Source organism: Cryptomeria japonica, chromosome 7 (genome assembly GCF_030272615.1).
Source record: "Cryptomeria japonica chromosome 7, Sugi_1.0, whole genome shotgun sequence".
NCBI lineage: Eukaryota > Viridiplantae > Streptophyta > Pinopsida > Cupressales > Cupressaceae > Cryptomeria > Cryptomeria japonica.
Genome location: NC_081411.1, coordinates 54,214,440 through 54,286,310, shown reverse-complemented (window position 1 = coordinate 54,286,310; position 71,871 = coordinate 54,214,440). Strand labels below are relative to the sequence as shown.

The following is a 71,871-nucleotide window of genomic DNA, read 5'->3' as shown; positions in this document are numbered from 1 at the left end:
TTTCCCTGTTTTTCAGATTTTGTCTCACTTGAGCTTAAATTTTGAAACACTTAGAGATTGAATCTTGAAAAAAGTCAGTAATATAAAAGATAGCTCTCTGAGTGTACTTTTCAAATATGTAATTTATTTTAATACCCACATAATAAAAAATAACTTTTTGAATGAAGTTCTAAAAACTATGTTTTAAAAATGCCTGTTTCAGGACCATACCATGCATGTGTACGACCCACACTTTTTGACACAATTAAAATTATTTTCTCAAACCGTTTTGGGAAATGGTTTGTAACACACTGAAGATTGATGAGCATATTTTTCTGTATTTTTTTTTCAAATATTTTTTTTTTAATTAATTTTTTAATGACCGTAATTATCTTTTTAAAAATTTGACATGTACGACCCACATAATTTGACGTAAACTTAGTATTTTTTGAAATTTTTTTTTTTTAAATTGAAAAGAATTTTGTGTAGATTGATGACATATAATTTTTTTTTCAAAATTCATTAAAATAAATAAGTTATTAAATTAAGAAAATTAGTTAATATTTCAAATTTATGACCCTGATTTAGTATAAATTAAATGAAAAATATTTAAAATAATCAATTTTTAAATTAATTTACATATTTAGAATCTAGACAGTATAATCTGAAATGGGTTTCAATTTCCTATAAAAATTCTTTGATTAAAGGCACGTAAACTATTTCATTTCATCATATTTGTGCTTTCATTCATGGAGCTTTGAATTTGCAGGTTCATGTCTCAGGTGTGGCCATCCCAGGCCTATCCCGGGCCTAATCCCGAGGCAAGTGGCGGGTTGTGAATTCAAATTTTACATAACGGGCCCCCGTTTTATAAACGGGGGCCCGTTTATAAAACGGGGGCCCGTTTCATTTTCTGCCCGTTGGATTTAACAACGGGCCCCCGTTTTAATAACGGGCCCCCGTTATTTAAATAACGGGCCCCCGTTTTATAAACGGGGGCCCGTTGTTAAAATAACGGGGGCCCGTTATTAAAATAACCGTTGCTGTAAAAAAAAAAAAGATTGCATCGATTTACTACAATATCATTGAAATCCGTACTGACAAAGATTTTTTACATCATTTGGCAGTACTTTTTAATATTTTTTACGCGATTTTTTGAAGACAAGTTTGTAAAAATGGGTTCTAAGCAACGTCAAAAGAAAAAAAAGAAGACAATGACAGTGGACGAAATTCAAGCACAAAGAGAGAAGGAGGCAAAACGCCAAAGAGATCGAAGATCACAACAACGGCAATTGAATAACACTTTTGAAGCATCTAGTTCAGTGCCCGTTGTAGATGAGACCATTGAAGACATCATGATGGATGCAAAAAATATAGAACCACACACGGGTATGACTGTTGATGCAAATGTTGATGTGGATGCGAATCCTGGTATGTTTTTAAATCCTGATGACTATGATGCCAATCAAATTGCTGATTTAAATGAAGCTGGATATAAATTTCATACACCAATACGAAAAGAAATAAAAATTGAAAATATTACACCACCATCTCTAAAAGAAAATGAATGTAATTTGTTTACTATTGATAGCAATGTGCTAGATAATCTTAATGGGTTAGTTTCTTGGAGACAAATCAGAACACATGCAAACAGATTATATAAACAATTTTTCTATAATAAAAAGTTAGGATTCCAATGTCAATTAATGCTACAATTAATAAAAATGTTAAAAATGCGTAAAGTCATGAAAAAAATAGGTATTTATGCAAAACCAAAAAGAAAAGATGAATCATATAAGCAAGTTGTATCTACTGTTGCCAGTGCCATCGATTCTATAGGAAAAACAAGTCGATCTAAAGATAAGAATGCAGCACGTAGAGTTATAACGACTGCTATAGTTGACAAAATGATTGTTAATAAAAGAATGTTAAGTGATATAAGTGGCTATTTGAACTTACATCGTAGAACCTTGTCAAGAGCGGCCAAAAGAAGAGACACAATTGAAATTGATCCACTAAACCATTGTTGGAGTTTTAGTGGTAGACTTCAAAGGTCAGACATGAAATTAAATGATGAAACTAAACAATTAATTATAAAATTTTGGCATGATAACACTAGAGTTTCATCAAATGTTAGAGATGTTTTAAAGTTAAGGGTGGGATCAAAAATTCGTGATCCTCATCCAAAACATCTTCTTGACATGACTCAAACTGAATTCTTTAAAAAATTTAGTGATGAATCTGTGTTAATGAATTTACGAATTAGTCAAAGATCATTTGAAAAATGCAAACCCTGGTATGTTAAAATCAATAAACAAAGAATATCTTGTTGTTGTAAAACTCATGTCCAGTTTCGTTACTATTATGATGTTTTTCGATATATTCGTTGTATGTTGCATGGTAATGATCTTGTGCAGGATTGTGGTGTTTATGTTCCACCTGAAACTATAAAAGATTTTATTGGAAGTTTATTTTGTAAACCACCTAATGAACAGTTATTTCTTTCCAGTTCATGCATTTATGGTCTTTGCAATTTATGTGGGAACTATTCTTCGATAGGTGAATGTTTGCATGAACATGTTTCATCTGAGTTTGGACAAAAAATGGTTGATGTTAGGAGATTTAAAAATATAGAATACCCTCTAAAGGATGGAAAGATGGGGAAACGTTTAGAATTGATTACAGAACAGAATAGTGTGAATGCATTTATTAGTGAGTTTAAAACTCATATTGTTCCAAAATATGTGAAACATTCCCAACATGCCCGATGGCTTGATGGACAGTTTCGCATATGCAAGAACACATTTCCAATTGGAACAATAGTATCAGTTGTGGATTTTGCAGAAAATTATACTCTAAAACCACAAGAGGAAACTCAATCACAATACTACAACTCAGTGCAAGTGGCCATATTTGTGCACATTATATATAGACATGACCATGACAGTACAGAAGATAACAGAAAAATTTTGAGGGAGTATCATTTCTATGTTAGTGATAATCGATTACACTCTTCAGAGTTTGTCCAACATTGTTTCGAGGTATTTTATGATAATCTTAAGGAAAGAGAAATTGACATGAAACAACATATGATATGGTCAGATAACTGCACTGGACAATTCAAAAATGCAAGAATGTTTTATTGGCTATGCAAAGTTCACAAGATAACCAATGTCCAACATTTATGGAGTTTTTTTGAAGCGGGACATGGTAAGGGGGAACACGATGGAGCCGGTGCCTGTATAAAAAGAGCTCTTGCTAGAGAACAATTGAAATTCGAGGATGCAGTGAAATTCAGAGATGCTCGTGCAGTTGTAGATTGGTGCAATTCAAAGTTGTCAAAAGGATCAACTGAAAACTCTGCAATTCGACGTTTCTTCTGGTTGATAGAGGAAGATAGTATTCCTATTCGGCATGATTGTAATACCATCATTGGATCAACTAAATGGCATTCATTTAAGAGTTCTAATTCAAACACATGGACTATATTCACAAGGCAACTTGCTTGCTTTTGTCAGTTTTGTGTTTCCGGAGATTGGGAATTTTGTGAGAATAAAGAATGGGTTGAAGAATGGCAACAAAGATCATTGACACCCATAGATGCAAATGATCCGCATGAAAGAACTAATGAAGATATGGATCAAATGTTTGCATCAAATGACTATGATCGCATTTCAGATCTTATACAACAAGGTAAAATTATTTTTGAAATTTGTTTTGATTTATTAAATAGTACATAAATTTATGAAATCTTACAGTGTATATTTTTGTTTTTATTTCTCATTAAATATTAAAATAAAATTGTTTTGTGCACAGGACATGTCTATGCTGTTGTTGCACCAGAGGACAATGAAGAGGGGACAGAGTATTGGTTGGCTCGATGTGTAGAGCCAAAACATAAGCTAACTACTCCTCGAGTAGATGATGATGGTTATGACTATCCAACAGGATCTGTGGTTGTTGTTGGCACTTGGCTACGCAAATATCTAACAAGAAAGAATGGATTGCCCGCATTTGAAGATTATGAATTAGAGAAAAAGATTATACATTACTCACATTTGGTAGTGGCAACTAATATAAAATTGGATAGATATCGTGGCAGGCCTGCTAATAAACAATTATGGACTCTCTCTATGGAAGAGCACGAGACAATTATAGATGCTTTGCAAAAGAGAGAGGATGCAGATGGTATAATAGAATGAATATCAAGTAAGTTATAATTTGAACCCTTAATCCACCTCCCTTTTAAAAGTCGCGATGCATATTATATATAGTATTTTAAATCATGAATCATAATTACAAAATCTAATCTACTAAAATTTTGTTTCAGGTCTACCACAAGTAGAAGGCATCAATGAAAACAAAGTTATTTGTGCATACTTTATGTTTCATTTTGAATAATTACAAGTAAGTTAAATTTTTGTACCCTTAAGGCAAATCCATTTGTATTTTAAATTCAATGTATTCTGATTATAAAAACTAATCATATGTATTTACTTTTTCTAGGTCTCTCAGAGTAGACTTGGCCTCAATGACTACTATATTGTTTGTGCATACTTTATGTTGTATTTTAAATTCAATGCATCCTGATTATAAAAACTAATCATATGTATTTTTTTTTCTAGGTCTCTCAGAGTAGACTTGCCCTCAATGACTACTATTGTTTGTGCATACTTTATGTTGTATTTTGAGAGATATAAATCCTTATTATTATAATTTAAATAGACTATTTATTTTATTTTAGATATGTCTTCTTGATTACATTTTGTGTACAATATACATAAATGAGAGACTACTGGTCAAATTTATGAATGAGATAATTATGTTTTAATCAAGTTCTATTCATTATATTTGTTAAATGATACTTTTTGATTTAGAATATGTTATAATTATAAGATATGTTTCGATACTTAGTTCAAGATGTATGCACATGTAGTTTATCTAATCACAAGAACTATTTAAATAAAATTCCAAAAATAAAATTACAAGTCCACATAATGCCTATAAAGTTGTTTAAGCACAACTTCCATAAATAAAATTTCAAGTCCACATAATATATAAAGTATGCGCAAAATTTCAAGTCCACATAATTTCAAGTCAATATATATGATCTAATGTGCACATAATTTCAAGTCCACATAATATCTAATGCACACAATACACATAAAGTATGCACATAATATATATGATCTAATCCTATTATGAAACTATCCATATATATAAAGTATGGGTGTGCACGTGTAAACAAATATGTAAAGCCCGTAAAATAGTACATATCAGAGCCAAATAAATAGTAAAATTTCAAGTCCACATAATCCATATAATATCTAATCCATATATATGTCTAGATGGTAACATGATGTTCACTCCACATAATATCTAATGTGCACAAAATATATAAAGTATGCACAAAATATATATGATCTAATCCTATTATGCAACTATCCATATATATAAAGTATGTGCACGTGTAAACAAATGTGTAAAGTCCATAAAAAAGTACATATCAAAGCCAAATAAATAGTAAAATCTAAGTGCTATCATCAATAACATCTCGTGGTCTCTTGTCCCCAGGACGTGGTCCAGATCCACCTGTCTCATGCTGTACAATAAAAAAATAATATTAAAATATTACTTGAAATTAACTATTAAAAGAATCATTTATCAAATATAGTAGAATTCGTAAATTAAGTTACAAACTTACCATATGCTCATCAGATCCTGTAGCAGTATCTCTCTTGTCCCCGGGACGTGGTCCAGATCCACCTGTCTCATGCTGTACAATAAAAAAATAATATTAAAATATTACTTGAAATTAACTATTAAAAGAATCATTTATCAAATATAGTAGAATTCGTAAATTAAGTTACAAACTTACCATATGCTCATCAGATCCTATAGCAGTATCTCTCTTGTCCTCGGGACGTGGTCCAGATCCACCTGTCTCATGCTGTACAATAAAAAAATAATATTAAAATATTACTTGAAATTAACTATTAAAAGAATCATTTATCAAATATAGTAGAATTCATAAATTAAGTTACAAACTTACCATATGCTCATCAGATCCTGTAGCAGTATCTCCTCTAGCAGTATCTTGTGCAGTATCAACACCAAATGCAGTGCTAGCTAACTCCTGTACAAGGTCAAATTCAAAGTGTCCAATTAAATCTTAAATTAAGAGTCAAAATAAGATCAAATTAAGTATTACATATTAATACCTCAAAGGATGTCGATGTGCGTTCAAATTGGCTCTGATCAAAATTATGAGGATAACCTATCCTAATGGTAGTGTCCACCTGCATACATGCATTTAATGAAATCATATTTAGTGAACATATATATGTGTACTAAATAATTTCAAGTAAAGTTACAATATTGTAAGAGTTCATATTTAAGTTAAGAATTATAAGATACATACCATAGATGGTGTCACAATAGTCAGACCCTCTTCTTGATGTGATGTAGAGGGTCCCTCATGACCTGAATCCTGGAGAAAGAAGCATTCAATGTATCAACATGAAAATTTATATAATATACGACGATAGCATATTAACTTAAAAAGATCTAGTACAATGTCTAGATATAAATTTATACTATACCCCATAAGGTGTGCCGAGTTGTCTTCCAGTAGATGCAATATTAACTCTAATATTAGGCGTAGTCCTTATCTACATAAACAAAATTTATTTAATGAAGTATTAGATTGTATAAAAAAAGAGATGCACTTAGTTTATACCTATATTTAATAAAGTACATAAAAACATTGACATGTACATGTATATTATATATATCTATACCTGGTCAAGATGAACATCCGAGCAAAGAAAATCCATATAAGATGTCATCATACTATCATCTGCTGCATCATGCTCATCTGGAACTGAAGTAGATCCTGCAGCAGTAGTAGGACCTAAACACGTCTCATGACAACTCGAACACATATGTGGCATCCATCGAGGAGCAGATGCCATGTGAGCAGCTTGCTCACTCAGGTTCCCTGTGAGGGAAGTCAAAGCATCTAATGTCGAAATGAATGATGTATTTTGGACATCTGCAGGAATCGATGGAGCAACAAGTGGAACTATGGGTGGATCCGGTAGGGGATTATTACTCCGTGCCCCTAATCTATGCTGTGGCATTCCACGACCAACACCCTGGAATGACTTAATATCAAAATAATTTGGTTTTTGGTTCATTACAAACTCACAGTATAATTTCTTCAAAAAATAAAAAGGGACCTCATAATTACGATGTGGTGGATAATCAAAAACCATCCACCATCTATCCCAAAAGTATCTAGCCATTTCTGGATGCACACACCACCTAATTGAAATTCTTTTCTGGTTAGGTTGCATTGGTTCTCTTGTTTTTGGGTTGGTAAAATATGGACATAAATGAGCTTTGGTTATTTTCAAATCTGTGATTTGTCTATAAGTTAAACCATCGGCATAAAAATCACGCAACTCTTGTCGTCGTCTATGAAATTGATCTAATTGAGAATCAACAGATCTAACTGACTCGACAACAGTTTGCATTGATTTTGCAAACTCTACAAGATGGGGTGGCGTGACTTGCTCATTTTGGATAGCAGCAATGTTTTGTTCAATCACTTGTAGGTTTTCATTAATTCGTTCTCTTAAACGAATTTCATCCAATCTAGGGGGTTGTGGTGGTGGTGGTGGTGGTGGTGGTGGTGGAGGAGGAGGAGGAGGAGGAGGAGGGGGTTGTGGTGGGGGATTTTCACCTAATAGTTCATCTATGTCAAAAACATCCATGATGGCAAAGAACTCCTGCATATATAAAGATATGCATGAATTATATACAACTCTATGTCAAAGAAGAATCTATTTTACTAAATTAAAAAAAAACATTTATAAATAGTAACATTTCTATGTTGTTGAATGAGATACACATGAAATATATAATATAATATTGAACTTAAAAAAATATACATGTACATACTATTGAATCTTGAAATATAAAATTTGCGCATAAAACTTAATAAAAACTTTCAATGAAACATCATAAATCTATTAGAATTCAATTACGTAGTTTTGAGATAATTGTCATCAATTCATATTACATTGATTAGTCTTCAAACAATCTTAAAAAAAAACTAATCTCCCATGACTATAAATGACATACTTAAAACATATTATATTCTAAGTGGTTGTCATGTAAAGACAAAACATCAAAACTTTTGAAGAGTTAAGCATATTTCACCATTAAATTTCTCCCATAATCAAATCTACACAAGATTATAATTTACAAAAGGTCTTCAAAAAATATTATTTCCTATAAATCATTTATTATAAAACTCCGCAATCATTTGTTTTCATATATAATCTTTCTATAAAATTTAAGATATCAATCCATACACAAATTCTCTTACAAAGTTCAATAAGAAATGAAGGATAGAGGATTAAATACTAAGATTGTTTTGAGAGATCAATGGAGTAGATTGATTGAAAGGATTGTGTGCATTAGAAGCTTCCAAGTGGCAACTTAAATGTTTGGTGCACATGAGGAGTTCATGATCCAAGAAAGTTTTGAGGAAAAGGTCTTCTTAGGGGCGTATACACCAAGATGTTGTAAAAAAAGGTAGCCAAATGACCAAAAAAAGATAAACACGAGTGCGTTATTGGGAAATTCATTTAACGCATTTGAGGTCTTTTTTGTAGTGTTTTTTTCTTACACTATACTAGGCTTGTTTACACTATCGTAGGTTCATTAGGACTATCCTAGGTTCATTAGGATTGTCCCAAGTTCATTATTGCTTTCTTAGGCTCATTAGGACTTTCTTAGGTTCATTAAGACTGCCCTACATTCATTAGGATCATTTGAGGCTCATTGGGACTTTCAAAGAAATGTTGCTCTCTCATTAGGCAAGGAGGATATAGACCCTTTAGGTTCTCTCATGTTTTATAGACATTTGATAGGTTTTAAATTCGAAATATTCATTAATGGAGTTAGTCTAGTGTTTCTTGGTTAGTGAGGAGGATCAGTAGATGTACATCATTAAAGTTTACATAAGGGTTGCATTCAAGTCTTGAAATATTCCATCTCTTGTTCAAATATATGTAAGAAGGGGAGAACATTGGATATATTACATCATTAGATAGTGGATATAACCATTGAGTTTTAAAATTAATTAGCCTCAATAAAAAAATCTCAATTTCTATATATTTCATAAATGCATAATTAGATAAATTATTACTTATAAATAAATCAATATGCATTTCTTTCAAAGAAACAAGAAACATACAAATAATAATAAGTTGTGATCTATATATCTAAATATGAAAATAATTCCATTAAAACTTTTACCTAGGTTAAGCATAAAAGTGATAATAAAACATAATCACCATGTTTTATTTCAACCTTAAAAGTAAAAGAACTCTACATATCCTAAAATTAGGACTTAATCACATCAAATAATTCTAATATAACTCAAAATACTCCTTCAACATATAAGATGATCTATGCTAGATGGCCATGTCTTACTTTCATTCCATTTATGGATTTCTTACATAGTAATACAAAAAATAACTTTCATCGAAATTAAGCATCTTTAACCATGAGATTATATATATCCTCAATTGTATATTCAAAATACTTCTTGGGAATTATATTTTTCAAATCTTTCAGATGTATATATAATTAGCACCCCATTTAGAAAACTCATTATCAATCAACATTATAAATCAAGAATATTTTTTATTTTGTATTAATGAATTATATATTTGGCATATTAGCTTCCTTTATGAACCTATGTAAACCAAACTCCAATTTTAGTAACTTATCTAGTTTTGCTCTAAAATTGTGTCCATAATTGATCCTTTTATACCATCACATGACATAATAGGACCTTTATGCCATGACATGGCATAAACCTAAGCCTAAACTTTCATATCTAAAATTTGAAAAACTTAATGTTAATTACTTTTAAGGTTATACTAATTTAGTGGTAACTTTTGTATTGCCTAATGAGGATTAAGAACAATTTAGGTACATATGTTCGGTTTTATGTCAATTTCATTTTCGAACATTTTTGTTTTTGTTTCCATTTCATTTTTGGTTTTTTGTTTGTGTCGATTTCATTTTCGAACGTTTTTGTTTTTGTTTCCATTTCATTTTCGGTTTTTTGTTTGTGTTGATTTCATTTTCGAACGTTTTTGTTTTTGTTCCCATTTCATTTTTGGTTTTTTGTTTGTGTCGATTTCATTTTGTTAATTATCTAGGTTTGGTTTTGGTTTCTAAATTTGTTGATTACGGTTTAGGGTTAACTGTTCAAAAATATTTTACATCAAAATCAAGAATTTACAAATATAAAAAATAATTTATTTATATGCTACTATTAAAAAAAACTAAAATAATAAAAAAAAAACTAAATAATACACCAAAAAAAGAGAAAAATATACAAGAAAATTATGAACTGTGAAAATAGGTGACAGAATGTGCACCTGGGATAGTGGTGGAGGTTTGAAGTGGAAACCACAGCACGGGGGCCCGTTTTCGATATCTTCTTGTGCAACAGTAAAATGAAAAATTATCCAAAAAAAAGGGTAAAAATAGCTTTTCAAAACGGGCCCCCGTTTTGTTTAAAAACGGGGGCCCGTTTTGTTTACAAACGGGGGCCCGTTTATTAAAAAACGGGGGCCCGTTTTATCTGGCTTCGGCACCCCGTGACCTTTCGGCTCGGGAGCCCGAACCATTAACGGGCCCCCGTTTTTTAAAAACGGGGGCCCGTTTTGCGGAGCACATTTTCCAACGCGCAGACTTCCGCGAATTTGTGACTCATTAGCTTGCACATACCCAGGAAAGAATCCATATAATTAGTAGCTGGACCAACATCTATTAGAGAATTGATAAGCAGGCCATCCTTCATAGGAGAAGGGAAACCTAGCATTGTTGCACCTTCCCCATCCTTCTGAATAATTGAAGGGATATCACCAGCAACAGTCGGTCCTCACAGAGGAGGGGATTTTGGCTGACTTCCCTCATCAGCCTTAGAAGAGGGAGGAACAGGTTTTGAAACATTTTTAAAAGGCTGAGAGACCTTATCTACAAACGATAAACCCTTAAGAGGAGCAAAAAGGGCAGCATCCATAGTTGCAAAGGCCCTAGAAAACCAAGAACAATCATGGACAATACTCCGACGCCAAATACCATCAATTGATTTCAAATTATAGTTAGAAGGAACCACAACAGATGAAGAAAGCAAAACACAGATCTTAACCCTAAAAACCCCATCCTTGAAAATTGAATGTGAGTGAATGAATTTCCCAAAAGAATCCCCTATTTTGTTTTAAATATCTAGGTCCAAAAATTCATAGGGAAGGCCAGGAAACAAAAACTAAGTAGGAGTGCATTTAAAAATATCTTGTGATGCAGAAAAAAGAGATTTCCAATTTTCCACAAAGATTAATTTACGACCCACCCACAAATATGGTTTCTCTAGAGCCTTTTGTTTAGCATCCACAAAATCAAAGATAACAATGAAAATATTTGCAGAAAGATCCTGAAAGTAGAGCGTGCCATACCATAGAGAGTGAATTTCATGATGAAGCTTAGAAAGAAAAACATTATCACCCCAAACTTGAATAAGAACTGCCAAGGAGTGCAAGTCCCAAGCTTTTTTATCAAACAGAGCAACAGCCATAGAGATACTCGGCATTGGTGACCAAAACTTCTCTGGCTGTCCCAAGCAGGGGCTGAAACAATTTTTGACCAAACCACGCTAGCAGGGTTTCTCCAGATGCCTTTCTGAGGGTTTACCCTAGGGTTTTTTCCAGACCCCCCAAGCCCATGGGATTTAGCATGCACAGGGAGATTTTGTCACGGCCCAAAAAAACCCCTAAAATATGAAGATCACAATCTTCTCGGATGCTCTTGATGCCACTCCGAATGATCCCGCAAAAATACATCCACCCATTTGCCATTCCAAAAGACCCATTGCAGGATATGACCAGAGCGATTGCCAAAAGGATCAAGAGGTGGAAGAGGATCACAGAGAGCATCCTCACGCAAGCTCTGCTTGCACTCAAAGACCCTAAAATGTGATTTTTTGCCCATTTCGCTCTCCTTACCTCAATCAAGTAATGCATTTAGATAGGGGATGTTTGTTATCTATTATATATTTTATTTTTTATTATAAAGGATTTTTTTTTAAATTAATAAAATTTAAGTGATTAATTCTATTGTCTTATTTTTTCTTCCCAATTTTAAACTATTGATTTCAATAATTAGGTGTTTCACTTCATATAGAGAATGCTTGAACATAGTAATTATAATATAATAATTAATACAAATTTTATAGTAAAAATATATATTTTTCTTAAGAGCGTAATCCTAATTTAAGTTAAAAAATTATATAATTATAATTAAAATAATTAAATTTATCTTAAATATAATTACTAATTTTTAGTATAATATTATATTATTTATTGTATTGATATAATATTAATTATAGTTGGTTTTAATAAAATAACTGTTAAAAACTATAAAAGTGAAGATAGACATGTTTTAAATAACTTGATGAAAAAATATTTAAATTTATGACTAAAATTTATAAAATTATTTTATCTATGTTAAAATGATTAAAAAAAATATGATTTTCAAAAAGTATTAAAACATAGATTGATTTTAAAATATATATAAAATATAATTATAAAGAATACATATAATAATTAAGTTTATTTTTTAATAGAAATATTTGTATTTAATTTGATTTGAACTAAATGAAATCCTTATAATTGATTTTATTATCTATATTTTGAGATAAAAAACAATTATTAAAATTGATATGTTTATTTAGAAAAAATATTTTATTTACAATATTATAAATTATTAAAAAAATTTAAAACTACTTAAAATAGACATTTCTATTTTTAGAATACAAATAAATCAAAAAAAAAAACCTAAAAACTCTATCATCCCTAAAAAATTTCTCCTATAACACCAAATTTTTTAAACCAATCATAGTGTAGATAAACAAGTTTTACAATATCTTAAACTTAAAAAACCCAGTATTTTTTTAAGAAAAATTAATAATCATTTTCTATTGGTGCATACTAATTGAATAAAGCAACTTCACTGAATCCAATGATATTGCCTAGGACAAGTACTAATAAGACAGTACTTCAATGCTGGTTTAGTTGAAAAATTTAGTTGAACCTTGGCTAACATGTTTGATTTAAATATAACATACACATTTCCTTTTACTACAATTGGAAGAGGATAAAATAAAATATAGAATCAAATAAATATTATCCAATCTGGCTAGTGGATTTCTCACATGACCCCAACCAATTTTTGTTTTATCTTTTAGGAATTATGGAGATAGATAAGCATTAAATACTAGGGGAAGCATACTGGAAGTCATTATAGCTAATTTTATGCATCCATAGATCCTAAATGGTACATCAAATTTCAATGATTATTTTGTTGTCATCTTCATATGTGGCTTGAAGCAAATACTACTATCACTGAGAGGGGGGGTGCATCAATGACAAAGGATTCAACAAAAATCTAAAACCTTTTAAGTTTATGTCAATAAACCTGATTACATAAAAGTAAGAATCACTTATTCATTATAAGATTTGAGTCTCTAAGTTCTGCAAACTTAAATCACTTATCAAATAGTGAACACAATAGGCACAATTGACAACATAAAATATGAGTGGAAAACCCACTAGGATATAAAAATCACTCTCAAAGAATACATCACTGGCTTACTTAAAATGTCTCACTGACATCTACAATTTGTCTCACTGAAATACACAGTGCATCTCACTAATGCCACAAGAGTTCAAAGTGTTTTTAAAAGAGAAAGAAAGCATATAGAGATGATCCTTTTTTTCTCTACAAAACATAATTCATCTATTGCAGAGTAGAACCTCTTTGATAAGTATGTAACATCAAAATTGAATTCACCATTAGTTTTAATCAAATGCCTTTGCATAGAAATACAAAAAGAACTGTCTTTGTTTCATTAATCTTTTTGTTTTAACCAAGCTATGTCTTCACATTTCCAAACTTCAACCATTCAAGTTCTAATAATAAAAAAATCTAACGTCTCTATCGATCCTAATTTTGTATTTATATCAAGTTGTAACCACCAAATAACTATCTTCGACAGTTCTTTGTAAAGTTCATTAATAAAAACAAACTGGTTGTTAAGGAAACTAATCCATAATTGTCGACATAGATAGCTGCAAGTGTATAATCTAAGAACTAATGAGGATCATACTACCATTCAGATGTCATCCAATCTACATGAAAGATGCCAACTATTCTGTCATTACGGTCCACTATATGTTTGAAAGGAGAGGAACCAAGAAGATGCTCTTTCATTGAATCAAAGAGGATGACTAAAGGAAAAGACACCCAATTGAATACAAAGAAAAACCAAATTACATAGTCCAAAAATCATTTCCCATATTTTCAAGTGAGTATATAGAAAGAGAAGATTAACTCCATATACCCTTCATCATTCTTCATTAACATACCACTCACACACTTGTATGACTAACTCTATATTGCCACTAACAAAAACATCGTCACCACATCCACAAGATTAGCATCATCATTATCAATCATAGGATAATCAATCATCTACACTTCATCAAAATAAAATATGTAGAAAGAGTAAAAGTAGGTTTAGTGAAAACAAATGTTTTTGTCATCAAAATACCCAAAGTTGCAACAATCTCCCCTTGGCATTGATGACATAAAACATACAAACACTTATCCTCCTAATTTTTGACATCAATGGCAGGAACAAAGAGAAAGATTATAGAAAATATCTGGTAAAAAACTAGAGGACATGAGCCAGCTCCATTACAAATTTTCCACCATGATGAGAGAAAGAGTTGTCATCAGAGTAAACCATTTTATGCAAGCTAGAAAAATTGCCTATTTGAACTCCAATCTAAAAATATTGCCAAAGAATTTCAGGAGGAATAACACCACGAGTGTCAAGTTGAGGATTGGAAGAATCACCACTAATCTCAATCTATTTTCAAAAAAAAGAGGACAATGGCTTCAATAAAGGAGATAGAGGAACCTATGGAACATAAATAGAAACAACAGGCCACATGTCAACTACAACATATGCTTCACCAACTCTAAGAGAAAGATCAACCGAACCAGTGGATTGAATGAGGGGATCAAAAAAGGCTTTATAAAATTCTCCATCATGGAAATGGGCAATGGTCTCGAAACTGACATCCATAATAAAGTTAAGACATTTCAGCATTTGATCACTAGTCTTTTGGAAGAGACGGTTACATTACTCCTCCCTAGACTCAGGTAAACATGCACAAACCAGTGCAAAAGACATAATGAATATAGACTAGTAAAAACACTTGCTATGATTCCAAATCTGGGTAAAATTCCTTTAAATAGACAAAAATAGATCTCAAACAAGATATCAAATGCTAAAAATAGTTGCAGACACAAGGAGAATATTTGGAGCAGAATAAGGATTGCACGATCTGCAAACCAAATTGGTAATAAGAATAGCATGAAAAGGTAGACAAGAACAACAAACATACCTTAGAGATTTTTGAAATTAGAAACACCATCATCGAAGAACACCGTGGTAGTAGAAATGTCATTCATGTCTAAAAAAGGTAGTGAAAAGACTTTGTTCATAAAATTGAAATGATAATCCCTGTAGAAACAACAGGGTTCAAATTGGAACTACACATGATGCATGAGGATCTAGATAATTCGAGATGACTTTGTCATTTATTTTATTTTTATTTGAAAATTCTAGGAGATAAAAGACACCAACTCCCCCTGAAAGTATAATCATTAAAAAAGCTTCATGTGATAGCAGAAAGTGATATCACACTGAGTCATTGTCTTAACTTTTCAAAGACTCCCTTGGCCAAGGGTTTAGTGAAAATGTTGGCCACTTGATCTGAAGTGTTAACATAGTGCAAACATACCTCATTTCTCTGAGCCTTTTCACAAAGAAAATGGCAACCTATATCAATATGCTTTGTGTGAGGATGAATCATAGGGTTCTTGGAAATTTTGATTGCACTTGTGTTATCATATAGAATTGGAATAGGTTTGGACACTTCAATCTTCATATCTGCTAATGTTTGTACCATACATAAAAATTGAGTACAACATGAAACTGTAGCTATATATTCTACTTATGTTGTGAATAAAGATATTGAATTATGTTTCTTACTATTCCAGACAACAATTTTTGACCCCAAGAAGAAGGTTGCCCCACTAGCGCTTTTTTATCATCTAAGGATCTAGCCCAATCTACATTTTGTAAAAGCAATAAGAGTAAAATTGTCATCATGAGGATACCAGAGTCCAAAACCCAAAGTTGCTTGGATATACTTGAAAATTCTTTCTACAGTATTGATAGGAGATTGTATTGGGGAGGCTTGAAGCTGAGCAACTAAACATATTGCTTGCATTATATCCAGTCTAAAAGTTCTGAGATATAGAAGACTTCCTATCATATATCTGTATTTTGTTTGATCAACACAAGGTGTATCATCTTCTTTTAGCAATTTAAATCCCACTATCATGGGGGTTGCAACTGAACTACATTCACTATATGAATCTTTTGAAGCATTTCTTTTGCATACTTGTTCTAGCAAAGAAAAATACATTTATGAAGTTGTGTAACCTATAATCCAAGAAAGAAAAAGAGTTCTCCCAACATGGACATTTAAAATTATGATGGCATGATATTAGAAAACATGGTGCACATATCATCACTAGTACCACCAAATATAACCATTTACATAAACTTCAACACTGAGTATATCATCTCTTTCAAATTTAATATAAAGATTGCTATCAACTCCCCCTTTGGTAAACCCATCTTTTAGAAGATGGCCATCTAATCTTGCATACCATGCTCGTGGGGCTTGTTTCAAGCCATATAGAGATTTGTTTAACCTATAGACATGATCTATCTTATCCAAACATTGAAACACTTCAGGTTGTTTCATATATACTTCCTCCTCAGGATGTCCATTCAAGAAAGTTATTTTCACATCCATTTGATAGATCTTAATCTTTTTGTTTACAAAGAATGCTAGGAATACCCATATTGCTTCAATATTTTCTACTAGGGCTAAGGTTTCATCATACTCAATTCCCTCTATTTGTGAATAACCCTTACATACAAGACTATCTTTATTTCTAGCCACTTTACCATTTTCATCAAGTTTATTTCTAAAGACCCATTTTGCACCTATGACATTCTTATTTGGAGGCCTAGGCACTAGCTCCCATGTTTTATTCTTTTTAGTTTGATTAATTTCTTCTTTCATGGATAAAACCTAAGATTCATCTTTATTGGCTTCAGAATAGTTTTTAGGCTCTAATTCAAACAATAAACAAAAATGTGCTTCCTCACCTGACATTGTAGCTCTTCTTGTTAATATACCTTCATCCTTACTTCCAATGATCTGTTCTTGTGGATGATTTTTCAAGAGATTTCTATCGGGTTTTTTGAGAGGTGTTTTTGGTGTTGTTTCAAATTATGTACTTTCTAATTCCTCTTTCTTTGGAAGTATTTCAGATTCAGATTCTGATTCAGCTTCAATATTGTTTAGAAATGTTTCATTAACCTACAGCTTCTCATCCACTTTAACATTAGTACTTTCAACAATTCTCTTAAGAATTTTATTGTAACATCTATATGCTTTACTGTGTGATGAATATCCAAGAAAAACACCTTCTCCGCATCTAGATTCAAAGCTTCTTAGATTGGCATCATCTTTCTTTATATAAAACTTACTACTGAAGATCCTAGAATACTTATCAGAAGTTGACATACCATACCATAATTCATATGGTGTATAGTTTATTTTTACCCTCAATTGGACCCTATTTAGTATGTAAATAACTATATGGACAACTTCTTTCCAATAGACATCAACAATATTAGCTCCATCAAGCATTGTCCTAGCAATTTCTTTAACAGCTATATTTTTTCTTTCTGCTACTCCATTTTTTTTAGAAGTTCTTGATGCAACATATCATCTTTTTATACCATGTAATTCACAATATTGTTCAGACTCATTTCATGTGTACTCCCCTCCTTGATCTGATCTCAAACACTTTATTTTTAAGTTTGATTCATTCTCCACCATCTTCCTAAACACTTTGAACCTATGAAAAGCTTTAGATTTATGTTTAAGAAAAGTCACCCATGTCATCCTAGTATAATCATCTATAAAAAGCATGAAATAGTTTTCTCAATTTAATGATCTTATTCTTGTTGGTCCACATAAATTTGTATGAACAAGCTCCAAAGGTTTAGAAGACGTATGTTCTTTTGGTTTATAGCAGATTCTACTTTGTTTACCACTTTGACAATCTTTACAAACTATATTTTCAGGTTTGCTTAGAGTAGGCATGTCTCTTACATTTTGATTTATGTTGACTTTAACAAGATTGCAAAAGTTTAAGTTCCCTAACCTATTATGCCAAAGCCTACTCTCTTTTATCTGACTCATAAGACAAACATGACTAACATTATCAGTATGAGACACATTATGAAGATGATATACATTACCTGTGGTCATTTTTCCTGTTGCTATGAGTTTTCTTGATTTATTTCTTACTTCATAGCCTTGATAATGAAAAGCAACTTCATGACGACTATCACAAATCTGACTTACACTCAAGAGATTGTATTTCAAGCCATCAACATAACAAACATCATATATAGGAGTTTAATCATTGAGAAAAAGACTTCCAATACCTTTAATTTGAATGGTAGAGTTGTCACCAAATTTGATAGAACCTCTTGTATAATCCTCAAATTTTGTAAACTTTGATTTGTCTCCTATCATGTAGTGAAAACATCCACTATCAAGAATCTAGATATCTTCCTTCTTAGCATGATATGCTACTTTGACAATCATTGAATTTTCAATATTTGGTTTTGATTGAGGTCTCCATTATGTCTGCTATTTGGTCTTCATATCTACATCAGCCTTCGAATAATCTTTATATGTCATTCTTTGTTTTCTTCCATTTTGAAGAGCAGTCCTACAAAATCTATTAGTATGCCCCATTTTATGACAATTAAAGAATCTAACATTATGAAAACAAAGAATTGAATATTGTCTTTGTGAGAACCAGCAGTTTGATGCTTTATGTCCAAACATATTACAAAAGAAACAACAACCATAAAACCGTGACTGAGACTTCCACAAATAATTGGATTTTTGTTGTCATGAAGATCTTGGAATGATATTTCTACTATGTTTACAATTTTGTTGAAGCTGATTTTGAAACATTTTCATGAGATGTGAGTGATTTAGAATTATCTTCTTTCTTTTCTTGAGACCCAAAACTTTCATATAGGATATTTTTGTTGTTGCTATTTAGAATTTGACCAATTTCAAACCCTATACCAGATATGTTGTTGTCTTTCCTCTATGTACTCAAGATATCTTCTAATCTTATTTTATCATATCTTTCAAGTTTTCTTTTTAAAACTATTATCTTTGCTTCCAGTTTTTTACAAGATTCATTTTTACTTGCTAAGTTTTCTTTTGTCTCATCTGCAATTCTTTTTTGCTCATCAATTTTTCTTGTTAAATTGGTTGCTAGTATTTCAAGAGAGTTAAGTTTATTTACGAAAGTTGCAGCTTGATTCTCTTGTAAACAAAGTTTCTTTTTTAACTTTTTTGACTTCTTTAAGAGCACAAATTATCTCACCTTCTAAGTCAAGTTCACTTTATCCTTCAACATCTGACAACACAACATCATTAAGACCCTAATTTCCTGCAAGACATTCAGTAGTCATAAACAAAACTTCAGATTCATCATGCATTGACTCTTCTGTATTACTATCAGTCACATCACCTTTAGCATATAAACTTTTCTTAAGCTTGAGGGGAAACTTTTTCTTTATATTTAAGGTTCTCTGCTTAGAGAAAGATTCTAAATTTTCTTTGTCACTATCATCCAAAGGACAATTTGTAGAAAAGTGACCAAGCTTACCATAATTAAAGCATTTAAAAGTAGTTTCCCTTGTATTTTCCTAACCCCTTTTTGAGTTTCTTTATTCTTCTTCTCAACTTTAAAAGCACTCTCCTTATGAATAGTTTCATCACTACAAGCTCTCATTTCATAAGCAATGAGTATCCCATGAAGATCATCCATAGTCAATGTATTCAAATCCTTAAGTTCCTCTATGGCTGATAACTTAGAATCATATTTAGAGGGAAGAGACCTCATCACCTTTTGGACTATATCCTTATCTTCTATGTCTTCTACTAATCCTCTAATTGCATTGATAGATTCATCAACTCTAACGAAATAATCTGCAACCTTTTCTTCATCATGCATCTTCATTCCTTCAAACTTAGCCCTAAGAGTTTGAATCTTAGCTTGTTTTACTTTATCATTACCATGGTAAATGTTGTTAAGTTTGTCCCAAACTTGTTTCTAGGAACTAAAATGCATTATTTTAACAAATACATCTTTAGACAATCCACATAAGATACCATGCTTGGCATTAGCATCATTTTCATATTCTCTCTTACCATCAGAATCAGTAGGTATACTTTGTGGGATAGTGTATCCATTGACAACAATAGTCCAAACATCCACACCCAAGGAAATTAAATAAGTTTTCATTATTACTTTCCAAAATCATAATTAGTATCATTAAACAAAGGAGCCTTGGAAGAAGAGGAACTTTCTTGAGCCATTTTAAATAGTATTTCACACATAGGATCAACCTAGGTGTTTAAGCCTTTGTACGACAACCTTCTCTAATACCAATTGAAGGGAATACTACTGTCACTTAGATGGAGGGGATGAATCGGTGATGAAGGATTCAATAAAAATTTATAATCTTTTGAGTTTCTGTCAATAAAAGTAATTAAATGAAAGTAAGAATCACTTATTGATTATAAGATTTGAGTCTCTAAGTTTTTCAGACTTGAATCACTTATCAAATAATGAAAACCAAGAATTGAATATTGTCTTTGTGAGAACCAGCAGTTTGATGCTTTATGTCCAAACATATTACAAAAGAAACAACAACCATAAAACCGTGACTAAGACTTCCACAAATAATTGGATTTTTGTTGTCATGAAGATCTTGGAATGATATTTCTACTATGTTTACAATTTTGTTGAAGCTGATTTTGAAACATTTTCATGAGATGTGAGTGATTTAGAATTATCTTCTTTCTTTTCTTGAGACCCAAAACTTTCATATAGGATATTTTTGTTGTTGCTATTTAGAATTTGACCAATTTCAAACCCTATACCAGATATGTTGTTGTCTTTCCTCTGTGTACTCAAGATATCTTCTAATCTTATTTTATCATATCTTTCAAGTTTTCTTTTTAAAACTATTATCTTTGCTTCCAGTTTTTTACAAGATTCATTTTTACTTGCTAAGTTTTCTTTTGTCTCATCTGCAATTCTTTTTTGCTCATCAATTTTTCTTGTTAAATTGGTTGCTAGTATTTCAAGAGAGTTAAGTTTATTTACGAAAGTTGCAGCTTGATTCTCTTGTAAACAAAGTTCCTTTTTTAACTTTTTTGACTTCTTTAAGAGCACAAATTATCTCACCTTCTAAGTCAAGTTCACTTTATCCTTCAACATCTGACAACACAACATCATTAAGACCCTGATTTCCTGCAAGACATTCAGTAGTCATAAACAAAACTTCAGATTCATCATCCATTGACTCTTCTGCATTACTATCAGTCACATCACCTTTAGCATATAAACTTTTCTTAAGCTTGAGGGGAAACTTTTTCTTTATATTTAAGGTTCTCTGCTTAGAGAAAGATTCTAAATTTTCTTTGTCACTATCATCCAAAGGACAATTTGCAGAAAAGTGACCAAGCTTACCATAATTAAAGCATTTAAAAGTAGTTTACCCTTGTATTTTCCTAACCCCTTTTTGAGTTTCTTTATTCTTCTTCTCAACTTTAAAAGCACTCTCCTTATGAATAGTTTCATCACTACAAGCTCTCATTTCATAAGCAATGAGTATCCCATGAAGATCATCCATAGTCAATGTATTCAACTCCTTAAGTTCCTCTATGGCTGATAACTTAGAATCATATTTAGAGGGAAGAGACCTCATCACCTTTTGGACTATATCCTTATCTTCTATGTCTTCTACTAATCCTCTAATTGCATTGATAGATTCATCAACTCTAACGAAATAATCTGCAACCTTTTCTTCATCATGCATCTTCATTCCTTCAAACTTAGCCCTAAGAGTTTGAATCTTAGCTTGTTTTACTTTATCATTACCATGGTAAATGTTGTTAAGTTTGTCCCAAACTTGTTTCTAGGAACTAAAATGCATTATTTTAACAAATACATCTTTAGACAATCCACATAAGATACCATGCTTGGCATTAGCATCATTTTCATATTCTCTCTTACCATCAGAATCAGTAGGTATACTTTGTGGGATAGTGTATCCATTGACAACAATAGTCCAAACATCCACACCCAAGGAAATTAAATAAGTTTTCATTATTACTTTCCAAAATCATAATTAGTATCATTAAACAAAGGAGCCTTGGAAGAAGAGGAACTTTCTTGAGCCATTTTAAATAGTATTTCACACATAGGATCAACCTACGTGTTTAAGCCTTTGTACGACAACCTTCTCTAATACCAATTGAAGGGAATACTACTGTCACTTAGATGGAGGGGATGAATCGGTGATGAAGGATTCAATAAAAATTTATAATCTTTTGAGTTTCTGTCAATAAAAGTAATTAAATGAAAGTTAGAATCACTTATTGATTATAAGATTTGAGTCTCTAAGTTTTTCAGACTTGAATCACTTATCAAATAATGAAAACCAAGAATTGAATATTGTCTTTGTGAGAACCAGCAGTTTGATGCTTTATGTCCAAACATATTACAAAAGAAACAACAACCATAAAACCGTGACTGAGACTTCCACAAATAATTGGATTTTTGTTGTCATGAAGATCTTGGAATGATATTTCTACTATGTTTACAATTTTGTTGAAGCTGATTTTGAAACATTTTCATGAGATGTGAGTGATTTAGAATTATCTTCTTTCTTTTCTTGAGACCCAAAACTTTCATATAGGATATTTTTGTTGTTGCTATTTAGAATTTGACCAATTTCAAACCCTATACCAGATATGTTGTTGTCTTTCCTCTGTGTACTCAAGATATCTTCTAATCTTATTTTATCATATCTTTCAAGTTTTCTTTTTAAAACTATTATCTTTGCTTCCAGTTTTTTACAAGATTCATTTTTACTTGCTAAGTTTTCTTTTGTCTCATCTGCAATTCTTTTTTGCTCATCAATTTTTCTTGTTAAATTGGTTGCTAGTATTTCAAGAGAGTTAAGTTTATTTACGAAAGTTGCAGCTTGATTCTCTTGTAAACAAAGTTCCTTTTTTAACTTTTTTGACTTCTTTAAGAGCACAAATTATCTCACCTTCTAAGTCAACTTCACTTTATCCTTCAACATCTGACAACACAACATCATTAAGACCCTGATTTCCTGCAAGACATTCAGTAGTCATAAACAAAACTTCAGATTCATCATCCATTGACTCTTCTGCATTACTATCAGTCACATCACCTTTAGCATATAAACTTTTCTTAAGCTTGAGGGGAAACTTTTTCTTTATATTTAAGGTTCTCTGCTTAGAGAAAGATTCTAAATTTTCTTTGTCACTATCATCCAAAGGACAATTTGCAGAAAAGTGACCAAGCTTACCATAATTAAAGCATTTAAAAGTAGTTTGCCCTTGTATTTTCCTAACCCCTTTTTGAGTTTCTTTATTCTTCTTCTCAACTTTAAAAGCACTCTCCTTATGAATAGTTTCATCACTACAAGCTCTCATTTCATAAGCAATGAGTATCCCATGAAGATCATCCATAGTCAATGTATTCAACTCCTTAAGTTCCTCTATGGCTGATAACTTAGAATCATATTTAGAGGGAAGAGACCTCATCACCTTTTGGACTATATCCTTATCTTCTATGTCTTCTACTAATCCTCTAATTGCATTGATAGATTCATCAACTCTAACGAAATAATCTGCAACCTTTTCTTCATCATGCATCTTCATTCCTTCAAACTTAGCCCTAAGAGTTTGAATCTTAGCTTGTTTTACTTTATCATTACCATGGTAAATGTTGTTAAGTTTGTCCCAAACTTGTTTCTAGGAACTAAAATGCATTATTTTAACAAATACATCTTTAGACAATCCACATAAGATACCATGCTTGGCATTAGCATCATTTTCATATTCTCTCTTACCATCAGAATCAGTAGGTATACTTTGTGGGATAGTGTATCCATTGACAACAATAGTCCAAACATCCACACCCAAGGAAATTAAATAAGTTTTCATTATTACTTTCCAAAATCATAATTAGTATCATTAAACAAAGGAGCCTTGGAAGAAGAGGAACTTTCTTGAGCCATTTTAAATAGTATTTCACACATAGGATCAACCTAGGTGTTTAAGCCTTTGTACGACAACCTTCTCTAATACCAATTGAAGGGAATACTACTGTCACTTAGATGGAGGGGATGAATCGGTGATGAAGGATTCAATAAAAATTTATAATCTTTTGAGTTTCTGTCAATAAAAGTAATTACATGAAAGTAAGAATCACTTATTGATTATAAGATTTGAGTCTCTAAGTTTTTCAGACTTGAATCACTTATCAAATAATGAAAACCAAGAATTGAATATTGTCTTTGTGAGAACCAGCAGTTTGATGCTTTATGTCCAAACATATTACAAAAGAAACAACAACCATAAAACCGTGACTGAGACTTCCACAAATAATTGGATTTTTGTTGTCATGAAGATCTTGGAATGATATTTCTACTATGTTTACAATTTTGTTGAAGCTGATTTTGAAACATTTTCATGAGATGTGAGTGATTTAGAATTATCTTCTTTCTTTTCTTGAGACCCAAAACTTTCATATAGGATATTTTTGTTGTTGCTATTTAGAATTTGACCAATTTCAAACCCTATACCAGATATGTTGTTGTCTTTCCTCTGTGTACTCAAGATATCTTCTAATCTTATTTTATCATATCTTTCAAGTTTTCTTTTTAAAACTATTATCTTTGCTTCCAGTTTTTTACAAGATTCATTTTTACTTGCTAAGTTTTCTTTTGTCTCATCTGCAATTCTTTTTTGCTCATCAATTTTTCTTGTTAAATTGGTTGCTAGTATTTCAAGAGAGTTAAGTTTATTTACGAAAGTTGCAGCTTGATTCTCTTGTAATCAAAGTTCCTTTTTTAACTTTTTTGACTTCTTTAAGAGCACAAATTATCTCACCTTCTAAGTCAACTTCACTTTATCCTTCAACATCTGACAACACAACATCATTAAGACCCTGATTTCCTGCAAGACATTCAGTAGTCATAAACAAAACTTCAGATTCATCATCCATTGACTCTTCTGTATTACTATCAGTCACATCACCTTTAGCATATAAACTTTTCTTAAGCTTGAGGGGAAACTTTTTCTTTATATTTAAGGTTCTCTGCTTAGAGAAAGATTCTAAATTTTCTTTGTCACTATCATCCAAAGGACAATTTGCAGAAAAGTGACCAAGCTTACCATAATTAAAGCATTTAAAAGTAGTTTGCCCTTGTATTTTCCTAACCCCTTTTTGAGTTTCTTTATTCTTCTTCTCAACTTTAAAAGCACTCTCCTTATGAATAGTTTCATCACTACAAGCTCTCATTTCATAAGCAATGAGTATCCCATGAAGATCATCCATAGTCAATGTATTCAACTCCTTAAGTTCCTCTATGGCTGATAACTTAGAATCATATTTAGAGGGAAGAGACCTCATCACCTTTTGGACTATATCCTTATCTTCTATGTCTTCTACTAATCCTCTAATTGCATTGATAGATTCATCAACTCTAACGAAATAATCTGCAACCTTTTCTTCATCATGCATCTTCATTCCTTCAAACTTAGCCCTAAGAGTTTGAATCTTAGCTTGTTTTACTTTATCATTACCATGGTAAATGTTGTTAAGTTTGTCCCAAACTTGTTTCTAGGAACTAAAATGCATTATTTTAACAACTACATCTTTAGACAATCCACATAAGATACCATGCTTGGCATTAGCATCATTTTCATATTCTCTCTTACCATCAGAATCAGTAGGTATACTTTGTGGGATAGTGTATCCATTGACAACAATAGTCCAAACATCCACACCCAAGGAAATTAAATAAGTTTTCATTATTACTTTCCAAAATCATAATTAGTATCATTAAACAAAGGAGCCTTGGAAGAAGAGGAACTTTCTTGAGCCATTTTAAATAGTATTTCACACATAGGATCAACCTAGGTGTTTAAGCCTTTGTACGACAACCTTCTCTAATACCAATTGAAGGGAATACTACTGTCACTTAGATGGAGGGGATGAATCGGTGATGAAGGATTCAATAAAAATTTATAATCTTTTGAGTTTCTGTCAATAAAAGTAATTACATGAAAGTAAGAATCACTTATTGATTATAAGATTTGAGTCTCTAAGTTTTTCAGACTTGAATCACTTATCAAATAATGAAAACCAAGAATTGAATATTGTCTTTGTGAGAACCAGCAGTTTGATGCTTTATGTCCAAACATATTACAAAAGAAACAACAACCATAAAACCGTGACTGAGACTTCCACAAATAATTGGATTTTTGTTGTCATGAAGATCTTGGAATGATATTTCTACTATGTTTACAATTTTGTTGAAGCTGATTTTGAAACATTTTCATGAGATGTGAGTGATTTAGAATTATCTTCTTTCTTTTCTTGAGACCCAAAACTTTCATATAGGATATTTTTGTTGTTGCTATTTAGAATTTGACCAATTTCAAACCCTATACCAGATATGTTGTTGTCTTTCCTCTGTGTACTCAAGATATCTTCTAATCTTATTTTATCATATCTTTCAAGTTTTCTTTTTAAAACTATTATCTTTGCTTCCAGTTTTTTACAAGATTCATTTTTACTTGCTAAGTTTTCTTTTGTCTCATCTGCAATTCTTTTTTGCTCATCAATTTTTCTTGTTAAATTGGTTGCTAGTATTTCAAGAGAGTTAAGTTTATTTACGAAAGTTGCAGCTTGATTCTCTTGTAAACAAAGTTCCTTTTTTAACTTTTTTGACTTCTTTAAGAGCACAAATTATCTCACCTTCTAAGTCAACTTCACTTTATCCTTCAACATCTGACAACACAACATCATTAAGACCCTGATTTCCTGCAAGACATTCAGTAGTCATAAACAAAAATTCAGATTCATCATCCATTGACTCTTCTGCATTACTATCAGTCACATCACCTTTAGCATATAAACTTTTCTTAAGCTTGAGGGGAAACTTTTTCTTTATATTTAAGGTTCTCTGCTTAGAGAAAGATTCTAAATTTTCTTTGTCACTATCATCCAAAGGACAATTTGCAGAAAAGTGACCAAGCTTACCATAATTAAAGCATTTAAAAGTAGTTTGCCCTTGTATTTTCCTAACCCCTTTTTGAGTTTCTTTATTCTTCTTCTCAACTTTAAAAGCACTCTCCTTATGAATAGTTTCATCACTACAAGCTCTCATTTCATAAGCAATGAGTATCCCATGAAGATCATCCATAGTCAATGTATTCAACTCCTTAAGTTCCTCTATGGCTGATAACTTAGAATCATATTTAGAGGGAAGAGACCTCATCACCTTTTGGACTATATCCTTATCTTCTATGTCTTCTACTAATCCTCTAATTGCATTGATAGATTCATCAACTCTAACGAAATAATCTGCAACCTTTTCTTCATCATGCATCTTCATTCCTTCAAACTTAGCCCTAAGAGTTTGAATCTTAGCTTGTTTTACTTTATCATTACCATGGTAAATGTTGTTAAGTTTGTCCCAAACTTGTTTCTAGGAACTAAAATGCATTATTTTAACAACTACATCTTTAGACAATCCACATAAGATACCATGCTTGGCATTAGCATCATTTTCATATTCTCTCTTACCATCAGAATCAGTAGGTATACTTTGTGGGATAGTGTATCCATTGACAACAATAGTCCAAACATCCACACCCAAGGAAATTAAATAAGTTTTCATTATTACTTTCCAAAATCATAATTAGTATCATTAAACAAAGGAGCCTTGGAAGAAGAGGAACTTTCTTGAGCCATTTTAAATAGTATTTCACACATAGGATCAACCTAGGTGTTTAAGCCTTTGTACGACAACCTTCTCTAATACCAATTGAAGGGAATACTACTGTCACTTAGATGGAGGGGATGAATCGGTGATGAAGGATTCAATAAAAATTTATAATCTTTTGAGTTTCTGTCAATAAAAGTAATTACATGAAAGTAAGAATCACTTATTGATTATAAGATTTGAGTCTCTAAGTTTTTCAGACTTGAATCACTTATCAAATAATGAAAACCAAGAATTGAATATTGTCTTTGTGAGAACCAGCAGTTTGATGCTTTATGTCCAAACATATTACAAAAGAAACAACAACCATAAAACCGTGACTGAGACTTCCACAAATAATTGGATTTTTGTTGTCATGAAGATCTTGGAATGATATTTCTACTATGTTTACAATTTTGTTGAAGCTGATTTTGAAACATTTTCATGAGATGTGAGTGATTTAGAATTATCTTCTTTCTTTTCTTGAGACCCAAAACTTTCATATAGGATATTTTTGTTGTTGCTATTTAGAATTTGACCAATTTCAAACCCTATACCAGATATGTTGTTGTCTTTCCTCTGTGTACTCAAGATATCTTCTAATCTTATTTTATCATATCTTTCAAGTTTTCTTTTTAAAACTATTATCTTTGCTTCCAGTTTTTTACAAGATTCATTTTTACTTGCTAAGTTTTCTTTTGTCTCATCTGCAATTCTTTTTTGCTCATCAATTTTTCTTGTTAAATTGGTTGCTAGTATTTCAAGAGAGTTAAGTTTATTTACGAAAGTTGCAGCTTGATTCTCTTGTAAACAAAGTTCCTTTTTTAACTTTTTTGACTTCTTTAAGAGCACAAATTATCTCACCTTCTAAGTCAACTTCACTTTATCCTTCAACATCTGACAACACAACATCATTAAGACCCTGATTTCCTGCAAGACATTCAGTAGTCATAAACAAAAATTCAGATTCATCATCCATTGACTCTTCTGCATTACTATCAGTCACATCACCTTTAGCATATAAACTTTTCTTAAGCTTGAGGGGAAACTTTTTCTTTATATTTAAGGTTCTCTGCTTAGAGAAAGATTCTAAATTTTCTTTGTCACTATCATCCAAAGGACAATTTGCAGAAAAGTGACCAAGCTTACCATAATTAAAGCATTTAAAAGTAGTTTGCCCTTGTATTTTCCTAACCCCTTTTTGAGTTTCTTTATTCTTCTTCTCAACTTTAAAAGCACTCTCCTTATGAATAGTTTCATCACTACAAGCTCTCATTTCATAAGCAATGAGTATCCCATGAAGATCATCCATAGTCAATGTATTCAACTCCTTAAGTTCCTCTATGGCTGATAACTTAGAATCATATTTAGAGGGAAGAGACCTCATCACCTTTTGGACTATATCCTTATCTTCTATGTCTTCTACTAATCCTCTAATTGCATTGATAGATTCATCAACTCTAACGAAATAATCTGCAACCTTTTCTTCATCATGCATCTTTATTCCTTCAAACTTAGCCCTAAGAGTTTGAATCTTAGCTTGTTTTACTTTATCATTACCATGGTAAATGTTGTTAAGTTTGTCCCAAACTTGTTTCTAGGAACTAAAATGCATTATTTTAACAAGTACATCTTTAGACAATCCACATAAGATACCATGCTTGGCATTAGCATCATTTTCATATTCTCTCTTACCATCAGAATCAGTAGGTATACTTTGTGGGATAGTGTATCCATTGACAACAATAGTCCAAACATCCACACCCAAGGAAATTAAATAAGTTTTCATTATTACTTTCCAAAATCATAATTAGTATCATTAAACAAAGGAGCCTTGGAAGAAGAGGAACTTTCTTGAGCCATTTTAAATAGTATTTCACACATAGGATCAACCTAGGTGTTTAAGCCTTTGTACGACAACCTTCTCTAATACCAATTGAAGGGAATACTACTGTCACTTAGATGGAGGGGATGAATCGGTGATGAAGGATTCAATAAAAATTTATAATCTTTTGAGTTTCTGTCAATAAAAGTAATTACATGAAAGTAAGAATCACTTATTGATTATAAGATTTGAGTCTCTAAGTTTTTCAGACTTGAATCACTTATCAAATAATGAAAACCAAGAATTGAATATTGTCTTTGTGAGAACCAGCAGTTTGATGCTTTATGTCCAAACATATTACAAAAGAAACAACAACCATAAAACCGTGACTGAGACTTCCACAAATAATTGGATTTTTGTTGTCATGAAGATCTTGGAATGATATTTCTACTATGTTTACAATTTTGTTGAAGCTGATTTTGAAACATTTTCCTGAGATGTGAGTGATTTAGAATTATCTTCTTTCTTTTCTTGAGACCCAAAACTTTCATATAGGATATTTTTGTTGTTGCTATTTAGAATTTGACCAATTTCAAACCCTATACCAGATATTTTGTTGTCTTTCCTCTGTGTACTCAAGATATCTTCTAATCTTATTTTATCATATCTTTCAAGTTTTCTTTTTAAAACTATTATCTTTGCTTCCAGTTTTTTACAAGATTCATTTTTACTTGCTAAGTTTTCTTTTGTCTCATCTGCAATTCTTTTTTGCTCATCAATTTTTCTTGTTAAATTGGTTGCTAGTATTTCAAGAGAGTTAAGTTTATTTACGAAAGTTGCAGCTTGATTCTCTTGTAATCAAAGTTCCTTTTTTAACTTTTTTGACTTGTTTAAGAGCACAAATTATCTCACCTTCTAAGTCAACTTCACTTTATCCTTCAACATCTGACAACACAACATCATTAAGACCCTGATTTCCTGCAAGACATTCAGTAGTCATAAACAAAACTTCAGATTCATCATCCATTGACTCTTCTGTATTACTATCAGTCACATCACCTTTAGCATATAAACTTTTCTTAAGCTTGAGGGCAAACTTTTTCTTTATATTTAAGGTTCTCTGCTTAGAGAAAGATTCTAAATTTTCTTTGTCACTATCATCCAAAGGACAATTTGCAGAAAAGTGACCAAGCTTACCATAATTAAAGCATTTAAAAGTAGTTTGCCCTTGTATTTTCCTAACCCCTTTTTGAGTTTCTTTATTCTTCTTCTCAACTTTAAAAGCACTCTCCTTATGAATAGTTTCATCACTACAAGCTCTCATTTCATAAGCAATGAGTATCCCATGAAGATCATCCATAGTCAATGTATTCAACTCCTTAAGTTCCTCTATGGCTGATAACTTAGAATCATATTTAGAGGGAAGAGACCTCATCACCTTTTGGACTATATCCTTATCTTCTATGTCTTCTACTAATCCTCTAATTGCATTGATAGATTCATCAACTCTAACGAAATAATCTGCAACCTTTTCTTCATCATGCATCTTTATTCCTTCAAACTTAGCCCTAAGAGTTTGAATCTTAGCTTGTTTTACTTTATCATTACCATGGTAAATGTTGTTAAGTTTGTCCCAAACTTGTTTCTAGGAACTAAAATGCATTATTTTAACAACTACATCTTTAGACAATCCACATAAGATACCATGCTTGGCATTAGCATCATTTTCATATTCTCTCTTACCATCAGAATCAGTAGGTATACTTTGTGGGATAGTGTATCCATTGACAACAATAGTCCAAACATCCACACCCAAGGAAATTAAATAAGTTTTCATTATTACTTTCCAAAATCATAATTAGTATCATTAAACAAAGGAGCCTTGGAAGAAGAGGAACTTTCTTGAGCCATTTTAAATAGTATTTCACACATAGGATCAACCTAGGTGTTTAAGCCTTTGTACGACAACCTTCTCTAATACCAATTGAAGGGAATACTACTGTCACTTAGATGGAGGGGATGAATCGGTGATGAAGGATTCAATAAAAATTTATAATCTTTTGAGTTTCTGTCAATAAAAGTAATTACATGAAAGTAAGAATCACTTATTGATTATAAGATTTGAGTCTCTAAGTTTTTCAGACTTGAATCACTTATCAAATAATGAAAACCAAGAATTGAATATTGTCTTTGTGAGAACCAGCAGTTTGATGCTTTATGTCCAAACATATTACAAAAGAAACAACAACCATAAAACCGTGACTGAGACTTCCACAAATAATTGGATTTTTGTTGTCATGAAGATCTTGGAATGATATTTCTACTATGTTTACAATTTTGTTGAAGCTGATTTTGAAACATTTTCCTGAGATGTGAGTGATTTAGAATTATCTTCTTTCTTTTCTTGAGACCCAAAACTTTCATATAGGATATTTTTGTTGTTGCTATTTAGAATTTGACCAATTTCAAACCCTATACCAGATATTTTGTTGTCTTTCCTCTGTGTACTCAAGATATCTTCTAATCTTATTTTATCATATCTTTCAAGTTTTCTTTTTAAAACTATTATCTTTGCTTCCAGTTTTTTACAAGATTCATTTTTACTTGCTAAGTTTTCTTTTGTCTCATCTGCAATTCTTTTTTGCTCATCAATTTTTCTTGTTAAATTGGTTGCTAGTATTTCAAGAGAGTTAAGTTTATTTACGAAAGTTGCAGCTTGATTCTCTTGTAAACAAAGTTCCTTTTTTAACTTTTTTGACTTCTTTAAGAGCACAAATTATCTCACCTTCTAAGTCAACTTCACTTTATCCTTCAACATCTGACAACACAACATCATTAAGACCCTGATTTCCTGCAAGACATTCAGTAGTCATAAACAAAACATCAGATTCATCATCCATTGACTCTTCCGTATTACTATCAGTCACATCACCTTTAGCATATAAACTTTTCTTAAGCTTGAGGGGAAACTTTTTCTTTATATTTAAGGTTCTCTGCTTAGAGAAAGATTCTAAATTTTCTTTGTCACTATCATCCAAAGGACAATTTGCAGAAAAGTGACCAAGCTTACCATAATTAAAGCATTTAAAAGTAGTTTGCCCTTGTATTTTCCTAACCCCTTTTTGAGTTTCTTTATTCTTCTTCTCAACTTTAAAAGCACTCTCCTTATGAATAGTTTCATCACTACAAGCTCTCATTTCATAAGCAATGAGTATCCCATGAAGATCATTCATAGTCAATGTATTCAACTCCTTAAGTTCCTCTATGGCTGATAACTTAGAATCATATTTAGAGGGAAGAGACCTCATCACCTTTTGGACTATATCCTTATCTTCTATGTCTTCTACTAATCCTCTAATTGCATTGATAGATTCATCAACTCTAACGAAATAATCTGCAACCTTTTCTTCATCATGCATCTTCATTCCTTCAAACTTAGCCCTAAGAGTTTGAATCTTAGCTTGTTTTACTTTATCATTACCATGGTAAATGTTGTTAAGTTTGTCCCAAACTTGTTTCTAGGAACTAAAATGCATTATTTTAACAACTACATCTTTAGACAATCCACATAAGATACCATGCTTGGCATTAGCATCATTTTCATATTCTCTCTTACCATCAGAATCAGTAGGTATACTTTGTGGGATAGTGTATCCATTGACAACAATAGTCCAAACATCCACACCCAAGGAAATTAAATAAGTTTTCATTATTACTTTCCAAAATCATAATTAGTATCATTAAACAAAGGAGCCTTGGAAGAAGAGGAACTTTCTTGAGCCATTTTAAATAGTATTTCACACATAGGATCAACCTAGGTGTTTAAGCCTTTGTACGACAACCTTCTCTAATACCAATTGAAGGGAATACTACTGTCACTTAGATGGAGGGGATGAATCGGTGATGAAGGATTCAATAAAAATTTATAATCTTTTGAGTTTCTGTCAATAAAAGTAATTACATGAAAGTAAGAATCACTTATTGATTATAAGATTTGAGTCTCTAAGTTTTTCAGACTTGAATCACTTATCAAATAATGAAAACCAAGAATTGAATATTGTCTTTGTGAGAACCAGCAGTTTGATGCTTTATGTCCAAACATATTACAAAAGAAACAACAACCATAAAACCGTGACTGAGACTTCCACAAAGAATTGGATTTTTGTTGTCATGAAGATCTTGGAATGATATTTCTACTATGTTTACAATTTTGTTGAAGCTGATTTTGAAACATTTTCATGAGATGTGAGTGATTTAGAATTATCTTCTTTCTTTTCTTGAGACCCAAAACTTTCATATAGGATATTTTTGTTGTTGCTATTTAGAATTTGACCAATTTCAAACCCTATACCAGATATGTTGTTGTCTTTCCTCTGTGTACTCAAGATATCTTCTAATCTTATTTTATCATATCTTTCAAGTTTTCTTTTTAAAACTATTATCTTTGCTTCCAGTTTTTTACAAGATTCATTTTTACTTGCTAAGTTTTCTTTTGTCTCATCTGCAATTCTTTTTTGCTCATCAATTTTTCTTGTTAAATTGGTTGCTAGTATTTCAAGAGAGTTAAGTTTATTTACGAAAGTTGCAGCTTGATTCTCTTGTAAACAAAGTTCCTTTTTTAACTTTTTTGACTTCTTTAAGAGCACAAATTATCTCACCTTCTAAGTCAAATTCACTTTATCCTTCAACATCTGACAACACAACATCATTAAGACCCTGATTTCCTGCAAGACATTCAGTAGTCATAAACAAAAATTCAGATTCATCATCCATTGACTCTTCTGCATTACTATCAGTCACATCACCTTTAGCATATAAACTTTTCTTAAGCTTGAGGGGAAACTTTTTCTTTATATTTAAGGTTCTCTGCTTAGAGAAAGATTCTAAATTTTCTTTGTCACTATCATCCAAAGGACAATTTGCAGAAAAGTGACCAAGCTTACCATAATTAAAGCATTTAAAAGTAGTTTGCCCTTGTATTTTCCTAACCCCTTTTTGAGTTTCTTTATTCTTCTTCTCAACTTTAAAAGCAGTCTCCTTATGAATAGTTTCATCACTACAAGCTCTCATTTCATAAGCAATGAGTATCCCATGAAGATCATCCATAGTCAATGTATTCAACTCCTTAATTTCCTCTATGGCTGATAACTTAGAATCATATTTAGAGGGAAGAGACCTCATCACCTTTTGGACTATATCCTTATCTTCTATGTCTTCTACTAATCCTCTAATTGTATTGATAGATTCATCAACTCTAACGAAATAATCTGCAACCTTTTCTTCATCATGCATCTTCATTCCTTCAAACTTAGCCCTAAGAGTTTGAATCTTAGCTTGTTTTACTTTATCATTACCATGGTAAATGTTGTTAAGTTTGTCCCAAACTTGTTTCTAGGAACTAAAATGCATTATTTTAACAAATACATCTTTAGACAATCCACATAAGATACCATGCTTGGCATTAGCATCATTTTCATATACTCTCTTACCATCAGAATCAGTAGGTATACTTTGTGGGATAGTGTATCCATTGACAACAATAGTCCAAACATCCACACCCAAGGAAATTAAATAAGTTTTCATTATTACTTTCCAAAATCATAATTAGTATCATTAAACAAAGGAGCCTTGGAAGAAGAGGAACTTTCTTGAGCCATTTTAAATAGTATTTCACACATAGGATCAACCTAGGTGTTTAAGCCTTTGTACGACAACCTTCTCTAATACCAATTGAAGGGAATACTACTGTCACTTAGATGGAGGGGATGAATCGGTGATGAAGGATTCAATAAAAATTTATAATCTTTTGAGTTTCTGTCAATAAAAGTAATTACATGAAAGTAAGAATCACTTATTGATTATAAGATTTGAGTCTCTAAGTTTTTCAGACTTGAATCACTTATCAAATAATGAAAACCAAGAATTGAATATTGTCTTTGTGAGAACCAGCAGTTTGATGCTTTATGTCCAAACATATTACAAAAGAAACAACAACCATAAAACCGTGACTGAGACTTCCACAAATAATTGGATTTTTGTTGTCATGAAGATCTTGGAATGATATTTCTACTATGTTTACAATTTTGTTGAAGCTGATTTTGAAACATTCGCATGAGATGTGAGTGATTTAGAATTATCTTCTTTCTTTTCTTGAGACCCAAAACTTTCATATAGGATATTTTTGTTGTTGCTATTTAGAATTTGACCAATTTCAAGCCCTATACCAGATATGTTGTTGTCTTTCCTCTGTGTACTCAAGATATCTTCTAATCTTATTTTATCATATCTTTCAAGTTTTCTTTTTAAAACTATTATCTTTGCTTCCAGTTTTTTACAAGATTCATTTTTACTTGCTAAGTTTTCTTTTGTCTCATCTGCAATTCTTTTTTGCTCATCAATTTTTCTTGTTAAATTGGTTGCTAGTATTTCAAGAGACTTAAGTTTATTTACGAAAGTTGCAGCTTGATTCTCTTGTAAACAAAGTTCCTTTTTTAACTTTTTTGACTTCTTTAAGAGCACAAATTATCTCACCTTCTAAGTCAACTTCACTTTATCCTTCAACATCTGACAACACAACATCATTAAGACCCTGATTTCCTGCAAGACATTCAGTAGTCATAAACAAAACTTCAGATTCATCATCCATTGACTCTTCTGTATTACTATCAGTCACATCACCTTTAGCACATAAACTTTTCTTAAGCTTGAGGGGAAACTTTTTCTTTATATTTAAGGTTCTCTGCTTAGAGAAAGATTCTAAATTTTCTTTGTCACTATCATCCAAAGGACAATTTGCAGAAAAGTGACCAAGCTTACCATAATTAAAGTATTTAAAAGTAGTTTGCCCTTGTATTTTCCTAACCCCTTTTTGAGTTTCTTTATTCTTCTTCTCAACTTTAAAAGAACTCTCCTTATGAATAGTTTCATCACTACAAGCTCTCATTTCATAAGCAATGAGTATCCCATGAAGATCATTCATAGTCAATGTATTCAACTCCTTAAGTTCCTCTATGGCTGATAACTTAGAATCATATTTAGAGGGAAGAGACCTCATCACCTTTTGGACTATAACCTTATCTTCTATGTCTTCTACTAATCCTCTAATTGCATTGATAGATTCATCAACTCTAACGAAATAATCTGCAACCTTTTCTTCATCATGCATCTTCATTCCTTCAAACTTAGCCCTAAGAGTTTGAATCTTAGCTTGTTTTACTTTATCATTACCATGGTAAATGTTGTTAAGTTTGTCCCAAACTTGTTTCTAGGAACTAAAATGCATTATTTTAACAACTACATCTTTAGACAATCCACATAAGATACCATGCTTGGCATTAGCATCATTTTCATATTCTCTCTTACCATCAGAATCAGTAGGTATACTTTGTGGGATAGTGTATCCATTGACAACAATAGTCCAAACATCCACACCCAAGGAAATTAAATAAGTTTTCATTATTACTTTCCAAAATCATAATTAGTATCATTAAACAAAGGAGCCTTGGAAGAAGAGGAACTTTCTTGAGCCATTTTAAATAGTATTTCACACATAGGATCAACCTAGGTGTTTAAGCCTTTGTACGACAACCTTCTCTAATACCAATTGAAGGGAATACTACTGTCACTTAGATGGAGGGGATGAATCGGTGATGAAGGATTCAATAAAAATTTATAATCTTTTGAGTTTCTGTCAATAAAAGTAATTAAATGAAAGTAAGAATCACTTATTGATTATAAGATTTGAGTCTCTAAGTTTTTCAGACTTGAATCACTTATCAAATAATGAAAACCAAGAATTGAATATTGTCTTTGTGAGAACCAGCAGTTTGATGCTTTATGTCCAAACATATTACAAAAGAAACAACAACCATAAAACCGTGACTGAGACTTCCACAAATAATTGGATTTTTGTTGTCATGAAGATCTTGGAATGATATTTCTACTATGTTTACAATTTTGTTGAAGCTGATTTTGAAACATTTTCATGAGATGTGAGTGATTTAGAATTATCTTCTTTCTTTTCTTGAGACCCAAAACTTTCATATAGGATATTTTTGTTGTTGCTATTTAGAATTTGACCAATTTCAAACCCTATACCAGATATGTTGTTGTCTTTCCTCTGTGTACTCAAGATATCTTCTAATCTTATTTTATCATATCTTTCAAGTTTTCTTTTTAAAACTATTATCTTTGCTTCCAGTTTTTTACAAGATTCATTTTTACTTGCTAAGTTTTCATTTGTCTCATCTGCAATTCTTTTTTGCTCATCAATTTTTCTTGTTAAATTGGTTGCTAGTATTTCAAGAGACTTAAGTTTATTTACGAAAGTTGCAGCTTGATTCTCTTGTAAACAAAGTTCCTTTTTTAACTTTTTTGACTTCTTTAAGAGCATAAATTATCTCACCTTCTAAGTCAACTTCACTTTATCCTTCAACATCTGACAACACAACATCATTAAGACCCTGATTTCCTGCAAGACATTCAGTAGTCATAAACAAAAATTCAGATTCATCATCCATTGACTCTTCTGCATTACTATCAGTCACATCACCTTTAGCATATAAACTTTTCTTAAGCTTGAGGGGAAACTTTTTCTTTATATTTAAGGTTCTCTGCTTAGAGAAAGATTCTAAATTTTCTTTGTCACTATCATCCAAAGGACAATTTGCAGAAAAGTGACCAAGCTTACCATAATTAAAGCATTTAAAAGTAGTTTGCCCTTGTATTTTCCTAACCCCTTTTTGAGTTTCTTTATTCTTCTTCTCAACTTTAAAAGCACTCTCCTTATGAATAGTTTCATCACTACAAGCTCTCATTTCATAAGCAATGAGTATCCCATGAAGATCATTCATAGTCAATGTATTCAACTCCTTAAGTTCCTCTATGGCTGATAACTTAGAATCATATTTAGAGGGAAGAGCCCTCATCACCTTTTGGACTATATCCTTATCTTCTATGTCTTCTACTAATCCTCTAATTGCATTGATAGATTCATCAACTCTAACGAAATAATCTGCAACCTTTTCTTCATCATGCATCTTCATTCCTTCAAACTTAGCCCTAAGAGTTTGAATCTTAGCTTGTTTTACTTTATCATTACCATGGTAAATGTTGTTAGGTTTGTCCCAAACTTGTTTCTAGGAACTAAAATGCATTATTTTAACAACTACATCTTTAGACAATCCACATAAGATACCATGCTTGGCATTAGCATCATTTTCATATTCTCTCTTACCATCAGAATCAGTAGGTATACTTTGTGGGATAGTGTATCCATTGACAACAATAGTCCAAACATCCACACCCAAGGAAATTAAATAAGTTTTCATTATTACTTTCCAAAATCATAATTAGTATCATTAAACAAAGGAGCCTTGGAAGAAGAGGAACTTTCTTGAGCCATTTTAAATAGTATTTCACACATAGGATCAACCTAGGTGTTTAAGCCTTTGTACGACAACCTTCTCTAATACCAATTGAAGGGAATACTACTGTCACTTAGATGGAGGGGATGAATCGGTGATGAAGGATTCAATAAAAATTTATAATCTTTTGAGTTTCTGTCAATAAAAGTAATTACATGAAAGTAAGAATCACTTATTGATTATAAGATTTGAGTCTCTAAGTTTTTCAGACTTGAATCACTTATCAAATAATGAAAACCAAGAATTGAATATTGTCTTTATGAGAACCAGCAGTTTGATGCTTTATGTCCAAACATATTACAAAAGAAACAACAACCATAAAACCGTGACTGAGACTTCCACAAATAATTGGATTTTTGTTGTCATGAAGATCTTGGAATGATATTTCTACTATGTTTACAATTTTGGTGAAGCTGATTTTGAAACATTTTCATGAGATGTGAGTGATTTAGAATAATCTTCTTTCTTTTCTTGAGACCCAAAACTTTCATATAGGATATTTTTGTTGTTGCTATTTAGAATTTGACCAATTTCAAACCCTATACCAGATATGTTGTTGTCTTTCCTCTATGTACTAAAGATATCTTCTAATCTTATTTTATCATATCTTTCAAGTTTTCTTTTTAAAACTATTATCTTTGCTTCCAGTTTTTTACAAGATTCATTTTTACTTGCTAAGTTTTCTTTTGTCTCATCTGCAATTCTTTTTTGCTCATCAATTTTTCTTGTTAAATTGGTTGCTAGTATTTCAAGAGAGTTAAGTTTATTTACGAAAGTTGCAGCTTGATTCTCTTGTAAACAAAGTTCCTTTTTTAACTTTTTTGACTTCTTTAAGAGCACAAATTATCTCACCTTCTAAGTCAAGTTCACTTTATCCTTCAACATCTGACAACACAACATCATTAAGACCCTGATTTCCTGCAAGACATTCAGTAGTCATAAACAAAAATTCAGATTCATCATCCATTGACTCTTCTGCATTACTATCAGTCACATCACCTTTAGCATATAAACTTTTCTTAAGCTTGAGGGGAAACTTTTTCTTTATATTTAAGGTTCTCTGCTTAGAGAAAGATTCTAAATTTTCTTTGTCACTATCATCCAAAGGACAATTTGCAGAAAAGTGACCAAGCTTACCATAATTAAAGCATTTAAAAGTAGTTTGCCCTTGTATTTTCCTAACCCCTTTTTGAGTTTCTTTATTCTTCTTCTCAACTTTAAAAGCACTCTCCTTATGAATAGTTTCATCACTACAAGCTCTCATTTCATAAGCAATGAGTATCCCATGAAGATCATCCATAGTCAATGTATTCAACTCCTTAAGTTCCTCTATGGCTGATAACTTAGAATCATATTTAGAGGGAAGAGACCTCATCACCTTTTGGACTATATCCTTATCTTCTATGTCTTCTACTAATCCTCTAATTGCATTGATAGATTCATCAACTCTAACGAAATAATCTGCAACCTTTTCTTCATCATGCATCTTCATTCCTTCAAACTTAGCCCTAAGAGTTTGAATCTTAGCTTGTTTTACTTTATCATTACCATGGTAAATGTTGTTAAGTTTGTCCCAAACTTGTTTCTAGGAACTAAAATGCATTATTTTAACAAATACATCTTTAGACAATCCACATAAGATACCATGCTTGGCATTAGCATCATTTTCATATTCTCTCTTACCATCAGAATCAGTAGGTATACTTTGTGGGATAGTGTATCCATTGACAACAATAGTCCAAACATCCACACCCAAGGAAATTAAATAAGTTTTCATTATTACTTTCCAAAATCATAATTAGTATCATTAAACAAAGGAGCCTTGGAAGAAGAGGAACTTTCTTGAGCCATTTTAAATAGTATTTCACACATAGGATCAACCTAGGTGTTTAAGCCTTTGTACGACAACCTTCTCTAATACCAATTGAAGGGAATACTACTGTCACTTAGATGGAGGGGATGAATCGGTGATGAAGGATTCAATAAAAATTTATAATCTTTTGAGTTTCTGTCAATAAAAGTAATTACATGAAAGTAAGAATCACTTATTGATTATAAGATTTGAGTCTCTAAGTTTTTCAGACTTGAATCACTTATCAAATAATGAAAACCAAGAATTGAATATTGTCTTTGTGAGAACCAGCAGTTTGATGCTTTATGTCCAAACATATTACAAAAGAAACAACAACCATAAAACCGTGACTGAGACTTCCACAAATAATTGGATTTTTGTTGTCATGAAGATCTTGGAATGATATTTCTACTATGTTTACAATTTTATTGAAGCTGATTTTGAAACATTTTCATGAGATGTGAGTGATTTAGAATTATCTTCTTTCTTTTCTTGAGACCCAAAACTTTCATATAGGATATTTTTGTTGTTGCTATTTAGAATTTGACCAATTTCAAACCCTATACCAGATATGTTGTTGTCTTTCCTCTGTGTACTCAAGATATCTTCTAATCTTATTTTATCATATCTTTCAAGTTTTCTTTTTAAAACTATTATCTTTGCTTCCAGTTTTTTACAAGATTCATTTTTACTTGCTAAGTTTTCTTTTGTCTCATCTGCAATTCTTTTTTGCTCATCAATTTTTCTTGTTAAATTGGTTGCTAGTATTTCAAGAGACTTAAGTTTATTTACGAAAGTTGCAGCTTGATTCTCTTGTAAACAAAGTTCCATTTTTAACTTTTTTGACTTCTTTAAGAGCACAAATTATCTCACCTTCTAAGTCAAATTCACTTTATCCTTCAACATCTGACAACACAACATCATTAAGACCCTGATTTCCTGCAAGACATTCAGTTGTCATAAACAAAAATTCAGATTCATCATCCATTGACTCTTCTGCATTACTATCAGTCACATCACCTTTAGCATATAAACTTTTCTTAAGCTTGAGGGGAAACTTTTTCTTTATATTTAAGGTTCTCTGCTTAGAGAAAGATTCTAAATTTTCTTTGTCACTATCATCCAAAGGACAATTTGCAGAAAAGTGACCAAGCTTACCATAATTAAAGCATTTAAAAGTAGTTTGCCCTTGTATTTTCCTAACCCCTTTTTGAGTTTCTTTATTCTTCTTCTCAACTTTAAAAGCACTCTCCTTATGAATAGTTTCATCACTACAAGCTCTCATTTCATAAGCAATGAGTATCCCATGAAGATCATCCATAGTCAATGTATTCAACTCCTTAAGTTCCTCTATGGCTGATAACTTAGAATCATATTTAGAGGGAAGAGACCTCATCACCTTTTGGACTATATCCTTATCTTCTATGTCTTCTACTAATCCTCTAATTGCATTGATAGATTCATCAACTCTAACGAAATAATCTGCAACCTTTTCTTCATCATGCATCTTCATTCCTTCAAACTTAGCCCTAAGAGTTTGAATCTTAGCTTGTTTTACTTTATCATTACCATGGTAAATGTTGTTAAGTTTGTCCCAAACTTGTTTCTAGGAACTAAAATGCATTATTTTAACAAATACATCTTTAGACAATCCACATAAGATACCATGCTTGGCATTAGCATCATTTTCATATTCTCTCTTACCATCAGAATCAGTAGGTATACTTTGTGGGATAGTGTATCCATTGACAACAATAGTCCAAACATCCACACCCAAGGAAATTAAATAAGTTTTCATTATTACTTTCCAAAATCATAATTAGTATCATTAAACAAAGGAGCCTTGGAAGAAGAGGAACTTTCTTGAGCCATTTTAAATAGTATTTCACACATAGGATCAACCTAGGTGTTTAAGCCTTTGTACGACAACCTTCTCTAATACCAATTGAAGGGAATACTACTGTCACTTAGATGGAGGGGATGAATCGGTGATGAAGGATTCAATAAAAATTTATAATCTTTTGAGTTTCTGTCAATAAAAGTAATTACATGAAAGTAAGAATCACTTATTGATTATAAGATTTGAGTCTCTAAGTTTTTCAGACTTGAATCACTTATCAAATAATGAAAACCAAGAATTGAATATTGTCTTTGTGAGAACCAGCAGTTTGATGCTTTATGTCCAAACATATTACAAAAGAAACAACAACCATAAAACCGTGACTGAGACTTCCACAAATAATTGGATTTTTGTTGTCATGAAGATCTTGGAATGATATTTCTACTATGTTTACAATTTTATTGAAGCTGATTTTGAAACATTTTCATGAGATGTGAGTGATTTAGAATTATCTTCTTTCTTTTCTTGAGACCCAAAACTTTCATATAGGATGTTTTTGTTGTTGCTATTTAGAATTTGACCAATTTCAAACCCTATACCAGATATGTTGTTGTCTTTCCTCTGTGTACTCAAGATATCTTCTAATCTTATTTTATCATATCTTTCAAGTTTTCTTTTTAAAACTATTATCTTTGCTTCCAGTTTTTTACAAGATTCATTTTTACTTGCTAAGTTTTCTTTTGTCTCATCTGCAATTCTTTTTTGCTCATCAATTTTTCTTGTTAAATTGGTTGCTAGTATTTCAAGAGACTTAAGTTTATTTACGAAAGTTGCAGCTTGATTCTCTTGTAAACAAAGTTCCATTTTTAACTTTTTTGACTTCTTTAAGAGCACAAATTATCTCACCTTCTAAGTCAAATTCACTTTATCCTTCAACATCTGACAACACAACATCATTAAGACCCTGATTTCCTGCAAGACATTCAGTAGTCATAAACAAAAATTCAGATTCATCATCCATTGACTCTTCTGCATTACTATCAGTCACATCACCTTTAGCATATAAACTTTTCTTAAGCTTGAGGGGAAACTTTTTCTTTATATTTAAGGTTCTCTGCTTAGAGAAAGATTCTAAATTTTCTTTGTCACTATCATCCAAAGGACAATTTGCAGAAAAGTGACCAAGCTTACCATAATTAAAGCATTTAAAAGTAGTTTGCCCTTGTATTTTCCTAACCCCTTTTTGAGTTTCTTTATTCTTCTTCTCAACTTTAAAAGCACTCTCCTTATGAATAGTTTCATCACTACAAGCTCTCATTTCATAAGCAATGAGTATCCCATGAAGATCATCCATAGTCAATGTATTCAACTCCTTAAGTTCCTCTATGGCTGATAACTTAGAATCATATTTAGAGGGAAGAGACCTCATCACCTTTTGGACTATATCCTTATCTTCTATGTCTTCTACTAATCCTCTAATTGCATTGATAGATTCATCAACTCTAACGAAATAATCTGCAACCTTTTCTTCATCATGCATCTTCATTCCTTCAAACTTAGCCCTAAGAGTTTGAATCTTAGCTTGTTTTACTTTATCATTACCATGGTAAATGTTGTTAAGTTTGTCCCAAACTTGTTTCTAGGAACTAAAATGCATTATTTTAACAAATACATCTTTAGACAATCCACATAAGATACCATGCTTGGCATTAGCATCATTTTCATATACTCTCTTACCATCAGAATCAGTAGGTATACTTTGTGGGATAGTGTATCCATTGACAACAATAGTCCAAACATCCACACCCAAGGAAATTAAATAAGTTTTCATTATTACTTTCCAAAATCATAATTAGTATCATTAAACAAAGGAGCCTTGGAAGAAGAGGAACTTTCTTGAGCCATTTTAAATAGTATTTCACACATAGGATCAACCTAGGTGTTTAAGCCTTTGTACGACAACCTTCTCTAATACCAATTGAAGGGAATACTACTGTCACTTAGATGGAGGGGATGAATCGGTGATGAAGGATTCAATAAAAATTTATAATCTTTTGAGTTTCTGTCAATAAAAGTAATTACATGAAAGTAAGAATCACTTATTGATTATAAGATTTGAGTCTCTAAGTTTTTCAGACTTGAATCACTTATCAAATAATGAAAACCAAGAATTGAATATTGTCTTTGTGAGAACCAGCAGTTTGATGCTTTATGTCCAAACATATTACAAAAGAAACAACAACCATAAAACCGTGACTGAGACTTCCACAAATAATTGGATTTTTGTTGTCATGAAGATCTTGGAATGATATTTCTACTATGTTTACAATTTTGTTGAAGCTGATTTTGAAACATTTTCATGAGATGTGAGTGATTTAGAATTATCTTCTTTCTTTTCTTGAGACCCAAAACTTTCATATAGGATATTTTTGTTGTTGCTATTTAGAATTTGACCAATTTCAAGCCCTATACCAGATATGTTGTTGTCTTTCCTCTGTGTACTCAAGATATCTTCTAATCTTATTTTATCATATCTTTCAAGTTTTCTTTTTAAAACTATTATCTTTGCTTCCAGTTTTTTACAAGATTCATTTTTACTTGCTAAGTTTTCTTTTGTCTCATCTGCAATTCTTTTTTGCTCATCAATTTTTCTTGTTAAATTGGTTGCTAGTATTTCAAGAGAGTTAAGTTTATTTACGAAAGTTGCAGCTTGATTCTCTTGTAAACAAATTTCCTTTTTTAACTTTTTTGACTTCTTTAAGAGCACAAATTATCTCACCTTCTAAGTCAACTTCACTTTATCCTTCAACATCTGACAACACAACATCATTAAGACCCTGATTTCCTGCAAGACATTCAGTAGTCATAAACAAAACTTCAGATTCATCATCCATTGACTCTTCTGTATTACTATCAGTCACATCACCTTTAGCATATAAACTTTTCTTAAGCTTGAGGGGAAACTTTTTCTTTATATTTAAGGTTCTCTGCTTAGAGAAAGATTCTAAATTTTCTTCGTCACTATCATCCAAAGGACAATTTGCAGAAAAGTGACCAAGCTTACCATAATTAAAGCATTTAAAAGTAGTTTTCCCTTTTATTTTCCTAACCCCTTTTTGAGTTTCTTTATTCTTCTTCTCAACTTTAAAAGCACTCTCCTTATGAATAGTTTCATCACTACAAGCTCTCATTTCATAAGCAATGAGTATCCCATGAAGATCATTCATAGTCAATGTATTCAACTCCTTAAGTTCCTCTATGGCTGATAACTTAGAATCATATTTAGAGGGAAGAGACCTCATCACCTTTTGGACTATATCCTTATCTTCTATGTCTTCTACTAATCCTCTAATTGCATTGATAGATTCATCAACTCTAACGAAATAATCTGCAACCTTTTCTTCATCATGCATCTTCATTCCTTCAAACTTAGCCCTAAGAGTTTGAATCTTAGCTTGTTTTACTTTATCATTACCATGGTAAATGTTGTTAAGTTTGTCCCAAACTTGTTTCTAGGAACTAAAATGCATTATTTTAACAACTACATCTTTAGACAATCCACATAAGATACCATTCTTGGCATTAGCATCATTTTCATATTCTCTCTTACCATCAGAATCAGTAGGTATACTTTGTGGGATAGTGTATCCATTGACAACAATAGTCCAAACATCCACACCCAAGGAAATTAAATAAGTTTTCATTATTACTTTCCAAAATCATAATTAGTATCATTAAACAAAGGAGCCTTGGAAGAAGAGGAACTTTCTTGAGCCATTTTAAATAGTATTTCACACATAGGATCAACCTAGGTGTTTAAGCCTTTGTACGACAACCTTCTCTAATACCAATTGAAGGGAATACTACTGTCACTTAGATGGAGGGGATGAATCGGTGATGAAGGATTCAATAAAAATTTATAATCTTTTGAGTTTCTGTCAATAAAAGTAATTACATGAAAGTAAGAATCACTTATTGATTATAAGATTTGAGTCTCTAAGTTTTTCAGACTTGAATCACTTATCAAATAATGAAAACCAAGAATTGAATATTGTCTTTGTGAGAACCAGCAGTTTGATGCTTTATGTCCAAACATATTACAAAAGAAACAACAACCATAAAACCGTGACTGAGACTTCCACAAATAATTGGATTTTTGTTGTCATGAAGATCTTGGAATGATATTTCTACTATGTTTACAATTTTGTTGAAGCTGATTTTGAAACCTTTTCATGAGATGTGAGTGATTTAGAATTATCTTCTTTCTTTTCTTGAGACCCAAAACTTTCATATAGGATATTTTTGTTGTTGCTATTTAGAATTTGACCAATTTCAAGCCCTATACCAGATATGTTGTTGTCTTTCCTCTGTGTACTCAAGATATCTTCTAATCTTATTTTATCATATCTTTCAAGTTTTCTTTTTAAAACTATTATCTTTGCTTCCAGTTTTTTACAAGATTCATTTTTACTTGCTAAGTTTTCTTTTGTCTCATCTGCAATTCTTTTTTGCTCATCAATTTTTCTTGTTAAATTGGTTGCTAGTATTTCAAGAGAGTTAAGTTTATTTACGAAAGTTGCAGCTTGATTCTCTTGTAAACAAAGTTCCTTTTTTAACTTTTTTGACTTCTTTAAGAGCACAAATTATCTCACCTTCTAAGTCAACTTCACTTTATCCTTCAACATCTGACAACACAACATCATTAAGACCCTGATTTCCTGCAAGACATTCAGTAGTCATAAACAAAACTTCAGATTCATCATCCATTGACTCTTCTGTATTACTATCAGTCACATCACCTTTAGCATATAAACTTTTCTTAAGCTTGAGGGGAAACTTTTTCTTTATATTTAAGGTTCTCTGCTTAGAGAAAGATTCTAAATTTTCTTTGTCACTATCATCCAAAGGACAATTTGCAGAAAAGTGACCAAGCTTACCATAATTAAAGCATTTAAAAGTAGTTTGCCCTTGTATTTTCCTAACCCCTTTTTGAGTTTCTTTATTCTTCTTCTCAACTTTAAAAGCACTCTCCTTATGAATAGTTTCATCACTACAAGCTCTCATTTCATAAGAAATGAGTATCCCATGAAGATCATTCATAGTCAACGTATTCAACTCCTTAAGTTCCTCTATGGCTGATAACTTAGAATCATATTTAGAGGGAAGAGACCTCATCACCTTTTGGACTATATCCTTATCTTCTATGTCTTCGACTAATCCTCTAATTGCATTGATAGATTCATCAACTCTAACGAAATAATCTGCAACCTTTTCTTCATCATGCATCTTCATTCCTTCAAACTTAGCCCTAAGAGTTTGAATCTTAGCTTGTTTTACTTTATCATTACCATGGTAAATGTTGTTAAGTTTGTCCCAAACATGTTTCTAGGAACTAAAATGAATTATTTTAACAACTACATCTTTAGACAATCCACATAAGATACCATGCTTGGCATTAGCATCATTTTCATATTCTCTCTTACCATCAGAATCAGTAGGTATACTTTGTGGGATAGTGTATCCATTGACAACAATAGTCCAAACATCCACACCCAAGGAAATTAAATAATTTTTCATTATTACTTTCCAAAATCATAATTAGTATCATTAAACAAAGGAGCCTTGGAAGAAGAGGAACTTTCTTGAGCCATTTTAAATAGTATTTCACACATAGGATCAACCTAGGTGTTTAAGCCTTTGTACGACAACCTTCTCTAATACCAATTGAAGGGAATACTACTGTCACTTAGATGGAGGGGATGAATCGGTGATGAAGGATTCAATAAAAATTTATAATCTTTTGAGTTTCTGTCAATAAAAGTAATTACATGAAAGTAAGAATCACTTATTGATTATAAGATTTGAGTCTCTAAGTTTTTCAGACTTGAATCACTTATCAAATAATGAAAACCAAGAATTGAATATTGTCTTTGTGAGAACCAGCAGTTTGATGCTTTATGTCCAAACATATTACAAAAGAAACAACAACCATAAAACCGTGACTGAGACTTCCACAAATAATTGGATTTTTGTTGTCATGAAGATCTTGGAATGATATTTCTACTATGTTTACAATTTTGTTGAAGCTGATTTTGAAACATTTTCATGAGATGTGAGTGATTTAGAATTATCTTCTTTCTTTTCTTGAGACCCAAAACTTTCATATAGGATATTTTTGTTGTTGCTATTTAGAATTTGACCAATTTCAAACCCTATACCAGATATGTTGTTGTCTTTCCTCTGTGTACTCAAGATATCTTCTAATCTTATTTTATCATATCTTTCAAGTTTTCTTTTTAAAACTATTATCTTTGCTTCCAGTTTTTTACAAGATTCATTTTTACTTGCTAAGTTTTCATTTGTCTCATCTGCAATTCTTTTTTGCTCATCAATTTTTCTTGTTAAATTGGTTGCTAGTATTTCAAGAGACTTAAGTTTATTTACGAAAGTTGCAGCTTGATTCTCTTGTAAACAAAGTTCCTTTTTTAACTTTTTTGACTTCTTTAAGAGCATAAATTATCTCACCTTCTAAGTCAACTTCACTTTATCCTTCAACATCTGACAACACAACATCATTAAGACCCTGATTTCCTGCAAGACATTCAGTAGTCATAAACAAAAATTCAGATTCATCATCCATTGACTCTTCTGCATTACTATCAGTCACATCACCTTTAGCATATAAACTTTTCTTAAGCTTGAGGGGAAACTTTTTCTTTATATTTAAGGTTCTCTGCTTAGAGAAAGATTCTAAATTTTCTTTGTCACTATCATCCAAAGGACAATTTGCAGAAAAGTGACCAAGCTTACCATAATTAAAGCATTTAAAAGTAGTTTGCCGTTGTATTTTCCTAACCCCTTTTTGAGTTTCTTTATTCTTCTTCTCAACTTTAAAAGCACTCTCCTTATGAATAGTTTCATCACTACAAGCTCTCATTTCATAAGCAATGAGTATCCCATGAAGATCATTCATAGTCAATGTATTCAACTCCTCAAGTTCCTCTATGGCTGATAACTTAGAATCATATTTAGAGGGAAGAGCCCTCATCACCTTTTGGACTATATCCTTATCTTCTATGTCTTCTACTAATCCTCTAATTGCATTGATAGATTCATCAACTCTAACGAAATAATCTGCAACCTTTTCTTCATCATGCATCTTCATTCCTTCAAACTTAGCCCTAAGAGTTTGAATCTTAGCTTGTTTTACTTTATCATTACCATGGTAAATGTTGTTAAGTTTGTCCCAAACTTGTTTCTAGGAACTAAAATGCATTATTTTAACAACTACATCTTTAGACAATCCACATAAGATACCATGCTTGGCATTAGCATCATTTTCATATTCTCTCTTACCATCAGAATCAGTAGGTATACTTTGTGGGATAGTGTATCCATTGACAACAATAGTCCAAACATCCACACCCAAGGAAATTAAATAAGTTTTCATTATTACTTTCCAAAATCATAATTAGTATCATTAAACAAAGGAGCCTTGGAAGAAGAGGAACTTTCTTGAGCCATTTTAAATAGTATTTCACACATAGGATCAACCTAGGTGTTTAAGCCTTTGTACGACAACCTTCTCTAATACCAATTGAAGGGAATACTACTGTCACTTAGATGGAGGGGATGAATCGGTGATGAAGGATTCAATAAAAATTTATAATCTTTTGAGTTTCTGTCAATAAAAGTAATTACATGAAAGTAAGAATCACTTATTGATTATAAGATTTGAGTCTCTAAGTTTTTCAGACTTGAATCACTTATCAAATAATGAAAACCAAGAATTGAATATTGTCTTTGTGAGAACCAGCAGTTTGATGCTTTATGTCCAAACATATTACAAAAGAAACAACAACCATAAAACTGTGACTGAGACTTCCACAAATAATTGGATTTTTGTTGTCATGAAGATCTTGGAATGATATTTCTACTATGTTTACAATTTTGTTGAAGCTTATTTTGAAACATTTTCATGAGATGTGAGTGATTTAGAATTATCTTCTTTCTTTTCTTGAGACCCAAAACTTTCATATAGGATATTTTTGTTGTTGCTATTTAGAATTTGACCAATTTCAAACCCTATACCAGATATGTTGTTGTCTTTCCTCTGTGTACTCAAGATATCTTCTAATCTTATTTTATCATATCTTTCAAGTTTTCTTTTTAAAACTATTATCTTTGCTTCCAGTTTTTTACAAGATTCATTTTTACTTGCTAAGTTTTCTTTTGTCTCATCTGCAATTCTTTTTTGCTCATCAATTTTTCTTGTTAAATTGGTTGCTATTATTTCAAGAGACTTAAGTTTATTTACGAAAGTTGCAGCTTGATTCTCTTGTAAACAAAGTTCCATTTTTAACTTTTTTGACTTCTTTAAGAGCACAAATTATCTCACCTTCTAAGTCAAATTCACTTTATCCTTCAACATCTGACAACACAACATCATTAAGACCCTGATTTCCTGCAAGACATTCAGTAGTCATAAACAAAAATTCAGATTCATCATCCATTGACTCTTCTGCATTACTATCAGTCACATCACCTTTAGCATATAAACTTTTCTTAAGCTTGAGGGGAAACTTTTTCTTTATATTTAAGGTTCTCTGCTTAGAGAAAGATTCTAAATTTTCTTTGTCACTATCATCCAAAGGACAATTTGCAGAAAAGTGACCAAGCTTACCATAATTAAAGCATTTAAAAGTAGTTTGCCCTTGTATTTTCCTAACCCCTTTTTGAGTTTCTTTATTCTTCTTCTCAACTTTAAAAGCACTCTCCTTATGAATAGTTTCATCACTACAAGCTCTCATTTCATAAGCAATGAGTATCCCATGAAGATCATCCATAGTCAATGTATTCAACTCCTTAAGTTCCTCTATGGCTGATAACTTAGAATCATATTTAGAGGGAAGAGACCTCATCACCTTTTGGACTATATCCTTATCTTCTATGTCTTCTACTAATCCTCTAATTGCATTGATAGATTCATCAACTCTAACGAAATAATCTGCAACCTTTTCTTCATCATGCATCTTCATTCCTTCAAACTTAGCCCTAAGAGTTTGAATCTTAGCTTGTTTTACTTTATCATTACCATGGTAAATGTTGTTAAGTTTGTCCCAAACTTGTTTCTAGGAACTAAAATGCATTATTTTAACAACTACATCTTTAGACAATCCACATAAGATACCATGCTTGGCATTAGCATCATTTTCATATTCTCTCTTACCATCAGAATCAGTAGGTATACTTTGTGGGATAGTGTATCCATTGACAACAATAGTCCAAACATCCACACCCAAGGAAATTAAATAAGTTTTCATTATTACTTTCCAAAATCATAATTAGTATCATTAAACAAAGGAGCCTTGGAAGAAGAGGAACTTTCTTGAGCCATTTTAAATAGTATTTCACACATAGGATCAACCTAGGTGTTTAAGCCTTTGTACGACAACCTTCTCTAATACCAATTGAAGGGAATACTACTGTCACTTAGATGGAGGGGATGAATCGGTGATGAAGGATTCAATAAAAATTTATAATCTTTTGAGTTTCTGTCAATAAAAGTAATTACATGAAAGTAAGAATCACTTATTGATTATAAGATTTGAGTCTCTAAGTTTTTCAGACTTGAATCACTTATCAAATAATGAAAACCAAGAATTGAATATTGTCTTTGTGAGAACCAGCAGTTTGATGCTTTATGTCCAAACATATTACAAAAGAAACAACAACCATAAAACCGTGACTGAGACTTCCACAAATAATTGGATTTTTGTTGTCATGAAGATCTTGGAATGATATTTCTACTATGTTTACAATTTTGTTGAAGCTGATTTTGAAACATTTGCATGAGATGTGAGTGATTTAGAATTATCTTCTTTCTTTTCTTGAGACCCAAAACTTTCATATAGGATATTTTTGTTGTTGCTATTTCGAATTTGACCAATTTCAAGCCCTATACCAGATATGTTGTTGTCTTTCCTCTGTGTACTCAAGATATCTTCTAATCTTATTTTATCATATCTTTCAAGTTTTCTTTTTAAAACTATTATCTTTGCTTCCAGTTTTTTACAAGATTCATTTTTACTTGCTAAGTTTTCTTTTGTCTCATCTGCAATTCTTTTTTGCTCATCAATTTTTCTTGTTAAATTGGTTGCTAGTATTTCAAGAGAGTTAAGTTTATTTACGAAAGTTGCAGCTTGATTCTCTTGTAAACAAAGTTCCTTTTTTAACTTTTTTGACTTGTTTAAGAGCACAAATTATCTCACCTTCTAAGTCAACTTCACTTTATCCTTCAACATCTGACAACACAACATCATTAAGACCCTGATTTCCTGCAAGACATTCAGTAGTCATAAACAAAACTTCAGATTCATCATCCATTGACTCTTCTGTATTACTATCAGTCACATCACCTTTAGTATATAAACTTTTGTTAAGCTTGAGGGGAAACTTTTTCTTTATATTTAAGGTTCTCTGCTTAGAGAAAGATTCTAAATTTTCTTTGTCACTATCATCCAAAGGACAATTTGCAGAAAAGTGACCAAGCTTACCATAATTAAAGCATTTAAAAGTAGTTTGCCCTTGTATTTTCCTAACCCCTTTTTGAGTTTCTTTATTCTTCTTCTCAACTTTAAAAGCACTCTCCTTATGAATAGTTTCATCACTACAAGCTCTCATTTCATAAGCAATGAGTATCCCATGAAGATCATTCATAGTCAACGTATTCAACTCCTTAAGTTCCTCTATGGCTGATAACTTAGAATCATATTTAGAGGGAAGAGACCTCATCACCTTTTGGACTATATCCTTATCTTCTATGTCTTCTTCTAATCCTCTAATTGCATTGATAGATTCATCAACTCTAACGAAATAATCTGCAATCTTTTCTTCATCATGCATCTTCATTCCTTCAAACTTAGCCCTAAGAGTTTGAATCTTACCTTGTTTTACTTTATCATTACCATGGTAAATGTTGTTAAGTTTGTCCCAAACTTGTTTCTAGGAACTAAAATGCATTATTTTAACAACTACATCTTTAGACAATCCACATAAGATACCATGCTTGGCATTAGCATCATTTTCATATTCTCTCTTACCATCAGAATCAGTAGGTATACTTTGTGGGATAGTGTATCCATTGACAACAATAGTCCAAACATCCACACCCAAGGAAATTAAATAAGTTTTCATTATTACTTTCCAAAATCATAATTAGTATCATTAAACAAAGGAGCCTTGGAAGAAGAGGAACTTTCTTGAGCCATTTTAAATAGTATTTCACACATAGGATCAACCTAGGTGTTTAAGCCTTTGTACGACAACCTTCTCTAATACCAATTGAAGGGAATACTACTGTCACTTAGATGGAGGGGATGAATCGGTGATGAAGGATTCAATAAAAATTTATAATCTTTTGAGTTTCTGTCAATAAAAGTAATTACATGAAAGTAAGAATCACTTATTGATTATAAGATTTGAGTCTCTAAGTTTTTCAGACTTGAATCACTTATCAAATAATGAAAACCAAGAATTGAATATTGTCTTTGTGAGAACCAGCAGTTTGATGCTTTATGTCCAAACATATTACAAAAGAAACAACAACCATAAAACCGTGACTGAGACTTCCACAAATAATTGGATTTTTGTTGTCATGAAGATCTTGGAATGATATTTCTACTATGTTTACAATTTTGTTGAAGCTGATTTTGAAACATTTTCATGAGATGTGAGTGATTTAGAATTATCTTCTTTCTTTTCTTGAGACCCAAAACTTTCATATAGGATATTTTTGTTGTTGCTATTTAGAATTTGACCAATTTCAAACCCTATACCAGATATGTTGTTGTCTTTCCTCTGTGTACTCAAGATATCTTCTAATCTTATTTTATCATATCTTTCAAGTTTTCTTTTTAAAACTATTATCTTTGCTTCCAGTTTTTTACAAGATTCATTTTTACTTGCTAAGTTTTCATTTGTCTCATCTGCAATTCTTTTTTGCTCATCAATTTTTCTTGTTAAATTGGTTGCTAGTATTTCAAGAGAGTTAAGTTTATTTACGAAAGTTGCAGCTTGATTCTCTTGTAAACAAAGTTCCTTTTTTAACTTTTTTGACATCTTTAAGAGCATAAATTATCTCACCTTCTAAGTCAACTTCACTTTATCCTTCAACATCTGACAACACAACATCATTAAGACCCTGATTTCCTGCAAGACATTCAGTAGTCATAAACAAAAATTCAGATTCATCATCCATTGACTCTTCTGCATTACTATCAGTCACATCACCTTTAGCATATAAACTTTTCTTAAGCTTGAGGGGAAACTTTTTCTTTATATTTAAGGTTCTCTGCTTAGAGAAAGATTCTAAATTTTCTTTGTCACTATCATCCAAAGGACAATTTGCAGAAACGTGACCAAGCTTACCATAATTAAAGCATTTAAAAGTAGTTTGCCCTTGTATTTTCCTAACCCCTTTTTGAGTTTCTTTATTCTTCTTCTCAACTTTAAAAGCACTCTCCTTATGAATAGTTTCATCACTACAAGCTCTCATTTCATAAGCAATGAGTATCCCATGAAGATCATTCATAGTCAATGTATTCAACTCCTTAAGTTCCTCTATGGCTGATAACTTAGAATCATATTTAGAGGGAAGAGCCCTCATCACCTTTTGGACTATATCCTTATCTTCTATGTCTTCTACTAATCCTCTAATTGCATTGATAGATTCATCAACTCTAACGAAATAATCTGCAACCTTTTCTTCATCATGCATCTTCATTCCTTCAAACTTAGCCCTAAGAGTTTGAATCTTAGCTTGTTTTACTTTATCATTACCATGGTAAATGTTGTTAAGTTTGTCCCAAACTTGTTTCTAGGAACTAAAATGCATTATTTTAACAACTACATCTTTAGACAATCCACATAAGATACCATGCTTGGCATTAGCATCATTTTCATATTCTCTCTTACCATCAGAATCAGTAGGTATACTTTGTGGGATAGTGTATCCATTGACAACAATAGTCCAAACATCCACACCCAAGGAAATTAAATAAGTTTTCATTATTACTTTCCAAAATCATAATTAGTATCATTAAACAAAGGAGCCTTGGAAGAAGAGGAACTTTCTTGAGCCATTTTAAATAGTATTTCACACATAGGATCAACCTAGGTGTTTAAGCCTTTGTACGACAACCTTCTCTAATACCAATTGAAGGGAATACTACTGTCACTTAGATGGAGGGGATGAATCGGTGATGAAGGATTCAATAAAAATTTATAATCTTTTGAGTTTCTGTCAATAAAAGTAATTACATGAAAGTAAGAATCACTTATTGATTATAAGATTTGAGTCTCTAAGTTTTTCAGACTTGAATCACTTATCAAATAATGAAAACCAAGAATTGAATATTGTCTTTGTGAGAACCAGCAGTTTGATGCTTTATGTCCAAACATATTACAAAAGAAACAACAACCATAAAACCGTGACTGAGACTTCCACAAATAATTGGATTTTTGTTGTCATGAAGATCTTGGAATGATATTTCTACTATGTTTACAATTTTGTTGAAGCTGATTTTGAAACATTTTCATGAGATGTGAGTGATTTAGAATCATCTTCTTTCTTTTCTTGAGACCCAAAACTTTCATATGGGATATTTTTGTTGTTGCTATTTAGAATTTGACCAATTTCAAACCCTATACCAGATATGTTGTTGTCTTTCCTCTGTGTACTCAAGATATCTTCTAATCTTATTTTATCATATCTTTCAAGTTTTCTTTTTAAAACTATTATCTTTGCTTCCAGTTTTTTACAAGATTCATTTTTACTTGCTAAGTTTTCTTTTGTCTCATCTGCAATTCTTTTTTGCTCATCAATTTTTCTTGTTAAATTGGTTGCTAGTATTTCAAGAGACTTAAGTTTATTTACGAAAGTTGCAGCTTGATTCTCTTGTAAACAAAGTTCCTTTTTTAACTTTTTTGACTTCTTTAAGAGCATAAATTATCTCACCTTCTAAGTCAACTTCACTTTATCCTTCAACATCTGACAACACAACATCATTAAGACCCTGATTTCCTGCAAGACATTCAGTAGTCATAAACAAAAATTCAGATTCATCATCCATTGACTCTTCTGCATTACTATCAGTCACATCACCTTTAGCATATAAACTTTTCTTAAGCTTGAGGGGAAACTTTTTCTTTATATTTAAGGTTCTCTGCTTAGAGAAAGATTCTAAATTTTCTTTGTCACTATCATCCAAAGGACAATTTGCAGAAAAGTGACCAAGCTTACCATAATTAAAGCATTTAAAAGTAGTTTGCCCTTGTATTTTCCTAACCCCTTTTTGAGTTTCTTTATTCTTCTTCTCAACTTTAAAAGCACTCTCCTTATGAATAGTTTCATCACTACAAGCTCTCATTTCATAAGCAATGAGTATCCCATGAAGATCATCCATAGTCAATGTATTCAACTCCTTAAGTTCCTCTATGGCTGATAACTTAGAATCATATTTAGAGGGAAGAGACCTCATCACCTTTTGGACTATATCCTTATCTTCTATGTCTTCTACTAATCCTCTAATTGCATTGATAGATTCATCAACTCTAACGAAATAATCTGCAACCTTTTCTTCATCATGCATCTTCATTCCTTCAAACTTAGCCCTAAGAGTTTGAATCTTAGCTTGTTTTACTTTATCATTACCATGGTAAATGTTGTTAAGTTTGTCCCAAACTTGTTTCTAGGAACTAAAATGCATTATTTTAACAACTACATCTTTAGACAATCCACATAAGATACCATGCTTGGCATTAGCATCATTTTCATATTCTCTCTTACCATCAGAATCAGTAGGTATACTTTGTGGGATAGTGTATCCATTGACAACAATAGTCCAAACATCCACACCCAAGGAAATTAAATAAGTTTTCATTATTACTTTCCAAAATCATAATTAGTATCATTAAACAAAGGAGCCTTGGAAGAAGAGGAACTTTCTTGAGCCATTTTAAATAGTATTTCACACATAGGATCAACCTAGGTGTTTAAGCCTTTGTACGACAACCTTCTCTAATACCAATTGAAGGGAATACTACTGTCACTTAGATGGAGGGGATGAATCGGTGATGAAGGATTCAATAAAAATTTATAATCTTTTGAGTTTCTGTCAATAAAAGTAATTACATGAAAGTAAGAATCACTTATTGATTATAAGATTTGAGTCTCTAAGTTTTTCAGACTTGAATCACTTATCAAATAATGAAAACCAAGAATTGAATATTGTCTTTGTGAGAACCAGCAGTTTGATGCTTTATGTCCAAACATATTACAAAAGAAACAACAGCCATAAAACCGTGACTGAGACTTCCACAAATAATTGGATTTTTGTTGTCATGAAGATCTTGGAATGATATTTCTACTATGTTTACAATTTTGGTGAAGCTGATTTTGAAACATTTTCATGAGATGTGAGTGATTTAGAATTATCTTCTTTCTTTTCTTGAGACCCAAAACTTTCATATAGGATATTTTTGTTGTTGCTATTTAGAATTTGACCAATTTCAAACCCTATACCAGATATGTTGTTGTCTTTCCTCTGTGTACTCAAGATATCTTCTAATCTTATTTTATCATATCTTTCAAGTTTTCTTTTTAAAACTATTATCTTTGCTTCCAGTTTTTTACAAGATTCATTTTTACTTGCTAAGTTTTCTTTTGTCTCATCTGCAATTCTTTTTTGCTCATCAATTTTTCGTGTTAAATTGGTTGCTAGTATTTCAATAGAGTTAAGTTTATTTACGAAAGTTGCAGCTTGATTCTCTTGTAAACAAAGTTCCTTTTTTAACTTTTTTGACTTCTTTAAGAGCACAAATTATCTCACCTTCTAAGTCAACTTCACTTTATCCTTCAACATCTGACAACACAACATCATTAAGACCCTGATTTCCTGCAAGACATTCAGTAGTCATAAACAAAAATTCAGATTCATCATCCATTGACTCTTCTGCATTACTATCAGTCACATCACCTTTAGCATATAAACTTTTCTTAAGCTTGAGGGGAAACTTTTTCTTTATATTTAAGGTTCTCTGCTTAGAGAAAGATTCTAAATTTTCTTTGTCACTATCATCCAAAGGACAATTTGCAGAAAAGTGACCAAGCTTACCATAATTAAAGCATTTAAAAGTAGTTTGCCCTTGTATTTTCCTAACCCCTTTTTGAGTTTCTTTATTCTTCTTCTCAACTTTAAAAGCACTCTCCTTATGAATAGTTTCATCACTACAAGCTCTCATTTCATAAGCAATGAGTATCCCATGAAGATCATCCATAGTCAATGTATTCAACTCCTTAAGTTCCTCTATGGCTGATAACTTAGAATCATATTTAGAGGGAAGAGACCTCATCACCTTTTGGACTATATCCTTATCTTCTATGTCTTCTACTAATCCTCTAATTGCATTGATAGATTCATCAACTCTAACGAAATAATCTGCAACCTTTTCTTCATCATGCATCTTCATTCCTTCAAACTTAGCCCTAAGAGTTTGAATCTTAGCTTGTTTTACTTTATCATTACCATGGTAAATGTTGTTAAGTTTGTCCCAAACTTGTTTCTAGGAACTAAAATGCATTATTTTAACAACTACATCTTTAGACAATCCACATAAGATACCATGCTTGGCATTAGCATCATTTTCATATTCTCTCTTACCATCAGAATCAGTAGGTATACTTTGTGGGATAGTGTATCCATTGACAACAATAGTCCAAACATCCACACCCAAGGAAATTAAATAAGTTTTCATTATTACTTTCCAAAATCATAATTAGTATCATTAAACAAAGGAGCCTTGGAAGAAGAGGAACTTTCTTGAGCCATTTTAAATAGTATTTCACACATAGGATCAACCTAGGTGTTTAAGCCTTTGTACGACAACCTTCTCTAATACCAATTGAAGGGAATACTACTGTCACTTAGATGGAGGGGATGAATCGGTGATGAAGGATTCAATAAAAATTTATAATCTTTTGAGTTTCTGTCAATAAAAGTAATTACATGAAAGTAAGAATCACTTATTGATTATAAGATTTGAGTCTCTAAGTTTTTCAGACTTGAATCACTTATCAAATAATGAAAACCAAGAATTGAATATTGTCTTTATGTGAACCAGCAGTTTGATGCTTTATGTCCAAACATATTACAAAAGAAACAACAACCATAAAACCGTGACTGACACTTCCACAAATAATTGGATTTTTGTTGTCATGAAGATCTTGGAATGATATTTCTACTATGTTTACAATTTTGGTGAAGCTGATTTTGAAACATTTTCATGAGATGTGAGTGATTTAGAATTATCTTCTTTCTTTTCTTGAGACCCAAAACTTTCATATAGGATATTTTTGTTGTTGCTATTTAGAATTTGACCAATTTCAAACCCTATACCAGATATGTTGTTGTCTTTCCTCTATGTACTCAAGATATCTTCTAATCTTATTTTATCATATCTTTCAAGTTTTCTTTTTAAAACTATTATCTTTGCTTCCAGTTTTTTACAAGATTCATTTTTACTTGCTAAGTTTTCTTTTGTCTCATCTGCAATTCTTTTTTGCTCATCAATTTTTCTTGTTAAATTGGTTGCTAGTATTTCAAGAGAGTTAAGTTTATTTACGAAAGTTGCAGCTTGATTCTCTTGTAAACAAAGTTTCTTTTTTAACTTTTTTGACTTCTTTAAGAGCACAAATTATCTCACCTTCTAAGTCAACTTCACTTTATCCTTCAACATCTGACAACACAACATCATTAAGACCCTGATTTCCTGCAAGACATTCAGTAGTCATAAACAAAACTTCAGATTCATCATCCATTGACTCTTCTGTATTACTATCAGTCACATCACCTTTAGCATATAAACTTTTCTTAAGCTTGAGGGGAAACTTTTTCTTTATATTTAAGGTTCTCTGCTTAGAGAAAGATTCTAAATTTTCTTTGTCACTATCATCCAAAGGACAATTTGCAGAAAAGTGACCAAGCTTACCATAATTAAAGCATTTAAAAGTAGTTTACCCTTGTATTTTCCTAACCCCTTTTTGAGTTTCTTTATTCTTCTTCTCAACTTTAAAAGCACTCTCCTTATGAATAGTTTCATCACTACAAGCTCTCATTTCATAAGCAATGAGTATCCCATGAAGATCATCCATAGTCAATGTATTCAACTCCTTAAGTTCCTCTATGGCTGATAACTTAGAATCATATTTAGAGGGAAGAGACCTCATCACCTTTTGGACTATATCCTTATCTTCTATGTCTTCTACTAATCCTCTAATTGCATTGATAGATTCATCAACTCTAACGAAATAATCTGCAACCTTTTCTTCATCATGCATATTCATTCCTTCAAACTTAGCCCTAAGAGTTTGAATCTTAGCTTGTTTTACTTTATCATTACCATGGTAAATGTTGTTAAGTTTGTCCCAAACTTGTTTCTAGGAACTAAAATGCATTATTTTAACAAATACATCTTTAGACAATCCACATAAGATACCATGCTTGGCATTAGCATCATTTTCATATTCTCTCTTACCATCAGAATCAGTAGGTATACTTTGTGGGATAGTGTATCCATTGACAACAATAGTCCAAACATCCACACCCAAGGAAATTAAATAAGTTTTCATTATTACTTTCCAAAATCATAATTAGTATCATTAAACAAAGGAGCCTTGGAAGAAGAGGAACTTTCTTGAGCCATTTTAAATAGTATTTCACACATAGGATCAACCTAGGTGTTTAAGCCTTTGTACGACAACCTTCTCTAATACCAATTGAAGGGAATACTACTATCACTTAGATGGAGGGGATGAATCGGAGATGATGGATTCAATAAAAATTTATAATCTTTTGAGTTTCTGTCAATAAAAGTAATTACATGAAAGTAAGAATCACTTATTGATTATAAGATTTGAGTCTCTAAGTTTTTCAGACTTGAATCACTTATCAAATAATGAACACAATAAGCACAAAATATATGAGTGGAAAACCCTCTAGGGTATAAAAACCAATCTCAAAAAATGCCTCACTGACATGTATAATTTGTCTCAATGAAAAACACAATGAATCTCACTGATGCCACAAGAGTTCAAAGTATTTTTAAAATAGAACAAAATCATATAGAGATGACCCTCTATTTTCTATAGAAAACATCATTCATCTTTTCTAGAGTAGAACCTCTTTGATAAGTCTACAACATTACAATTGAATTAACCATCAGTTTTAAACAAATGTCTTCGCACAGAAATAGATCAGACCCTCAATAGTAAATACAAAAAACACTTCCTCTGTTTCATTAATCTTTTTGTTGTAACCAAGCTATGTCTTCACATTTCCAAACTTCAACCATTCAAGTTATAATAATCAATAACTCTAACCTCTCCATCGATCCCACTTTTGTTTTTATATCAAGTTGCAACCACCAAATAACTATCTTCGATAACTTTGTAAAGTTCATTAATAAAAATAAACTGACTGTTAATGAAACTAATCCATAAATGTCAACATAGACAGTTGTAAGTGTATAATCTAGGAACCAATGAGGATCATACTATCATTCAAATGTCATCCAATCTACATGAAATATTTTGACTATTTTGTCATTACAGTCAACTATATGTTTGAAGGAATAGGAACCAAGAAGATGCTCATTCATTGAATAAGAGAAGATGAGTAAAGGAAAAGACACCCAACTGAACACAAAGAAAAACCAAATTACACAGTCCAAATGAATTGCCCATCTTTTCAAGGGAATATATACAAAGAGGAAATTAACTCCATATAGTCTGCATCATTCTTCATTAACATACCACTCACACACCCGCATGACTAACTCTATAATGCCACTAACAAAAACATCTTCACCACATCCACAAGATTAACATCATCATTATCAATCATATGATAATCAATCATCTACACTTTATCAGAATAAAATGTGTAGAAAGAGTAGAAGTAGGTTTAGTTAACAAAAAAAAAAATTCTCATCAAAATGCCCAAAGTTGCAACATGGCTTAACTACTTCTAGCTATTATTTTAGCTTCTTAGTATTAATGATGCATGTTATAGGATTTGTTAAGTACACAAGGGTAAAAAGGTACACGTTTGAAATTGTTTCCTAATACCTACTTAATGTTGTCCCAATAACTGTGTACTAAAAATTACCAACACTTATGCACAAATGAGCCAATATTTGTGAACAAATACCCTAGTAGTCATGCACAAATTGGCTAATTATGGAGCAAAAAAGACAAAACGTGAGCGACTATTGGTACATGTTAAATTCATTAATGGGATTTTAGTTATCATTTTCTTGGTTTCTTTAAAGTTAGTAACTGCGGGGTTGGTTGCACCAGGAGTGCATGATTATTGGAATATGGGAAGTAACTAGTGCTCTTCCACTATTTATCAACAATATTACTCAAAAAATAGTTCAAAAGTCATATCAAATTGCATTTTTTATGAACATAACAATGAAAATTTAATTGTTTTGAAAAGTAGAAAACAAAAAGAATTAAACAGATTATATGAGATATGCATAGTAATACCAATTCACAAAGAATACTTAAAAATTGTTGTATTTTAATGACTAGAAAAGTATTAAAATTCTAGTAGTTACACCTTCATAAAGTGACGAATAAGAACATTCACTAGATTGTTTATGTAGGTCTAAAATGTATTATTTTAGAGTTTTAAGGAAATAAATAGTTTTTAAATTACAATTAGGATATATAAATAAAATAATCAATTAAGTTAATTTTTAAATTTGTAATTAAAAATAATAATAAAAATATTTAGTTGATATAGATGGTTAATAAATATTTGTATGTTGTTATCATCATAATCTAGTAGTCATAATGGAGAATTAAATTTTCTTATCCACATAATAAGAATAATTATATTTAAATTGGGTTTTTTTTAGAACCTAACAAACCAATTTCATATGTTGTCTCAAGTGTTACAAATCTGAACTTATGTATGGTTTTGATCACTGTTGTGTTGATTTGAACTAGCATGATGTTACAATAGTAGATATACTCACCTTCACCATCCCTACATTTGATTTTATCATAAAAGAATTGTGATGGTGAAGAGGGATCACACAAACACACACACACACACACACACACACACACACACACACACACACACACACACACACACACACACACACACACACTTTCTCTCTATTTCTCCCTCCCTAACTCTATCTCTATCTCCATTTCTTTTACTCATACACACGCACATCTCTCCTCCAATACCTTTGGCTCAAACACACACATTTCTCCACCCACATCTCTATCTCTATCTCTATCTCTATCTCTATCTCCATATCTCTCGCCCACACATGCAAACACACACCTCATGTTTTTCCCTCTATTTTAATCTCTATATGTCTCTCACTCACACACAAACTCTATGTTTCTCCCTCCCTATTGTTAGGATTCCCACAGATACTGAGAGGGGGGGTGAATCAGTATCTAACAGGTTAAAAGATTTTCTTAACTTAAAACATGTAAAGCAGATCAATACTGTATACCGGTAAACCAGAAATAAAGCAATAAACAGAGATAACAATAACCACATGAAAAACACACCATAACGCAGTAGTTTAACGAGGAAAACCGGCGTGGGAAAAACCTCAGTGGGATTTGTGACCCACAATATTCACTTACTGGACAATAAGAGAATATTACTACTACAAGAGGGGCCTGCACATGCAGGAAGGCCAAGTGCCTAGAGCTCACTGCTCAATTACAAAAATGGAAGTCTCGCTAACTTACAAAATAGATTATATAAATCCAATGTCTTGTACTACTTCAAAATAGCATCTACCATGCCAGATCCAGTACCAGTTTATAGCTCTACTTCATACATAAACTCTTAACCTATAATTCGCATAATAGGTCTGTCTTATTTTCGCCTATCTTTTTTTCCTTTTTTTCAAATGTTCTATAATGATCTCTTATATATATGAGTCATTTTACAACTTGCCAAGTCAGTTTACAATGATTTTACAATAATTAACAAAATATATTACAAACAAATTTCTTGTCGGCTTCTGTGCCAGTATGCTACCTTTCACTGTCGGTGGTCTCTGTGTCGGTGTAGAGTCTATCTTTGTTGGTGCTGGTAAATTGTCTTGCCGGTGTCATAGGATTGCAAGGTTTCCATCAATGAAAAAACCTTCAATCACCTACAATGTCTCATTGGAGTGTGCATTTGCCAACAATCTCCCCCTTTGACATTGATGGCAACACTCATGAGAAAAATTCAAAAATTGTTATCAAAAAGAATCTGCCAGAATTACCAAAATTTGTGTACCAAAAGAATATGTGCTCCCCCTGAGCTGATAAGCCAATTGCTGATTATTTTTCTCATACCATTACTCCCCCTTTGGCATCAATGACAAAGGTTGTCAAAGTGTCAATGAGTGTGGTTTCCTGTTTCATCCTTGTAACCAGTTGGTTACAATCTGAAATAGATCTACCAAAACTAGATTCAGGCTCTCAATGAACTTTTTGGTGTCTTCTATTGCAGCCTCAATCCTCTAAACTGTACCGAAGAGGTGTTGCATTTTCTCTGTCGGTGTTTTCTGTCCTTGAATCAAAGCATCAGATATTTCTTTTCTTAAGGAGGCGAGGTAGTCCAATTTTGGACTAAATCTCCATTTTAGATCTTTAGCCTTTCCTTTTATTCTTTCCTTCTCTCTTTCCAACTTTAGTAGTTCTTCCTCAAAACCTATTATTTTCTTCTCAAAAGCTGATAATGAATCAGATGAATTAATGAAATTATCAGCTAGTTGATTTATTTCCTCCTGTATCTTGTTGATCTTCTTGTCTATATCAACTATCAAAAAGCTAGTTTTACATGTATCCTACACAAAGTTTTGAGTTTCTTCAGTGTACTACACAGTTCCGGTAAAAGAGTGTCAAATTTTCTTGTACACTTCTTTATTTCCTCCTCAAAGAATTTGTGTTTTCTTTCTCTAGTCTCTCCTTGAGTACTTCCTCATTTATTTTTTCAATTGTCACAGTGTTGTCAGTAATATACTTAGACAAAGTGTCAAGTTGACCTAAAGAATCTTTATTATCTATATTACATTTAGGTGCTATCATTTTCAAAATTGGAATTGTGTCATCAATTGCCTTGTATGCTTGTGAGCTACAATTTGTTATCTTCTTGATAGAATCCAGAAGAACTTTTGTTACATTATTTGATGAACCAACAATCTGTATTTTGCCGATGGGAGCAATTTCCTTGCTTGTGGTGACCTCTGGTAGGTCAGTTTGTGTTTTCATTTCTTTAAGAAAAGGTTTGGATTGCTCGGTTGTTGCCGGTGGCACTGTCTTTGTGTGAACCTGTTTTTTGTGATGGAGCCTGTTACTCTGTCTGTTGCTCAGTGTTATCATTTGTCGGTTCAACTTCTATACCATTTATTATTGGTGGCTTACTAGCCATATCTATTTTCCTAGTTGAATCCTTATCTACCACAATATTGACCTTCTGAGTGTTAATGTCAACTGTATATAACACCTCAGAGTTGGGATTTGTGTCCTCTTGTGGTATGTCCATACTCTCACTAGCTGGTTGATTGTTAGTGGTAACTACCGGTGGAGTATCCAGAGGTGATGGGGATAAGTTATATGTTATTTTTATGCTAGGTGGTCCACCAACCTTGCCTTTACCCTTATCCTTCTAATATACCTTGATGGGTTTAGGGTTTCTATATTCTTCCTGCTTTTCCTTCTCTATAAGGAATATGTCCCATGCATTAGCTATTTCCTTTGCAACCTCATTCACTCTACCAACCATAAGTGCTACATGTCGGTGTGCAGTTGAAAATACTGATCGGTTAGCCTCAGAGATCAGATCATCTATCTCTTTTGGTGAGTTAACTAGATATACAGCAAGAAGTTTTTCAATTTTTATTTTCTTATCAAGCTCTACAACAACTTGCCTTCTAGCTTCAAGTCTTTTGAACAATTCTGCCAGTAATTCATCTACAACTTGCATTAGAAATTTCTTGTAAATGTCCAAGTGTAGGATTACACTATTTTCAACTTTTTCCTTGTCATCAAGTGATAATGAATCATACAATTTATTGATGTTTTTTAGCTTTCCGTAATTTGTTATTTCATCTAGTAGTTTGTCAATTGGAGCAATGTTTTGTTGAGTCATCTTCTTGGGTGTTAACTTCTTCTTTGGAGTTAACTTCCTAGCTGGGGGCCTTACTGCTTGTTGTTTCTGTCTAGTTTTTCTAGGAGAAGGTGTAGATACAAGTGAAGGTTTCCTTTTTCTCACAACTCTTTTAAATTCGGCATGTATATCACTTTCTGAAGAAGTTGCAACCGGTAAAAGGTGAGTTTCCGATTGGAGTGCTTCTAACTCATCTTCTGTAATACCAGTTCTCTTGAGTACATCTTCTTTAATGGCTTTTGCTTGTTGGGATCCTCTTCTTACTGTTGCTTCAACCTTTTTAACATTTTTTTTTGATTGGATTTGTTTTTCAATGGTCTCAGCACTACCAAATACCTCTTCTTTAGGTTCCTTGGGTGCTTCTAGGAGGGCTTTTGCATATGTTTCAATTATGTGATCATCTATTTCATAACCCATTTCAGTAACCCAAATAGTTCTTGGGATAACTGTCTCCATCCAAATTTCATCCTTCTTAATAACAAAGCATATTTCATCCTTATACTTATTTACAATTGCTTGTGATAATCTAACTCTAGTCTTCATCGAGGCCTTTAATGCCTGAAAGTACTCATTTATATTCTTTTCTTTGTTTTCTCCCATGTTACTTAGTAAATCAGATAGTTGTTTTCCTACCAGTATATCAAAACCAAGATTTTTGTTACTGATACCGGGCACCTGTTTTGTTATGTGCAGCATTAAATAGACAAGTAGGTTTCCAAATGTGAATGTCCCCTTTTTGTCTTTCTTAATATTTCCCAAGTTGTCAATTAGTTCATCTTTCAGCCATTCACACACATCTATTTTTGCATTATCGTTAACCATGTCATGGGCACTCTTTATGCATAGGCTAGAGACTGAGTTTAACCTATTTGCATGTGTGGTTTTGTAGCCTAAAATCATGCTAATGAATCTGATATTGATGTTGGTTACATCATTTACTCTTAAGGATCTCTTATCAGATGTTGCACTAGTTAGGTTAATCACTAGGTCATTTGAGACCTTCTTTGTCTTATCAGGTCTGTTATCGATGGAAGGTAACCCTATCACAACTTTTACTACCTCTTTAGTGATTTTTTGAATTGAGTCCAACCAGAAGAATTCACCATGTACCCTTCTTAATACTATCCTTATAACATCCTTAGGGAAATCTGAAATACTGAGAATTTCAGTGAAACCTAGGGTTTCCACTATCTTGTGTTCAGCCTTAACATTGTCGGTTTCATCACAGATTACTAATTTATACATGTTCTTGATTTCCTCATCACCTAATTCTTCAATGTGACAATGTATGTACATTCTAGGGTCTTTAGCAAAAACTACTCCTTTGGGAATTTAAGAAAAAGCACCAACATTATCATCTTTCTTGGTGATCTCAGGAACTAACTAGAATACGGGTCTAGGGCGTCTAATCACTTCGACTATAGTAGGGTTTTCTATGAAGTCAGGAATAGATGAAGAAGCCATGGATATAAATACCTTTATCTGCCTTAAGGATGATTGCTTGATGAATTTCTTCTCTTCTTTTCTTGGAATGCCTTCGCTCAGGAATTTTCGTGCTCTCGAAGATTTGAATGCTTGGTGAAATGAAAATGGAGCCAAAACATTTGTTTTATAATGTCAAATTTGTCAACTACCACATTTAATGCTTGCCAGTTAAGTAATGACTTAACTTATCTGCCGATATAGAAGTAATCTCAACTTCTCACCATCAACCGAGGGAATAATAGCATATTTCACATTTGATTGCCAAACCCTCAAATGAATTTTCTTCAGTTAGATGAAGAGTCTCCTGCCAGTGGAGTGTTACTCTGTTCTGCCAGTGGAGGAGTATCCTTATCAACATTTAGATCTGACTTTTTGATCCATTGTTTTGAGAATTCTTGCTTTACCTCTTCAACCTTTTCTTTACCTTTCAAACTAGCACCATTATTACTTACCGGTGATGCCTTACTTCTGCAAAATTTTGCAATATGTCCAATATTGTTACAGGCATAACAAGTCACATTGTTTTTTTAAATAGCTTTCCCATATCCTATGTCGGTTTGTGTTCTACATTGATTAGATAGATGTCCAAATCTTCTACAAACATAACATCTTACATTTATTCTGCAATTCTCTAAATTATGACCAACTTTGTTTCATTTTGAAGATTGACTGGTGGGTGTATTGGTATTCTGATAATTTCTAAATCTACATTGATTTTCTTTATGACCATACTTGTTACAGTTAAAGCATTTTCCATTAAATTTATAAGCATTTGGTTGTCTTACCACTTTGCTATGATCATGTGTGTTTGCAGTACCAGAGCTTTCACCAACTTCAAATCCAAGGCCATTAGTGTCACCATTTGGTTTCTGATTCTTCAACAAGTCACCAAGTTCTTCTGAGCTTTTCTTGATTTTTCTTTATGTTGATTTGTAGAAGCCACTTCTCCTTCCAAGATACCTTTTTGTCTCATGAGTTCATTTGAATCATTCTGTGCATGCATCAGATCTGTCTTCAACATATCATTTTCATAATTAAGTCTTGTATTTTCATTTGCAGCATCATTCAATCTTCTAGTCAAATCTTCTTCATTCTTCTTTCTATCTTCAATTTCATTACAAAATCTCATAGTCATATCCTGCATCTCATTCTTTGTTGTCATGTTCTCTTGTTTCAGCTTATTCATTAGATCACTAAGAGTTTCATTTTCATCATTCTCATTTTGCATCTTTTCACAAAGTTCTCTTCTCTTGTTTCTTGCAATGGTAATATTTTCTTCAAGTGCTTGAATAATATCTTATGCGGCTTTTAGATCATCTTCAAGTTTGATATTTTTCAACTTTTCTGCATCATAGTCTGAGACAGCTCCTTCTAATTGTTGTTGACGGGAATAATCATTATGTTATGTTGTTATATTATGTTTATGTTGTCGTTGGTAATAATGAGTTACGGCGGTCAGTTAGTTAGCCGATGGGTAGGTAGTTGGAGTCGCGACAGTTGTGTTGTACCCCTTCAGGTATTATATATTGTGTACCTTTTCTTCGAAGTAGGATCATGATAATCGTGTCAAATGTAATGTTATAAGCACTTGATGTACATGGACTGTTGAATTAATATAGAGACTGGTTATTTAATGTATTTCCATTATGTTCTGTGCATTTATGTTCTGCATTTAACCGTTTACTCGAGAGGGCAAACATTTGGCGCCGTTGCCTAGACAAACTCAGGAACGGAAGACACGGATGGCGCACAGACACAATGGGCCTACCCATTGGTGAAGTAAACCCGGAGGCCGACGACACACGGACAAAAATTTACACAGGAGAAGACACGACAACGCGAGAATTTTCAATTTTGCTCCAGGTAGCCATTCAGACCTATGTCCGACGAGAGGTGGCGGAGGTAGAAATCCCACCAAGTGCTGTGTGGACAGCGCTGGAGGTTAGCCCGACAGTAAACCGGTTGATGAACCACCTCCCCCGGTTGCTTGCATAGGCATCGCTGGCACAACAAGCCCACCTGGAGGAGATTGCCCAGGAAGAGCGACGACAACAAATCCTGCAACACTATGAAGAGAATAGCCGACAGGTAACGGAATGAGATGGCGCCAGGCCAGGAGGAAATTGAACCTTGTAATAATCCCGACACACTGCTGATATAAATTGTGGCCTAAAGGCAAAATAAAAATAAAAATAATAAAAGTTTTTTTGTGTACATGGCGTGTGTTTGTTGTGTATGGAAGTGACTTATGCCCAATAGACTAAATAAGGACAAAAATAAAAAGATACAGAGTGACGAATGGGAAGTGGTACAAACCGCATTGAATCTCAGACAACAGATAGAACGAAGGCGTAGGCTAAAGCAGCTTGCCGAGGGACGACCGGCCGAGGGGTTGCCCGAAGGGAACCTAGGAGGTGTCACGGAGGTTGCAGAGGCAAAGATAGACGGAGAGAACTACACTGTGTACACTGTTGTAGGGCTGCCAGAAGGAGTCACGGAGGGTGCCGAAGGAGAACTCTACAGTTCGCCAGAATACCACCGTAGGGTAAGAAGCCGCGAAGAGTTGGTGGAAAAAACAAGGCGAAGTCTAAACCTAATCGACGCTACCAGAGACTTGCTAAAGAATTTGTCCATTTCAGAGGACAACCGGAGGGAGACACCGGAAGGTGATGGTACGACTGAAGGTGCCGAGGGAGCACAAGGGTACCGTACAGGAGGCACTTTGTTTGGTTCGGTGTCAACAACTTTTTCCAGAGGACCCACGAGTGGAGGTTCAGTTGTAGGAGGCGGAGGATCACCAGGTACAAGCACACAAGGAATTAGAGGAGCGAGACCTAGCGGAGGGATGGCGAGTAAACAAAAATTGCCAAAGTTCACAGGGGAGGGCAAGGAAGACCCCTTATGGCACTGCCGTACATGTGAAACCATTTGGTCCGCCAACGGAGTAACAGACCACGATGACTGGGTACAGCAGTTCCCAGCC

The 71,871-nt window shown here is 32.2% G+C and overlaps 15 protein-coding genes across 15 annotated transcripts; all 15 read right to left on the bottom strand.

Moving 5' to 3' along the window:
• Positions 1-23,465: 23,465 nt before the first annotated feature.
• On the bottom strand, positions 23,466-24,086 carry LOC131856410 (uncharacterized). The gene has a single exon (XM_059208189.1). It carries the CDS (start codon positions 24,084-24,086, stop codon positions 23,466-23,468), a length of 621 nt encoding a protein of 206 aa, XP_059064172.1.
• A 1,252-nt stretch (positions 24,087-25,338) lies between these two features.
• LOC131856409 (uncharacterized) lies at positions 25,339-25,959 on the bottom strand. Its single transcript, XM_059208188.1, has one exon. It carries the CDS (start codon positions 25,957-25,959, stop codon positions 25,339-25,341), a length of 621 nt encoding a protein of 206 aa, XP_059064171.1.
• A 1,252-nt stretch (positions 25,960-27,211) lies between these two features.
• Positions 27,212-27,832, bottom strand: LOC131856408 (uncharacterized). The gene has a single exon (XM_059208187.1). It carries the CDS (start codon positions 27,830-27,832, stop codon positions 27,212-27,214), a length of 621 nt encoding a protein of 206 aa, XP_059064170.1.
• A 1,252-nt stretch (positions 27,833-29,084) lies between these two features.
• On the bottom strand, positions 29,085-29,699 carry LOC131856407 (uncharacterized). Its single transcript, XM_059208186.1, has one exon. It carries the CDS (start codon positions 29,697-29,699, stop codon positions 29,085-29,087), a length of 615 nt encoding a protein of 204 aa, XP_059064169.1.
• A 1,258-nt stretch (positions 29,700-30,957) lies between these two features.
• On the bottom strand, positions 30,958-31,572 carry LOC131856406 (uncharacterized). The gene has a single exon (XM_059208185.1). The coding sequence runs from the start codon at positions 31,570-31,572 to the stop codon at positions 30,958-30,960; it is 615 nt and encodes a 204-aa protein (XP_059064168.1).
• A 1,258-nt stretch (positions 31,573-32,830) lies between these two features.
• LOC131856405 (uncharacterized) lies at positions 32,831-33,451 on the bottom strand. Its single transcript, XM_059208184.1, has one exon. It carries the CDS (start codon positions 33,449-33,451, stop codon positions 32,831-32,833), a length of 621 nt encoding a protein of 206 aa, XP_059064167.1.
• Positions 33,452-34,703: 1,252 nt separating this feature from the next.
• LOC131856404 (uncharacterized) lies at positions 34,704-35,324 on the bottom strand. The gene has a single exon (XM_059208183.1). The coding sequence runs from the start codon at positions 35,322-35,324 to the stop codon at positions 34,704-34,706; it is 621 nt and encodes a 206-aa protein (XP_059064166.1).
• Positions 35,325-40,322: 4,998 nt separating this feature from the next.
• LOC131856403 (uncharacterized) lies at positions 40,323-40,943 on the bottom strand. Its single transcript, XM_059208182.1, has one exon. The coding sequence runs from the start codon at positions 40,941-40,943 to the stop codon at positions 40,323-40,325; it is 621 nt and encodes a 206-aa protein (XP_059064165.1).
• A 1,252-nt stretch (positions 40,944-42,195) lies between these two features.
• On the bottom strand, positions 42,196-42,816 carry LOC131856402 (uncharacterized). Its single transcript, XM_059208181.1, has one exon. It carries the CDS (start codon positions 42,814-42,816, stop codon positions 42,196-42,198), a length of 621 nt encoding a protein of 206 aa, XP_059064164.1.
• Positions 42,817-44,068: 1,252 nt separating this feature from the next.
• Positions 44,069-44,689, bottom strand: LOC131856401 (uncharacterized). The gene has a single exon (XM_059208180.1). The coding sequence runs from the start codon at positions 44,687-44,689 to the stop codon at positions 44,069-44,071; it is 621 nt and encodes a 206-aa protein (XP_059064163.1).
• A 1,252-nt stretch (positions 44,690-45,941) lies between these two features.
• On the bottom strand, positions 45,942-46,562 carry LOC131856400 (uncharacterized). The gene has a single exon (XM_059208179.1). The coding sequence runs from the start codon at positions 46,560-46,562 to the stop codon at positions 45,942-45,944; it is 621 nt and encodes a 206-aa protein (XP_059064162.1).
• A 1,252-nt stretch (positions 46,563-47,814) lies between these two features.
• Positions 47,815-48,435, bottom strand: LOC131856399 (uncharacterized). The gene has a single exon (XM_059208178.1). It carries the CDS (start codon positions 48,433-48,435, stop codon positions 47,815-47,817), a length of 621 nt encoding a protein of 206 aa, XP_059064161.1.
• A 3,125-nt stretch (positions 48,436-51,560) lies between these two features.
• LOC131856398 (uncharacterized) lies at positions 51,561-52,181 on the bottom strand. The gene has a single exon (XM_059208177.1). The coding sequence runs from the start codon at positions 52,179-52,181 to the stop codon at positions 51,561-51,563; it is 621 nt and encodes a 206-aa protein (XP_059064160.1).
• A 4,998-nt stretch (positions 52,182-57,179) lies between these two features.
• Positions 57,180-57,800, bottom strand: LOC131856397 (uncharacterized). Its single transcript, XM_059208176.1, has one exon. The coding sequence runs from the start codon at positions 57,798-57,800 to the stop codon at positions 57,180-57,182; it is 621 nt and encodes a 206-aa protein (XP_059064159.1).
• A 1,252-nt stretch (positions 57,801-59,052) lies between these two features.
• On the bottom strand, positions 59,053-59,673 carry LOC131856396 (uncharacterized). Its single transcript, XM_059208175.1, has one exon. It carries the CDS (start codon positions 59,671-59,673, stop codon positions 59,053-59,055), a length of 621 nt encoding a protein of 206 aa, XP_059064158.1.
• Between the last annotated feature and the right edge of the window lie 12,198 nt (positions 59,674-71,871).

Coding starts and splice junctions, on each gene's coding strand:
- LOC131856410 (XM_059208189.1), bottom strand. CDS start 24,086: ATGAAGATGCATGATGAAGAAAAGGTTGCAGATTATTTCGTTAGAGTT.
- LOC131856409 (XM_059208188.1), bottom strand. CDS start 25,959: ATGAAGATGCATGATGAAGAAAAGGTTGCAGATTATTTCGTTAGAGTT.
- LOC131856408 (XM_059208187.1), bottom strand. CDS start 27,832: ATGAAGATGCATGATGAAGAAAAGGTTGCAGATTATTTCGTTAGAGTT.
- LOC131856407 (XM_059208186.1), bottom strand. CDS start 29,699: ATGCATGATGAAGAAAAGGTTGCAGATTATTTCGTTAGAGTTGATGAA.
- LOC131856406 (XM_059208185.1), bottom strand. CDS start 31,572: ATGCATGATGAAGAAAAGGTTGCAGATTATTTCGTTAGAGTTGATGAA.
- LOC131856405 (XM_059208184.1), bottom strand. CDS start 33,451: ATGAAGATGCATGATGAAGAAAAGGTTGCAGATTATTTCGTTAGAGTT.
- LOC131856404 (XM_059208183.1), bottom strand. CDS start 35,324: ATGAAGATGCATGATGAAGAAAAGGTTGCAGATTATTTCGTTAGAGTT.
- LOC131856403 (XM_059208182.1), bottom strand. CDS start 40,943: ATGAAGATGCATGATGAAGAAAAGGTTGCAGATTATTTCGTTAGAGTT.
- LOC131856402 (XM_059208181.1), bottom strand. CDS start 42,816: ATGAAGATGCATGATGAAGAAAAGGTTGCAGATTATTTCGTTAGAGTT.
- LOC131856401 (XM_059208180.1), bottom strand. CDS start 44,689: ATGAAGATGCATGATGAAGAAAAGGTTGCAGATTATTTCGTTAGAGTT.
- LOC131856400 (XM_059208179.1), bottom strand. CDS start 46,562: ATGAAGATGCATGATGAAGAAAAGGTTGCAGATTATTTCGTTAGAGTT.
- LOC131856399 (XM_059208178.1), bottom strand. CDS start 48,435: ATGAAGATGCATGATGAAGAAAAGGTTGCAGATTATTTCGTTAGAGTT.
- LOC131856398 (XM_059208177.1), bottom strand. CDS start 52,181: ATGAAGATGCATGATGAAGAAAAGGTTGCAGATTATTTCGTTAGAGTT.
- LOC131856397 (XM_059208176.1), bottom strand. CDS start 57,800: ATGAAGATGCATGATGAAGAAAAGGTTGCAGATTATTTCGTTAGAGTT.
- LOC131856396 (XM_059208175.1), bottom strand. CDS start 59,673: ATGAAGATGCATGATGAAGAAAAGGTTGCAGATTATTTCGTTAGAGTT.